This window comes from Mytilus trossulus, chromosome 10, assembly GCF_036588685.1.
Source record: "Mytilus trossulus isolate FHL-02 chromosome 10, PNRI_Mtr1.1.1.hap1, whole genome shotgun sequence".
NCBI classification, from domain to species: domain Eukaryota; kingdom Metazoa; phylum Mollusca; class Bivalvia; order Mytilida; family Mytilidae; genus Mytilus; species Mytilus trossulus.
Window position 1 is genome coordinate 49,941,011 of NC_086382.1, and position 60,948 is coordinate 50,001,958.

General features: G+C 31.5%; 1 protein-coding gene across 3 annotated transcripts; it reads left to right on the plus strand.

The window, feature by feature from the left end:
• The first annotated feature begins 17,565 nt into the window (after positions 1–17,565).
• LOC134687561 (probable ribonuclease ZC3H12C) lies at positions 17,566–37,620 on the plus strand. Of its 3 annotated transcripts, none has more exons than XM_063547954.1 (6): positions 17,566–17,740; positions 29,926–30,914; positions 31,664–31,803; positions 33,614–33,848; positions 34,524–34,771; positions 35,662–37,620. In XM_063547954.1, the coding sequence occupies exons 2-6, from the start codon at positions 30,007–30,009 to the stop codon at positions 37,350–37,352; spliced, it is 3,222 nt and encodes a 1,073-aa protein (XP_063404024.1). In that variant the 5' UTR covers positions 17,566–17,740; positions 29,926–30,006; the 3' UTR covers positions 37,353–37,620. The 3 variants fall into 3 exon arrangements, with proteins under 3 accessions (XP_063404024.1, XP_063404023.1, XP_063404025.1); XM_063547953.1 differs by lacking the exon at positions 17,566–17,740 and adding an exon at positions 21,945–22,243 and having other exon boundaries at positions 35,662–37,619; XM_063547955.1 differs by lacking the exon at positions 17,566–17,740 and adding an exon at positions 26,679–26,802.
• Positions 37,621–60,948: the final 23,328 nt, after the last annotated feature.

Sequence of the window (60,948 nt, forward strand, 5' to 3'; positions counted from 1 at the left end):
AAAAAATCCCGTTTTTTGTTTTGGTGGACTATTTGAATAGTCTTTAATTCAGAATCATTATATTTTAATACAATGTAGGTGCCCACTATATACAGGTGTTGGATGATTTTGGTACTCATTGGAACTACTATGTTGCCATGGAAACAACACCAAAAATTTCAAAAATCTCAAAATGTTCCAGACATATTGTTATTGTTCGTTTCTTTTTTTCTTATTATTATATTTATTCTTCCACACTTTTTTGTCCATGCTATTTCTCGGAATTGGCTTGAACAATGTTAATGGAACTATACCATAATGTAGACCACAACATTCTATAGTGCAGTGGGGTATGGCACCATCAAGATGGCTACCGTTGCCATGGAAACGAAACAAATGTGAAAAAATCCCGTTTTTTGTTTTGGTGGACTATTTGAATAGTCTTTAATTCAGAATCATTATATTTTAATACAATGTAGGTGCCCACTATATACAGGTGTTGGATGATTTTGGTACTCATTGGAACTACTATGTTGCCATGGAAACAACACCAAAAATTTCAAAAATCTCAAAATGTTCCAGACATATTGTTATTGTTCGTTTCTTTTTTTCTTATTATTATATTTATTCTTCCACACTTTTTTGTCCATGCTATTTCTCGGAATTGGCTTGAACAATGTTAATGGAACTATACCATAATGTAGACCACAACATTCTATAGTGCAGTGGGGTATGGCACCATCAAGATGGCTACCGTTGCCATGGAAACGAAACAAATGTGAAAAAATCCCGTTTTTTGTTTTGGTGGACTATTTGAATAGTCTTTAATTCAGAATCATTATATTTTAATACAATGTAGGTGCCCACTATATACAGGTGTTGGATGATTTTGGTACTCATTGGAACTACTATGTTGCCATGGAAACAACACCAAAAATTTCAAAAATCTCAAAATGTTCCAGACATATTGTTATTGTTCGTTTCTTTTTTTCTTATTATTATATTTATTCTTCCACACTTTTTTGTCCATGCTATTTCTCGGAATTGGCTTGAACAATGTTAATGGAACTATACCATAATGTAGACCACAACATTCTATAGTGCAGTGGGGTATGGCACCATCAAGATGGCTACCGTTGCCATGGAAACGAAACAAATGTGAAAAAATCCCGTTTTTTGTTTTGGTGGACTATTTGAATAGTCTTTAATTCAGAATCATTATATTTTAATACAATGTAGGTGCCCACTATATACAGGTGTTGGATGATTTTGGTACTCATTGGAACTACTATGTTGCCATGGAAACAACACCAAAAATTTCAAAAATCTCAAAATGTTCCAGACATATTGTTATTGTTCGTTTCTTTTTTTCTTATTATTATATTTATTCTTCCACACTTTTTTGTCCATGCTATTTCTCGGAATTGGCTTGAACAATGTTAATGGAACTATACCATAATGTAGACCACAACATTCTATAGTGCAGTGGGGTATGGCACCATCAAGATGGCTACCGTTGCCATGGAAACGAAACAAATGTGAAAAAATCCCGTTTTTTGTTTTGGTGGACTATTTGAATAGTCTTTAATTCAGAATCATTATATTTTAATACAATGTAGGTGCCCACTATATACAGGTGTTGGATGATTTTGGTACTCATTGGAACTACTATGTTGCCATGGAAACAACACCAAAAATTTCAAAAATCTCAAAATGTTCCAGACATATTGTTATTGTTCGTTTCTTTTTTTCTTATTATTATATTTATTCTTCCACACTTTTTTGTCCATGCTATTTCTCGGAATTGGCTTGAACAATGTTAATGGAACTATACCATAATGTAGACCACAACATTCTATAGTGCAGTGGGGTATGGCACCATCAAGATGGCTACCGTTGCCATGGAAACGAAACAAATGTGAAAAAATCCCGTTTTTTGTTTTGGTGGACTATTTGAATAGTCTTTAATTCAGAATCATTATATTTTAATACAATGTAGGTGCCCACTATATACAGGTGTTGGATGATTTTGGTACTCATTGGAACTACTATGTTGCCATGGAAACAACACCAAAAATTTCAAAAATCTCAAAATGTTCCAGACATATTGTTATTGTTCGTTTCTTTTTTTCTTATTATTATATTTATTCTTCCACACTTTTTTGTCCATGCTATTTCTCGGAATTGGCTTGAACAATGTTAATGGAACTATACCATAATGTAGACCACAACATTCTATAGTGCAGTGGGGTATGGCACCATCAAGATGGCTACCGTTGCCATGGAAACGAAACAAATGTGAAAAAATCCCGTTTTTTGTTTTGGTGGACTATTTGAATAGTCTTTAATTCAGAATCATTATATTTTAATACAATGTAGGTGCCCACTATATACAGGTGTTGGATGATTTTGGTACTCATTGGAACTACTATGTTGCCATGGAAACAACACCAAAAATTTCAAAAATCTCAAAATGTTCCAGACATATTGTTATTGTTCGTTTCTTTTTTTCTTATTATTATATTTATTCTTCCACACTTTTTTGTCCATGCTATTTCTCGGAATTGGCTTGAACAATGTTAATGGAACTATACCATAATGTAGACCACAACATTCTATAGTGCAGTGGGGTATGGCACCATCAAGATGGCTACCGTTGCCATGGAAACGAAACAAATGTGAAAAAATCCCGTTTTTTGTTTTGGTGGACTATTTGAATAGTCTTTAATTCAGAATCATTATATTTTAATACAATGTAGGTGCCCACTATATACAGGTGTTGGATGATTTTGGTACTCATTGGAACTACTATGTTGCCATGGAAACAACACCAAAAATTTCAAAAATCTCAAAATGTTCCAGACATATTGTTATTGTTCGTTTCTTTTTTTCTTATTATTATATTTATTCTTCCACACTTTTTTGTCCATGCTATTTCTCGGAATTGGCTTGAACAATGTTAATGGAACTATACCATAATGTAGACCACAACATTCTATAGTGCAGTGGGGTATGGCACCATCAAGATGGCTACCGTTGCCATGGAAACGAAACAAATGTGAAAAAATCCCGTTTTTTGTTTTGGTGGACTATTTGAATAGTCTTTAATTCAGAATCATTATATTTTAATACAATGTAGGTGCCCACTATATACAGGTGTTGGATGATTTTGGTACTCATTGGAACTACTATGTTGCCATGGAAACAACACCAAAAATTTCAAAAATCTCAAAATGTTCCAGACATATTGTTATTGTTCGTTTCTTTTTTTCTTATTATTATATTTATTCTTCCACACTTTTTTGTCCATGCTATTTCTCGGAATTGGCTTGAACAATGTTAATGGAACTATACCATAATGTAGACCACAACATTCTATAGTGCAGTGGGGTATGGCACCATCAAGATGGCTACCGTTGCCATGGAAACGAAACAAATGTGAAAAAATCCCGTTTTTTGTTTTGGTGGACTATTTGAATAGTCTTTAATTCAGAATCATTATATTTTAATACAATGTAGGTGCCCACTATATACAGGTGTTGGATGATTTTGGTACTCATTGGAACTACTATGTTGCCATGGAAACAACACCAAAAATTTCAAAAATCTCAAAATGTTCCAGACATATTGTTATTGTTCGTTTCTTTTTTTCTTATTATTATATTTATTCTTCCACACTTTTTTGTCCATGCTATTTCTCGGAATTGGCTTGAACAATGTTAATGGAACTATACCATAATGTAGACCACAACATTCTATAGTGCAGTGGGGTATGGCACCATCAAGATGGCTACCGTTGCCATGGAAACGAAACAAATGTGAAAAAATCCCGTTTTTTGTTTTGGTGGACTATTTGAATAGTCTTTAATTCAGAATCATTATATTTTAATACAATGTAGGTGCCCACTATATACAGGTGTTGGATGATTTTGGTACTCATTGGAACTACTATGTTGCCATGGAAACAACACCAAAAATTTCAAAAATCTCAAAATGTTCCAGACATATTGTTATTGTTCGTTTCTTTTTTTCTTATTATTATATTTATTCTTCCACACTTTTTTGTCCATGCTATTTCTCGGAATTGGCTTGAACAATGTTAATGGAACTATACCATAATGTAGACCACAACATTCTATAGTGCAGTGGGGTATGGCACCATCAAGATGGCTACCGTTGCCATGGAAACGAAACAAATGTGAAAAAATCCCGTTTTTTGTTTTGGTGGACTATTTGAATAGTCTTTAATTCAGAATCATTATATTTTAATACAATGTAGGTGCCCACTATATACAGGTGTTGGATGATTTTGGTACTCATTGGAACTACTATGTTGCCATGGAAACAACACCAAAAATTTCAAAAATCTCAAAATGTTCCAGACATATTGTTATTGTTCGTTTCTTTTTTTCTTATTATTATATTTATTCTTCCACACTTTTTTGTCCATGCTATTTCTCGGAATTGGCTTGAACAATGTTAATGGAACTATACCATAATGTAGACCACAACATTCTATAGTGCAGTGGGGTATGGCACCATCAAGATGGCTACCGTTGCCATGGAAACGAAACAAATGTGAAAAAATCCCGTTTTTTGTTTTGGTGGACTATTTGAATAGTCTTTAATTCAGAATCATTATATTTTAATACAATGTAGGTGCCCACTATATACAGGTGTTGGATGATTTTGGTACTCATTGGAACTACTATGTTGCCATGGAAACAACACCAAAAATTTCAAAAATCTCAAAATGTTCCAGACATATTGTTATTGTTCGTTTCTTTTTTTCTTATTATTATATTTATTCTTCCACACTTTTTTGTCCATGCTATTTCTCGGAATTGGCTTGAACAATGTTAATGGAACTATACCATAATGTAGACCACAACATTCTATAGTGCAGTGGGGTATGGCACCATCAAGATGGCTACCGTTGCCATGGAAACGAAACAAATGTGAAAAAATCCCGTTTTTTGTTTTGGTGGACTATTTGAATAGTCTTTAATTCAGAATCATTATATTTTAATACAATGTAGGTGCCCACTATATACAGGTGTTGGATGATTTTGGTACTCATTGGAACTACTATGTTGCCATGGAAACAACACCAAAAATTTCAAAAATCTCAAAATGTTCCAGACATATTGTTATTGTTCGTTTCTTTTTTTCTTATTATTATATTTATTCTTCCACACTTTTTTGTCCATGCTATTTCTCGGAATTGGCTTGAACAATGTTAATGGAACTATACCATAATGTAGACCACAACATTCTATAGTGCAGTGGGGTATGGCACCATCAAGATGGCTACCGTTGCCATGGAAACGAAACAAATGTGAAAAAATCCCGTTTTTTGTTTTGGTGGACTATTTGAATAGTCTTTAATTCAGAATCATTATATTTTAATACAATGTAGGTGCCCACTATATACAGGTGTTGGATGATTTTGGTACTCATTGGAACTACTATGTTGCCATGGAAACAACACCAAAAATTTCAAAAATCTCAAAATGTTCCAGACATATTGTTATTGTTCGTTTCTTTTTTTCTTATTATTATATTTATTCTTCCACACTTTTTTGTCCATGCTATTTCTCGGAATTGGCTTGAACAATGTTAATGGAACTATACCATAATGTAGACCACAACATTCTATAGTGCAGTGGGGTATGGCACCATCAAGATGGCTACCGTTGCCATGGAAACGAAACAAATGTGAAAAAATCCCGTTTTTTGTTTTGGTGGACTATTTGAATAGTCTTTAATTCAGAATCATTATATTTTAATACAATGTAGGTGCCCACTATATACAGGTGTTGGATGATTTTGGTACTCATTGGAACTACTATGTTGCCATGGAAACAACACCAAAAATTTCAAAAATCTCAAAATGTTCCAGACATATTGTTATTGTTCGTTTCTTTTTTTCTTATTATTATATTTATTCTTCCACACTTTTTTGTCCATGCTATTTCTCGGAATTGGCTTGAACAATGTTAATGGAACTATACCATAATGTAGACCACAACATTCTATAGTGCAGTGGGGTATGGCACCATCAAGATGGCTACCGTTGCCATGGAAACGAAACAAATGTGAAAAAATCCCGTTTTTTGTTTTGGTGGACTATTTGAATAGTCTTTAATTCAGAATCATTATATTTTAATACAATGTAGGTGCCCACTATATACAGGTGTTGGATGATTTTGGTACTCATTGGAACTACTATGTTGCCATGGAAACAACACCAAAAATTTCAAAAATCTCAAAATGTTCCAGACATATTGTTATTGTTCGTTTCTTTTTTTCTTATTATTATATTTATTCTTCCACACTTTTTTGTCCATGCTATTTCTCGGAATTGGCTTGAACAATGTTAATGGAACTATACCATAATGTAGACCACAACATTCTATAGTGCAGTGGGGTATGGCACCATCAAGATGGCTACCGTTGCCATGGAAACGAAACAAATGTGAAAAAATCCCGTTTTTTGTTTTGGTGGACTATTTGAATAGTCTTTAATTCAGAATCATTATATTTTAATACAATGTAGGTGCCCACTATATACAGGTGTTGGATGATTTTGGTACTCATTGGAACTACTATGTTGCCATGGAAACAACACCAAAAATTTCAAAAATCTCAAAATGTTCCAGACATATTGTTATTGTTCGTTTCTTTTTTTCTTATTATTATATTTATTCTTCCACACTTTTTTGTCCATGCTATTTCTCGGAATTGGCTTGAACAATGTTAATGGAACTATACCATAATGTAGACCACAACATTCTATAGTGCAGTGGGGTATGGCACCATCAAGATGGCTACCGTTGCCATGGAAACGAAACAAATGTGAAAAAATCCCGTTTTTTGTTTTGGTGGACTATTTGAATAGTCTTTAATTCAGAATCATTATATTTTAATACAATGTAGGTGCCCACTATATACAGGTGTTGGATGATTTTGGTACTCATTGGAACTACTATGTTGCCATGGAAACAACACCAAAAATTTCAAAAATCTCAAAATGTTCCAAACTTATTGAAACTTCACAGTAACGATGAGCAACATTGGAAGATGTGGAATTTGGCGTTGGAATTTCCAAAATATCTGTTATTACCATGGAAACAATGCAAAAAGGTCAAAACTTTGAATTTTCACAGAACATTCCAGAACATCAATGTTAAATTTGTTCTAGAGACATTAAATGATATATTGGTATGCCAACATGTTATGACTATATTAAGAAATTCCAAAATGGCCGCCATTGCCATGGAAACTGGACAAAAGTTTAACATTGACCCTACGGGAAAAGACATTTAAGCTGCATTTTCTTGAAAAATATAACAACAATTCCACGCATATCGTAATCAGGAGTATGTGAACGTAATGCTGTAGTGCTAACATGTACTAGAATATGCTAGAATAAAAATATGTATTTTATTTCACTTGCTTCTTTTCTTTTCTATACCGAAATCGTGCTTTTAAGAGAAAATCGCCACCGACAGAAAAAGAAACACTCAGAGTTCATATTACTGACATTTCTGCACTTGCGTTAAAGTACATATCCGTGAATGACACACCTGTTAAAATCTACACATTAGCTGAAATCAATCGATAAACATGTAATTAAATTGTACACGATAAGTTACATGTATTGTGTGATACGCGAGCTATTGAAGAATAAATTGAACAGTTTAATACGCCGCTCCGTCAATATATACACATGTTGTCTGTCCAACGTCCCCTCTAAAAAGAATATTAATATGCTAAGTCCACGATAATATACTTGAGTATCACGTGACACCACCTTCCTACTCGCGCGCGTGTCTAATTTAAGATTTAAAAGGATTCCCAAACTATTTATAGAACTGAAACGTATTCTACGGAAGAGAAAAAAAAGAGGGGGGGGGGGGGGGGGGGGGGGGGGGGGGGGGGGGGGTTAAGAAATGCTGATTCTGTCATGTATAATAGAAATGTCATTTGACTTTTGTACACTCATAAGTGTTGATGCTACTGTGACAATGTGCAGTACGGGGTGCCATCCTCAGCTATTGCTAGCAATAGCAAATCTAGTTATTATTATTATTATTATTATTATTATTATTATGTACTTTGTTAATTAACACTCCTTTGCATTCATCTGCATTCACAAGGAAAACAAAAGAAATTAATTCTTTCCTTATCCATAGCCGACAATAAACAAACCTGTCTACATTTATACGACCCTCGATATTCACTATTATTTTGTTGGATATCTACATGTGACTAGTCAAGTTTTCTGAAAATCTTAAATTCTTTTGATATATTGACTTTGTGGAAATACTACTTTCACTTATATCGAACGGTAACAGATTGTGCCAATATTCAGCTCCGTATGTCGACCTCATATTGTATAGTTTACATTTACTATGATACAGGTTGTGTTATTAGCTGCACAGGTATTCTTAAATCCGACTGCGACTGTATTCATATCTTATGTATTAGGATCTCTGTAGATTTTAAAACAACCCATTGTGTCGAAATAACCCTGTTGTCTCCGATATAAACAATTGAAATTTCTCTACAAATGTCATGACTAAATTAATCAAACGTTATAACTGATTGTTGTTTTTTAAAAAGACTAATATATGTTTTAATTTCTCGCTTTTACACTGAAGTTTAAGACAACAATCCAATAAGAACGTTATTTATCAATTTTTGCCGAAAACTTTTTATTTTTTTTGCACCCAAAAAAATAAAACATTGCACAAAGATTGCACAGTTTCATATTTACCATTTCTGTACCAGATATGAATTTAAGCATTTATTAAGTCTGTGCATTGTATTTTTCAGTCCGATTGTAATTCTAGTTGCATGCAGGGACGTATATATATGTCCTTGTTGCATGTGATAAAACCTTTCCAAACCAAAATAGACATGTATAGGGTTTTCAATCAGACAAAAAAAATTGCTACAGATGGATATAAAAGATCATAAAGTGTCTGTGCAAAAGGAGGTAACTCTCTCTCTGCTGGTTATACTGTGTTTTTGTTGTTGTTGTTGTTTATTTTGTAATTAGTTTTTATTCACTTTTGTAAAGCATTAAACAAGTCCATATTCTGTGAATGAAGTGAAAATTTACTGTATGAAATGTAGAAGATCGTTCTTTCCTGTCCTGTTAATTTCTTTATGTTTGAAATAAACTCAGAAGTACCGCCGCCGATATTATAGTGATTTCCTCATCAGCTGATTAAGTGGCATTATTTTTTATACAATATGACTTAACCAATATTTTTACCAGATGTATCTAAAAAGAACATTTCAGTCAAATGTAATGGAAAGAAAAAAAACAACGAGCGAAACTGACAATTGTAAATGAACTTGTTTGGACAAATCCGATTGGAGAATTTTCGGAATTAGTAATTTGGCGTATGTCCATGAATACTTTAAGGAAAAGTTAAATAAAACATTATAGTTGTGAATAATCATTTTAAATTTGGGAGACCAAATCTTTTTAACTGAATCAACGCGTCTAGTGTATAAAATTATAAGCCCTGGTACCTTTGATAACTATCTAGGTCATAGTTTGTCTTATTTTATTGGAATCGTCTTTATTCGGCATTAATTTAAAAACAATGATTGATGTCATAAGTCTTTGAAATTAGAATAATTCCCAAATTAGGATAAAAAAAATGAAAAAGACAGAAATATAGTTGATAGAAATTAAACAATTCAGAGAAAAAAACTGTGTTTGTATTCAAATTTAAATACTTGTTTGTCTATATATATATATATAGAGCAAATATATAATTTAGTAGGGATCAATGCTCTGTAAGTATTAATAAACAACATTGTCAATGAACTTGACCTACATTTTATGAAACCGATCTGATATTTCCTTGTTTAATATTGGTCAGTTCTATGTTTCTCAATTAAAAACAGCGATTGCAACACTTGAAATATGAAAATATTTTGCAGAATTATTTTTAAAGTGAACGGAAATTTATCCAGTCGATTTCAGAATTTTCATAATTGTTTTAAAGCGTGGAATAAATTAAATATGTATCATTTTTATATATATATATATATATATACATGTATATTCCACTTATGTTTGAGGTAAGACGTTGTTTTGACTTTAAATCTTCACAAAAAACAATAATGTTTTCTACAATTGTCTGTATTGATTTCTATAGATACCTATCCCTCTATATCTTTCTCTCCCTCTCTCTAGCTCTTTCTCTCCCTCCCTCTATCTCTTTCTCTCTCTCTCTGCATTTTATCTACTCCGTGTATTTTTTTTATCTTAGATATTCCGTCAAGCTTAACAGTCGTATGATATAATATAAAATAGACAAAGGCGAATCCAGGGAGAAGAGAACTTGAGGGCCCGGCCTCCCCTTTTCTGGGGAAAATTTGGTTGATCATATAGGGAATCACTGAAGCACGACGGGAGCGGGACCCCTTTATGTCAGTGAACCCCCCTCCCCTTTTAAGTATGAAAATTCTGGATCTACTACTGGAAGACAATTGATGGTGTAAGTTTTTAACGATCTTGACTAGCTTTCGAGCCCTAGCACGGTCGGTATATTAAAGTAAAGTGTGTTATTTGTTTTTATTGTAAAATGTCCTTGTAATTTATGGTAATCCATTAAAACAGAGGATTCAGTTTAAAAAAAATCAGTTTAATCCTTATCTATGTGCTTGTGTAAAGTGATAAACATTGTCAACAGTAATCTTAAGTTTAAAAGCCTTCCAATTGATAGTTTATAGTGTGTCTTTCTATGTTGTGATGTTAAACTATTGTTTCGGAAAAGGGAGAAGGTCTGGTACCATTATAAACGTTTAATCTCGCTGCAATTGTTTGCACCTGTTCTTAGTCAGGAATCTGGGGGGTGTTCTCGAAAGTATCCTAAGATTCGTCGTAAGTCATAGATAAGACCGATTTTAGGATGGACTTAGGATCGACTAAGGACATTCTTAAGTTGCGTCTCGAAGCTATCTCAGACGCATCTTATGTTAGTACGTTCTAAACATATCCTATGTGCGAAATCCTAAATAGTTAAAGTAATTATTTGATAAAACATTTATTAGAGACGAAACCAATTATTAAAATTGTTTACAAAATTTTGAAAAAAGTATTTTATAATGACATGCATGATTTCAAATGTAGTTATAAAATCATAGGATTTTGATATATACTGTAAAACAATTTGTTTGGAGATGAGAATATTTAATTCGTAGTGTCATTGTATCGTAAAAACACGAAGTTCAAAGTTTAAAATCATGCACAGTTTCTTTATACGAGTTAATAACCAATGGTGGGTCTCTTTTCACGTTCATCTTCACGTAAACAAATGAGAAAAAGCATACACAAAGTTAGGATGAAGATATGATGATCTTAAGACACCTAATTGGGTGTCCTAAAGTTAGGACGAAAAATGTGATATATCCTTAGTTAAGAGAGCTTCGAGATCACGACTTAGGACAAAGACTTGTCATAAGATGGTCTTAAGACATGTCCTAATCCTAACGTAAGATAGCTTCGAGAACACCACCCCTGGTGTTCAGTGGTTTTACCCTAGTAATTTTTTGGGCCCTTTATAGCTTGCTGTTCAGTGTGAGCCAAGACTTCGTGTTGAAGGCGGTATCTTGACCTATAATGGTTTACTTTTACAAATTGTCACTTGGATTGAGAGTTTTCTCATTTGCACGTATACCACATCTTCCTATACCTAAACAATTATATTTTTGTTTCCTTTAGAGAACTTGCTATTCATGTCAAGTTCTTAATACTCTACTCGTCTCTGTTAATTAAGTTTACAACAGTTCTAGACTCAATTTAAAACAACAATTGTGTACTTATATTTGCGTTGACTTCTATATACATCATCATGTCTGTTAGTTTTTGTGTTTGTGTGTCCCTCTCTCATTTGCCTTTACCAAATATCTTTTATTAATATATTCAGAGGCGGAAAAAAAATTTGGTTGCTTATATAGGGAATCATTGAAGCATGACTGGAGCGGGCCCCCTCTTAGGTCAGTCAGTGGGGCCCCACTTATGAAAAATTCTGGATCCGCCACTGATATTATAATCAAACATATTTTTGTATGCCTCACGTCAGGGATTTGTGGTTTTCTGTAGATGCATCCATTCGTTCGTTTAATTGTTTTGTCCCGCTTCAGGTTAAGGTTTTGGTTAAAGATTTTGGTCAAGGTAGCTTTTGATGAAGTTGAAATAGAATCAACGTGAAATTCAGTACACGTGTTAGAGATGATAAATTAGATAAAGCAATAAATAGAGTTTTGACCCCAATTTGACGGTCCACTAAACATAGAACATGAAAGTGCGAGTGTACATACTATGGACACATTTTTTGTTTTGTAAGGTATTGGTTCTATAATGATAATTTTTTATTGCCATAAAAGTAAAAATGATTCATGCGAATTATTACAAAATAATAACAACAACAAATATAAACTGATTTGAATACCAGAGACTTATAATAACCAGTCCATGTCCTCAGTTATAAAGACTTCTCACTATCGAGGGGCCTCGGTAGTTCAATGTTGTTCCCATGCAGCTTGACCTGGACATCTGGAGATCTGTCTGTTCCCCCCGAGAAGGCGGTGGTTCTCTCCGAGTACTTCGGCTTCCCCCACCATAATAACAGACTTCCCGGTGTCCTTTATGCTCCCTTGGGCGGTGTTGGGATAGGGATTGTTCTGGTGGTGGGTTAATATTGTAAAAGACACATTTCCATTGATCCTTAGGGAGTGTATGTGGATCCGCTGTATCTTGCAGTCAAGCAAGGGGCGTCTATACTGGCGGAATGTCGAAGTACATACATACTTGGTTTATATTTGAAGATTTTGCAGACCTACTAGTTGTTCAGTATATAAGACAGATTTGGAAATATAGGATATTGCAATGATCTGAAAAGAAAATTTCGTAAGAAATATTATTGACTTGAATGAAGCGGGGGAATGGTTTTCATCTTGAAAAGTTTACATATTATTATATAAATTGAAAATTGAAAAAATTTGACACTACAACAGTATATAAACGACGCCAGTTTTCTAAATCGTTGTACCCAACCCATTATAAATGATAAGACGAGAAGAGGTATTTCGACACTATATTTAGCAGAGGGTGTGATATATATATATATATGTTCCAGACCGTATGAGTATTTGGACCGTACGCGTACAGTCTGGACCGTATGCGTACTTTTTCAAAATATATAATCCGTACGTGTACGGTCTGACTTATAATAAGAAGTCAGTGGTCAAGTTTGATATATACAAATGCATTTACCAGATCAACATAACTTATCTCTCAAATTTATATAAAAAATGTTCAATTGTAATTGACATAAAAACTTTTATTCTAACTATTTAAAAAATCAAGGGTCTAATCAACTCTGTTAATCTCTTGTATTAAGCATGTAGATCTGTTATACATTAAATTAATTGAAATATGATCACTGAAACTGAAGATATCGGAAGTAAACATAGTTGTTTTAGAATGTTTAGCAACTTTACAAAACAAATGTTTAATTTCAACTTTTCGTTTGTTCAGTTTATCCATATAATTGTAATAAAAAACAATTTGAAAAACAAAAAAAAAAGGATTGTGCTAAATAGTTCAAATATAACCCATGTGATCCAAGCACATGTATGGTCAGCTCGTATTGGACCGTACGCGTATTCTCATCGGTACAAGTATAGGTATACGGTCCGGACCGTACGCGTACGGTCCAAATACTCATATGGTCTGGGTTATATATGTTACAGTAAATAGGTGAAATTAGGAATTACATGTAATTACTAAAATTTAGGAATTACAGGTAATTCCCGATGCACTTAGGTAATACAAGTAATTCCTGAAACGGCCCAGTTATTACCAGTAATTACTAATTTTAAAATGAATTTTTACACCTATTTACTGACTGCTAAAACAATGTTGTACTATGGTCAGATGATCAAAAGTTATGATAATACTAACTAGAACTGAGTTAGTACTCTTAAAATATTGAATGGTTGATTTGTATTAAAAATATCTTGAATAAATATGGACTTTCAAATATTTGGTTAAATCAGAGTCACTTTTTGACCAATTTCAGCAGACATGGAAATCAAAAATGGAAAATTCTCCCAAAGCATTATGTTTTAACTTTTTAAAACAAACCTTGAGTTTGAAGAATATTTAGACTTATTACCTTATAAAGATAAGATAACGTTATGTAGGATAAGAACTGGAATGAACTGTTATGTGCATTAGCTTCGACATATTAAAACCAATAAACGATATAGTGAAATTATAATTCACTGTTAGCAGCCAATCTGGTTCTATTCTGTTAAATTAGCTGAGAAACAAGGTTGATGAGTTGTGCAATTGCGAGTGAATATTTGGACCTCATTGAATACCTATTCTTGTGACTCCTCCAATTAAACACCTACCTGGAGATGGGTTATCGATGTATTAAGCTTTAAAATTGTAAGGGTTTTGCAGAACAAATAGTCTCGTCTACTTTTGCTGATAATCGCAGGCTCAACAAAAATGAGGAAAAATTATTAATATTTTCCTCTTGACTAGTACTATAAGAAGCTTCTGTCAAAATCGGGTAAAAATCCAGGATGGTTTATAAAATCTAAGTTTTAAAAACTTTAACTGCAGAGTGTATGTAATGTTAACTTGGAAAAACTAGTTCATTTATCATGTTTATAAGTAAAATAAGAAAAAAAAGGATGTTTTTTACAAACTTTACTTTCGGATATTATCTTATATTCATAAACATTTAGCTTCTGTCCAAGTTTGGTAGAAATCCAGGATATTTGGAGAAAGTTATTTTAAAGTTTAAACCACAGTGAATGATTGAGATTTAGTTTAACAAAATTATAAGAATCAATTTTGGATTGATATCATTGTCTTGCATGCATATATTTACGGAGTTTCAAGACCTATAAAACAACCATTTGCCAGTTTCAATTCACAAACACTAAAGAGTATGCACTTTTGATGTGCCTTATATTCCTACATCCTAAAGTATGCTCCCTTAAAATCCCTACCCCTTTACTTTTTTATTTGGTATCTTGAATTATGTTTTTAATTTCAAATCAAAAACACCAAGTTAGTAAATAGCTGTAAAAATGACAAAAAAAATCAGTAATTACCAGTAATCACTGAAACAACTAGTAAATACATGTAATTACTAAATTGGCTAGTAATTACAGGTATTAACTGAAATGTTTAGTAATTACGTGTAATTCCTAATTTCACCTATTTACTGTAACATATATATCTATAAAGGAACCATTTCACACAATAAAACGCACTAAAACTGAAGAATAAAAAACACTGACAAACAATCAAACAATCAAACAAACAAAAAGACAACACAAAAAAACATAGTTATTAATATCTCCTCTAGCGCAATTTTGTTAAATCAATGTCAAAAATTAACAGAGATATGACATCAAACAAAATATTAGGAAAACATTTAGTACGGGAACAGAACATTTATAAAATGACTGTATTTTTTTTAAGTGACACGATAACAAAGTGGCAATTAAAACCAGAAGAGCCATACAAAAGTGACTAAAGTATAAATTAGACCAAATGACCAACAACGGTCCACAAAACACTACGCGGGAAAGTATATGACTGTGACACACCCCTTTTTTCTCTCTTAAAAAAAAGATAACTCGTGAAAATCATTAAAAAGAGTAAAATGATGGTGACCTAGCGTTCTCCGGAAGGGGTATAACAGTTTGCTATAACAAGAGAAAATCCGACTACAATTCGCATTTGGTGTAGTTATAAACGAGTAGAGAACGAAATATCAGTGCGTATATATAAGTCTAATGAATTGATTCCAGAAATGTTTTTTTTACCTCCGCTATAGCGGAGAGGGCATTAAGTTGTACCCTTGTCTGTCTGTATGTATACGTCCCAAGTTTGGTTTCCGTTCTTTAACTTTAAATTGACTCAACCAAATGTTATGAAATTATTACCACAAAACTCACAAATTTGGTTAGCGTTCTTCAGTTATGTCCCTTTATAACTTGATATGATATACAAGCGGGAGCATCATCTGTGTCCCATGGACACGTCTCCATTTATTTCAAACATAATGTAGTTGAAGAAGACTATAAATCTTTCTATATTCATAATACATAATGAATACTAATTAAAACCGATCGTGTCGTTTTGTTGTTGTGTTCTGCAATTTGTCACAGTTTCATTCGATAGCTAGATATGTTATATTCGATAGCTAGATATGTTATATTCGATAGCTATATATGTTATATTCGATAGCTAGATATGTTATATTCGATAGCTAGATGTGGTATATTCGATAAAAACATGTAAGACAAACTTGGTATGATTCAGAGAAATACAACTTACGCCGCTTAAAATCCACGGGATATTCGTCAAGCAAAATGAAGACAGAAAGTAGGGCAAGATATGTTGACCTTTAAAACTTGTGCATTTTATTTTAACTTATATGCACTCCTGAGACATTATAGAAGTACATTTCGTGTCCCATCGATAATTCCAATAGGATATTTTTTTATATTATATATACATGATAATGCAGACTGCTCTTAATTGGGTGTAAAGTGTTTGATATTGCTAAACGTGTTCTGAATAACGTTTTTATTAACCATCTCAACACTAACATTGGTAGATTAAGGGAGATGCTTTCCCGATTTTTATTTTTTATAGTTTTTTCTTCTTTTGTGAACGTTTCATGGTGTGTCCAGGGTGGGGTGGGGTGGGGATAGGGGCGGTACAATCTCCTTATCAAAATGGCTGGATACACGCACGTCACTGATAGTGTTTAATCCTCTGCACGTGTCGTATTCTTTTAATCAATAGTTCAATTCATTTGTTTTAATACGTTTTTGTTTTCCTTCAAATACACAAGATTAAGAAAAGAGCAAATGAAGAATAAACACTGTTTAATCCTCTGCATGCACGTGTCGTATTCTTTTAATCTATAGTTCAATTCATTTGTTTTGATACGTTTTTGTTTTCCTTCAATTACACAAGATTAAGAAAATAGCAGCAAATAAAGACTATACAAAGGCATATCGCCCATTGGCGGATCCAGGGGAGGGGTCCGGGGGTTTGAAACCCCCTTTTTTGAGCCGATCAATGCATTTGAATGGGGACATATGGTTGAAACCCCCTTGTTTGTCCTTGGTTGGGAACCCCTCTTTTTAAAATGACTGAATCCGCCCCTGTCGCTAACAATTTTTATTTTAACAATTTAAACGATGATCTAGATCTATTATTCTATAAAGTGCTTCACCTTTATGATACTCTATATTTCTTTTAGAACAGATAAATGATTTGACTATAAAAATCGGTCGATTAGGAAATTTAATTAGCGAAATAATACGGATATTGACGTAACAGAAAGCTTAATACATAATAAGTCAGTCATGATAACTGTATATCATGTAAGTAATATTAAACGGTTCATCAATATAACTGGTTAAAATACCACAGTTGTTCTAAAAATAGCACGAAGTGTGACTTGCGTTGAATGAATGACGGCCTAGGAGTCACGAACGAACAACTGCCTTCAGGGTCAATGTACGGTTACTTCCCTTTCAATTTCTGTGAATATTGCTTTTAAATTATTATAACTTGTGTTTTGGATACAAAAATGTGATAATTAAACGGAAACAAATACATTTTAATTGTTTGTTACTTGGAAATTGAAAACTGAATGGATCAATTAAATCTGTGATTAGACTGGTAAGACAACAATTTCTTTTTTTACGTTTCATTATCTGTGATCTAGGTACAGGCTTTATAGAAGAAAAATGTGTTTATTTACAATGAAAAAGGCTAACAAGGAGCAAAGTACCATAATTTACATTATTTAAGAAAAAGACAATAGTGTGCATGCAAAGTACAGAAGGATTGGACATGTATTTACTCTATTTAAAAGTACTAACACAAATATTAAAATTTTAATTTAGGTTTTAGAATTTTGAAAAGAATTGGATTGAAAAATAAAGTTGCTTTCATATGTTATTACTATCGCATTTCATCTTTCATAAAGCAGAAACTGGACGAAACCAGTGTTTACAAAAAATAGGCCTGGGGGGGGGGGGGGTAAACATTGACATTCATTTCTTTAAGCCTAAAATTCCAACACCTAAATCCGTTGCCGTGGACGCATTTGGACTCTAAGTACATGCACTGTGTTTTAGTTTAATGAATTTGAAAAAAAGAGTGATCGTGGTTAATAAAATGGGAATTGAGTTGGTTGTTGTTTTAAGCCGTGTCAGCATCAAAAAGAAAACATAAACTATCGCGGCAAAGCATAAATCAAATGAAATCCATATTTATAGTAAAACTGACATTTCAAAGCATGAACTATTGACTATTGTCGAACAGCTTAAAACTATGCTAAACTTTAGATCTAGGTATCTTACGCGGGTTTTGTTATAGTTGTTTTTTTATTAAACGTTGACCAATTGCTTGCTTCAATCTATGCACGTAGTCTCCGGTGGGTAGTTGTCTTATTGGCAACCACGTTTTGTTTCTGTATTATTCATTGCTAGACGTGTTCGTGATACATGAAATTTAGGCCTGAATAATTCCTGAAAGTTTTTTGGCATATTTTTACAGGAACAAAAATGCGAGATCTACTAGAAAACGAACTTTGTCCACTCGGGTTTGAAAAGGTGATCTTTCCATTAAAGAATCTTCGGAAACTAAAGCAAACCTCCAATTGATCCTAACTAGTGCATTCAGAGTTAACATAGATTTGGCCATTTACAGACTAATCTTTGAAATAAAAGGGTATATACCTTTTATTGTTTTAGTTGGTTTGCTTTGATATTAAGTTAACATTCGATGACTACAAAGTAATGTAAATGACAGGGATGTAAAATATATAAGATAAATGTAGGTTTGACAAATAAATCATATGAGTTTCAGTATAACCGAGGAATGTCCCGTTAAAAAGGACATGTTTGGTATTTTAATTCATTGTCACGTCTACTTCACCTAAATGTTGAACTCCTGATTCATTTATATGCCTCCGACAGAATAACTATCATGCTATCACGCCGGACATGTCCTGTTGTCAGAGGTTAATAAGTTTACTGACCCTTAATTCTATCACTGATTATTTGCCAAAATACAACAATGAAAGGTGCTACGTAACCCGATTTGATCTTACAGTGACTAAATGGCTATTTCATATTTTCTTTTGCCAAAATAGAGATTTCAAAACATAATTTTATTCCACACCATGGCCCTCAACCATGAACGTCTGACGGTGATTGTCTTTTTTTCAGTTTTTTTGCGATACTGTGCAGATAAGGAAACAATTATATAACATCATTTTCGTGTATATTATCATCTTATATTAGTACGTAACATGATCTTGAGAATGTCGCCACTTGTTCAATAACAGAATTAAAATTCCATCTGACAGCTATAATTTATATCGGATCGAATACAATTGATTGAATATTATTTTTATTTGCCCAATCATGCATCATTTAGTTATTAAACAATATTCCCCTAACCGCATTGTGAGGGGTCGAAAAGAACATTATTTTGGTTGACCAAGTCGGACATTAGTCAAGTTTCATGTGAATTTGTACAGGAAAAAAACACAGTTTCTTGAAGTCCTTTGATTAATTTTCCCTTGATCCAAGTTCCATCCTTTTTCTTCATTTATTTTTTTTTGATTTTTTTTGTCGACATTTAATAATGCTAAAATCAGTCAAAGTATCGAATACAACATGTTTAAACAAAACTAATATATAACGATAAGCAGTATTGTTAGAAGTATGGATTTATTGAACAGAGGCGGATCCAGCCATTTTAAAAAGGGGGTTCCCAACCCAGGATAAAGGGGGGTCCAACTATATATCCCAATTCAAATGCATTGATCGTCAGGAAAAAAGGGGTTTCAACCCCCGGAACCCTCCCCCTGGATCCGCCACTGTTGAATAAATTCATTGTTCGTTATTATATTTACTATAGTTCTACATTTTACTTCCTGATTCATTAACAAGTGCGAGTAAACTGGGAAGGTTGAGGGAGGATGAAATAGGTGAATAGCGCTAAAAATAAATCGTTTCCAATAATATCTCATATCTGATTTCTGAACGAGGATGTGAAAAAGTCTGAGCGGCCGTCATATTTTTATGCTGAAATGAGAACATTCTACGAGTCACCAGCTATTTTTTTCTCCAGCAATAAAATTTCTATTATTACCATAAGCAGACTAACTTTATCAGTTTTAATCAAATGCATCTTATCGGATCAAATACAAATTAAGAAGGATAAAGTAAAACTCAACATTTCTCCTGAATTATCTCACTTTTGTATATCGGCTTCAGTTCTTGACCAGTGATATATTTTTGTATAACTTTGACAAATTTTACAAATATTGTTACCACATGACCAAGAAGGTTATATAAACTCCTTGGGTACACTAAATGTTGACAATTTTTATTATACATTATCACTGAAAATAAGTCAATATGATAACATCTTTTACAAGAGGATACAAGTTGTTTCCTGGACAGATAATATCGTACAAACTGATATGCCGGCGGTTATGAATGGCTTCCATATATTTCTCATATTAGGTTTTCGGTGCCGATGATAACAGGGGGAAGAACCTAGTCATGTAAATGTTAAATTAACCATGTCATATATAAATATTCAGTTAATTAACAATCGTTGTTATTGATGCGTGATCATCAATAGATGTTGTTCATCATAATTTGACATATATCATGAAGAACATGGTACATAATAACACCTATCATAATATACATTCCTTATGCATTAGTTGTCCAATTGTGTGCAAAGGGTATGATAAAGCGATTTTTTTTTTTTAAGTTTTGATTAAAGTACATGTACGTGTATTTCTTATTAATATCCGTCAGATATACTTGAGAATGGCAGACTCCCTTTTTTCTTTTACTTCCCCTGACTATTTAAGGATCTTAAAGCTATAAAGTATTTATCATGGCATTTTGTAGTTAAGTTTCCTGATCTATGAACAACGTTAACTAGACGTTCAAACTGGGACATAATATATTATTAGTATACTGATTAGCACACGCATATCACGCACTCAGTGTCTCAGTAAACTTGAAAAATGCAGGGACTTTTTATAATAAAATTCATTGAGAATGGAAAATGGGGAATGTATCAAAGAGACAACAACCCGACCATGGAAAAAACAACAGCAGAAGGTCACCAACAGGTCTTCAATGTAACGAGGCGTCCTTAGTATAGAAAGTCCCTGAAAAATATTAGTATACAGTGTGCGGTCAAGAGTCCTAGGTTTAAACTACTTTTATTGTAAGAGAAAAAACTTTGATAAATAAGGTAGGTTAAGTTGAAATCAATATTAAAGAACGGATTGATCATAAATCAATGATGCGAGTAAAATTCCTTGGCTAGACCTGCTCACAGGCAAAACTAAACGGAGAAAGGAAAACAAATTTATTATTACTTTCCCGGCTTGGTTTAATGTCAATTAAAGTTCTCACAAAGTCATAGCTTTCTATTTATTCTTGGTAGAGTTTTTTCCCAAGGATTCAAGGATTTGTATAGTATACAAATCCTTGTTTTTTACAGCTGTGAGCAATATGTGAGGGTCTGGATTCGGGGGGGGGGGGGGGGGTCTGTCATTCTGTAAACATTTAATTTTCACCCCTTTTTTCTCTAATCTTCAACAAATCAGTTACCCTTTTTTCTCTAATTTTCAAAAATTAACCCCTTTTTTCTCTAATCTTCAATTTTTTTTCCCGTTATTCTCTAATCTTCATTTTTAAGGGCATCATTCTTTAATCATTTGACCCCATCCAAACCCTCATGTTGATGGAGTACTGAATTATAAATAATATGTTACAAGCCAAAAAAATAATTCGCATGGCCTAATTTAAAACCGGATATTAGATGAACAGCGCCATCTGGTATCAGAAACAGATCATAACAAATAATGGGAACAGATCAATAGTTTCTTCGAAATGATGTTGAAACAACGTAAACTATGGTCCTCATACGATGTTATCAAAAGATGTAGATGTAGATAAATCTAAGGCGAAATTAGTTCGGCAATATAAAAACCATATTGAACGTGTGTTTGGAATAACACTGTCTGCATGGTCACGTTTGTATGACCAAGCAGAAAATGGGAGTTCGGATGAAGATGGAATGTCGACATTTCGAATGTCGTCAGAATATTCACAGGAAAGTCTTGAAAAAGCGAAAGTAAGTTACGTTTAATGTTTTCAAAATTCTCCTTTACTGTTAAGATAATCCTGAAATAAACTGAAGAACAAGAAAAGAAACAACGTCCTGAATATGCATGACATACTTGCCACTGGACGTTAAGCAAATAACAGTTTGCCGATTAAAATAATTGTATTCAATAAATATTGTGGTCAGCATAATTTTTAAAATGAAAATGTACAGTGTAACAACATCATGTTAGAGTATACAATGTACATTGTACATTTTTACATACATGATAACATATAATTTCCAAGAAGTTTTACACTCCTACCTACAATGTAACTGTCTAGTCCCATGCCCAGAAGAAGAAGATGCACATTTTCTACAAATGAAGAACATGTACATGTATATGAATTCTTGTAATATATATAAATGAAAGTAAACCAAATTATTTAAAATGAATATATTGTCCTGATTTTAGCTGAGCACATGTGCTTTTCCATTATTTTAAACCCATATTAAAATTTCGGGGGAGGAACTGATTAAAGATTTTAAGCCCCAAAAAAAAGAGAAAAACTTGAAACTTGCAGCATTTGTAATCAGAATTCAGAATATAAAGTAATTGGCAAGTATATTTGTACTGGGCTTTCATGCTACTCAGTAAAATGGATGTCCTTGAGATAACACTCGAATCATTAATTCTTGTGTATAATTTCATATATTTATCAAAGTATAAATGATAATGTTTGATCAAGGAAATACATGCTATACATTGTATTTGCATTAAGTTATAATGCCTTGGGATAACACTAGAATCATTAATTCTTGTGTACAATTTCATGCATTCATCAAAATATTAACATTGATTCTCTATGTTAAGGAAATACATTCTAAAGTATACATTGTACATATGTATTTGCATGAACATGATTAACTTATTATGGTTTCAGTCATATAAATATAGGTTTTAACTTCCTGTTTTCAAAGTCTTTCAATTGTCATTCATGTCATTTAAAATCAATAATTAACTCAAGCAAAGTGAATCATATTATGTAGAAGTATTTATAGAGTTTCTATTTCGATGTCAAAATGAAGATGCAATTGCCTGTTTACACTTTATACAGATCTATTAAGGAAATTTTTTTATGGGTTGCCATTGTTATTCCAACCATGTTCCAAATGTAAGGGTTGAAGTAAAACACATAAATCATTTAATCTACTTTCATAAATACATGTACTGTACATTACAATGTATTTAAAAGTAAGAGCATGTTTATCCCTCATCACACAATAAATCATGATAAAATATGAAAATGCAGTGAAATGAGTAAATGATTTTCGTGGAAATAATTAAAGAATAGTTTTGTAAATCCTAATACATGTAAATGTGGACATAGAATTTGGTATGACATGTATATACATGTTATTGTAAGTAAATAAATATAAATATAATCTAAACAAATTAGGTTATATTATTAAAAGATATTTGTAAATTTATGACATACATGTAGAGTACTGTGCTTGATATAAAGGTGAAGTATCTAAATTTGTTAGTAAAACTTGGAACTTGATAATTATTGAGATAAACTTGGATCATCTGGTGAAAGAAGTTGTGAGTCAAGACACTGATAACTTGTACAAAAACCATGTACAAATTATAATTTGTACAAAATTACATCTTGTACACAACATAAATATATTGTATAGACACCTCTCTATTGAACATCCTACCACATTTACCTTTTTAAAGTTATATGCCTTTTACAAGTAGAAAAAAATGCTGAATTGTTATTTGTTACTGTTCTCTTACTTAATTTGCCTCAACCAAACATTTGAATCTTATATTGAATGCTTACTACATTTTATACTTTAAAACACATACATTTGTAGTAAGTTTGGATTGACTACCTTTATTTTTTCTAGTTATACCCCTTTTTAAATGGAAATGATGATTTTCTTTATTTTCTGTCTCTAACTTAAATTTGTATCATATAAATATTATGACTCTTGTATACACAATATCAATTACCTAAAAAAACTAGGTCAAGTTTAAAGTTTGGTGGCATCCCTTTTGTTTTTCAAGAGTTATATGCCCCTTTTCAAATGAAAAAAAATTGTTGAATTTTTTGTTGCTGTTCTGTTACTAAAGTTTGTCTGAACCAATTGTTATGAAGCTTATACACTATGCTTATAAACACATTTTTTTTTAATTAAACATTTCATCACCATGACATTGCTATTCTCAAATATCTTCAAATATATAGTATAGCTGTACAGGTTGAAGTCTGATTATTCATATAAATGTGATCAAATTCACAGAAAATTTGACCCATGTTACAAATTTTAATTGAAAATTAACATTATTATCAATAAAAAAATGATGTTTTGAGTTGAGTGAATGAGGGTCCAGGATCCCCCTAAAGTGCAGTATTTTGCACCCTTTTTTCAAAATTTTCTTGGGCCCTTGAGTGGGCCCCATACCTCTCAGACCGTAGCACAATAGCAAGCTCGTCACAGCGAATGGCTTCGCCTTCCACATCAGATCCCTTCCTACTTTTTAAAGTTAACCTGCTACTTCAAATCTTAGAAACCTTGTTATATATGTACATGTGCATTGTAAGTGGGGGCACCATCTGTGACCCATGGACAAATTCTCCAATTTATTTTTTATTTGTAGCATTGGATTTCTGTCTTATAATTTAAAGGTTTTGACCTTTTTTCATAATATTTGTAAACTGATTGGTCCAGAACTACCAGAAGTACTTCTAGTGGTGACTAAGACTCTTGTACATTGTAACCTTGAAAAAAGGAAATGAAAAATAGCTTAAACTTGAACTTTAAAGAAGTTGCACTATTATGCATGACTATACATGACTGAAGAATATGACCTGGTATTATAATGTACTTATACATTATTATGTAATTGAAATCGAGGAAACTGTACATGGTATGTGTGTTTGTAAACAAAACGATTTTTGTTTTAAATTTTTATTTACATATTCTTGACTTTCAAGAGTAAGAAATATGACGGATGTTCTCTTCAATGAAAACATCAATAAAGCTGGAAATTGTAAAGTTGCAAAGTTAGCTGAAAACTCTTAAAAACAATAAAACAATGTACCTGTGTTAACATTTTCTTATTTTTTTTTTGAACAGTTGGATAAGAATTGGATAAAGTAACAAGTTTTAAAATAAACATAAAAATTCTTCTCACCCCCTCTTTTTGATGAAAAAAACATTATACACATATACATGGGTGTACATGTAAAAGGATGTTCAGAAGGCTCAGGGTTCTCGTGAAGGCGAGTCCATGAGTCCTGGACTCATCAAAATCTGTCTGGACTCACCATTTTCAAAACTGGTGAGTCCACAGATGCATCAAGATAGTAAAATTTTGTATAAACTGAACACATATATAATAAACACAAATATCATCATCCTTCTGAAGGAAAATTGGACTGAATGCATTCCAACTTACTGCTAGTTTGACTTGTCACTATACTGTTTCTTTCTGTTTGGACCTTTAGTAGGTAATGGTATGTCCTTGGTTACATCTTTCAACTAAATAAAAGTAAAGAGATGAGGTACATGTATGATTGAATTGCCAATGAGACAACTATCCATCAAAACTCAAAATGAAGAGCCCCAGGATGTCAAAAATTATAGGCAACCGTACAACCTTCAATGATGAGAAAAACCTGTATGGTATGAAAAATGTGAAACAATTCAAACAAGAAAAACACATATGATATTAACCACAGAATTACAGGTTCTTGATTTAGGTGAGGCCCACAAAGGTATTAAATAAAATGAAAAGTGTACTTGTTCACCAGAGAATTTTTTTCTGAATAATTGTTTGAAGTTTACACAAGTATAACAGGAAAACTGAACTTCTCTTACAAGGATAGAACACATGCTCCTTTACATTTAATTACAAATCTCTTTCCCCATTAATATCAGTGTATCACTGTGGTTTGATGTTAAAGGAAGTACTAAAGGCTTGTCATATGTGTAGTAGGCTTATAAAACATAGTCATTTAGGCTGAATTACTTCTTTTTCGTTAATTATAGAAATATATTAACAATATTCAGTACTTGTTGAACTGTACCAGAGACATGTATACCCATATTGTCTCTGACTGTACATTTTATTAATCAGAAATCGTAGGTTGAAGATCTTGATTATCAGATATTAGGGACAATTAATTGAAGATCTTGATTATCAGATATTAGGGACAAAAATTTTCATCAAGCTAAAAGCTAGGACAGGCATCCTTGGAAATTCTCTGTATCTAAGTTTTGTGGGAATTGGATTTATCTATAGCTTGGGATGACATTTTTGTACATATGAAGGGCAACGCCCACTCATATACAAATAAACAATTACAAATATAAACGCCTTTATTTACCTTTATAAATACATGTAATAGGAGAGATAAATAGTATTGTGAAATCAAATATTATTGATACAAATTGATTTTTACTGATATCATATTTCACATACATGTGTTCATATTTTATACCACATGAGGTCATTAAAACTATAGTGATCACAAGGGAGCACAAGTTATCGTAAACATGGAAAGTCTACACAGGTAATGTTTATTTTGTTGTTCAATAGGTTTGTACTACGACTGGTCATAGTCATGTGTGTGTGTTCGTCACTGTGTGAATGTGTGTGTGAAGGGTCATTGAACACTCCAGGAAGTTTCATATGTTGAAATTCTGAAAATGCTCTGTTCCGTGTCTAGAATCTGTTTATCAGTTTTGATAAATGGTGTTTACAATTGCTTATATTCTAATTCTATTTTTAGAAATTCATTTTTAAATCTTACTGACTAACACCTTAACAAATACACAAACATGAACTGAATATAAAAACAAATGTTGCATGTGATATTTACTATATGGATAGTTTAGAGGTATGTTAATTGTAGTAATTATTTTAATGACATTTTTCTCATGTCTACTCATGACTACAACATGAATGTATATTAATATATATATATATGTTTTCCACAAAGGTTAACAGAATAAACTTAAACCTTTATAAATAGTAAAGTTAGGGATCACCAGGACACAACTTAGTTTACAGTGGAGGTTAATTTAATTGCTCATATTACATGTATAAAAAATCAATTTAACCTTTAAAGATTTACATTTTTTTTTTATCTATTACAAAATACTTTTAATTACATACATATTTGTATTTGTGTGTGTATGTTTATACATGTATATCCTTATTTCATGAAAAGTTAAAATTTGTTTACAGACAAACAATTCAATATACATGTATATATATACTTATTATCTTTAAGGAAATATAAACCTTTTATGAAAATCAGTTGGTTTCAAAGGTTAGACTTTATTTGGAAGATAAAATGGAACTGTCCAATGAATTCAATCAAATTATGTTGAATGCCAATTTTATCCCGGAAAATCAAATAATTCATTAATAAATTTATACGATAGTACCAAACAACTAATGAAAATACATGATATATATGTATACTTACAATGAAGTATATTGTCAGAGCATTTGACATTAATCTGTACATTTTTTTTTTACATATTTATCTCAATTTGAGATTATAAAAGAACACATTTTCATTTTATTTGGGCAGTAAATTAACCACTGCCAGTTTTAATATCTAAATAGATATAGGCAAATATAAATTTTTGTGAATATTCTTTATTAACATTACATGTGTATCTTTATACCAATAACTGGAATTTGTTCTTTTGTAAATGATAAAATCTCTCATCAATTTAGAGATATATCAGGAAGGGTTTCAATACATAGATTACAGGAGGTACGTTTATAAGATAGATAGAAAACAAAAAGTTTTAAGATCTCATGATAGCAAATTTTTATTAGGGTATTTCAATTCTTTATAAATTTGATTATTCACATGTACTTTTCTATTTGTTATACATTTAATTGGTCCATTCTTAGCACCTTTTTTTTTTTTTTTTTTACCTTATTTTTCACTGTTTTTTTAATTTTTTTTATCCATTTTCTTCAGCATGTTATTGTCCCATTATTCTCTTTTCTATAAACTCAATCGATCTAGACTTTTTTTTATGTTGGATATATACATGTATGAAGATAATGTTTTCTGACTAGGGTTAGATTATCAGTTATAGAACAATTGAAAAATAAAACTTTAGTAAAATGACGAGAAGAAGCTGAAGACTATTGTATTTTATTGTATATATAAATGATTTAAATTGAAATGAATTATATCAATTTATTTTAGTTTAATGTAGTCATGCTCAGTGATGAGAATTTAAGGTTGTATAACAGTGCAGTTAACATGTCCCTCATACAATCTAATTACCCACTAACATAACCACAGACTATTATTACTGTAGAAAAGAATTGGTTGTTATTAAATAAATAGAACATTACATGCATTTTTGCATGTAATTAGATTTATTAAGTACATGTATTGGCACATGTATTTCATCAGTAGGAGTTTGATTTTTTGAATAGTAAAAACTAATCAATGAATGAATATTTTTTTCTTGAGTTATCTAAAGTTCCCATTGAAGGAACTCCACAGAGAACAATAACTATTGTACACATGTATTTTTTTCAGTGGGGACTGTCCCCATCTTCAGAAAAAAAAAGGACACCCACTAATTAACACCCACTAATTCTCATGGGAGGTTATGTTTCCTTGAAAAATTCAAACTCCTCTTTAATCACAAATCTAAAAATTAATGAATGTTCCTGGAAATTCAAAGATAATGATAAAAAAACTTTTCATGAAGGAACACTTCACTTAAATACATGAAGCCCCTGGTGATCCATGAGTGTTGATTTCTACCTTACAACTAAAAACTAATCATACACTTATATTGTATCAGGAGAAACACCAGGTACAATAAATGTCATTGAATATCACTTGTGGTTATAAATTTTAAATTTTAATTATTTAAGAAATCAGCTGACTTATGAATAAAATAGTAATTTCAAGTTACATGTGTCAAGTTATTCAACTGAATACATGTACATGTATATATGGGTGTCTGGATTGGGTTGGCACAATAGAGAAAGGGTGAAGAAAGTAGAGTAAAGGAGACCAATAGACTAAAAATAGAGAATTATAGTTTGGTGCTGAATAATAAAAAAAAATTAGAGAATAGTGGAGAAAACAATGGAGAATGAGAAAAATGGCCAAACAAATTGAGAATATAGAAATCAATATAACCCCCATCCGGACCCTCATGACCGTTTTTCTTGGAACTTACTGAAGTGTTCTTTACAATAACAAACAAGGCTTTCGATTCTTGTAATAAACATTGCTATATATACATCATATATGTAAGTGTTTTTGAGAATTAACAATTCTATAGTTATTTGAATTAAAAAAAATATACTTACTTCATAATATCATAAGACCTTCTCTAGGAAGAGTAAGAAAGGAAAGAAAACAATATGCATTTATACCTGCAATGGTATAATACTTAGAATAACTTTCAAACATGTTATTCATGGTTTTATCGGTCGTAATGTGGTAAAGTAGTATAAGTGGTGTATATTTCAATAATATTTACTAATTTTAACACTTTTACATGATTGAAGGGTTCTTCCAAGAATTATAGCACAGGAGTACAATTTTGTAGCTTTCAAAGTCACAATGTGTTTATTAAAAGAACTGCTAGCGGACATTTTTCAAAGATTTAATACAATTTGACTTCTTTATTTTCAGAACTATATTGGGTCATTAACAGCTGAAGGAGAAGAAGACTTTGAGAGGATCGTGGAAGAATTATCACAGGAAGAATTGAACATGGTATTGGAAAATCAAAATATTATAGAAAATGAATCTCAAGCCGTTCTGGAATTCATTAAAAACTCAAATGACATTTCTATATTTGGAAACTGCAAAAATGTTAGAATAGCACATACTATTTTGAATAAAATGAGAGAAAAAATAAAAGCAGATGAATCGTGCTTTCACATGCAGGATTTAATTAACCAATCGCATTTCAGTATGTGCAGTGTGGACACAATTTACAGTCATGACAAATCTAACATAGAGACAAGCCAAACAGGAAGTAATAATATACTAACTGAACGTCAGGAGAGAAGAAATAATATACTAACTGAACGTCAGGAGAGCTTACAAACAGATTGTTGTCCAGCCGAAAGTTTCATTTCTTCTTCTGATAATTTTAAGGACTTAGGAAATAATTATATGATTGACCAATTATGTAGGGAAAATGTTTTTAGTTCACATGACGAGGGAGACGTTACTCCAGATAATGAATCTTCTAGTGATAGATTTAGCTACAATTATTGTGAATCTGTTCCGTCACTGTCTAGTCAGACTCGGTACTCTGAACTCACTCCTCCATTGCCAAATTCTGATGATGAAAACGATGTAGAAGTCGATAGAATTATTCAAGACACAAAAAATCGGTCTAAAATTGAATTTGCTCTGAAGTTAGGATATTCAGAATTTGAAATTGCAACAGTTTTAAAAAGACTTCAGCCTGATGTTAGTCAAAATGAAATGTTGTCAGAACTTATTAAAGTTGGCATGTCAAGTTCATTTGTGGCTGACAATGGAGAAAGTGAAACAGAAGAGACTTATTGTAGTTCAGAAAGTTCAGTGCCATTTTCAAGTTACCGTGACGATAATGACTTCAATAACCTTCGACCTATTGTTATAGATGGAAGTAATGTTGCTATGAGGTAATTACACAAGATATTCATGTATCATAAAACTTTATGCTGATTTGTTTATATTTGATAAAGGCAACAGTAGTATACCGCTGTTCAAAAGTCACAAATCGAATAAGTGTGAACAAATCTTGGTCAAAGACTTTTAAAAAGAGTATTTTAGTTCCATAAAGTGGTCCGAGACCACCATTATCGTCCCTTGATTTTCGTTGTTCACAAATATAGTCCCTAGTGTTGACAGTGGGTTACTTGCCATTAATTTTTATACCCCTTCCAAATTTATTTCTCCATGTTTAATGCCTCAAATTGCAAGTAGGGGGGTCAAATTACACTGTAAAAAAATTTGGGTCCAGAATTTTAATTGAAAGTAGTGATTTGGTCCAGCTGAAAAAGGTTTAAAACTAGCACTTCGGAAGCTGTCAAAAGATTTCAAGACACCCTAAACATATAATTGTCCATATTTTGAGTTAGAGACGATGAAGTTTGCTATAATTTTGATATAATTTGTCCCAAAAGTAGTACAACACACTGTAAAAGTTTCTTTGAAGTGGGCAGGTGGAATTTTTTTTTTTTCATTTATGTTCTAAAAGAAATGCACTACGAAATAATTGTGGTTTGGGACCAAGTGATATATATAATCAGACATAATCAAATTTTCTGACAATGATATTTGAATTTTGGTTTAGTGAATAAGAAGGGTTGCATCTCGTCTTTTCGTACAATGATCATGATGATAACTTAACTTTTGTTTTCTCTTCAAGTCATGGGAATAAAGAAGTGTTTTCGTGTCATGGAATACAGCTTGCAGTTGATTGGTTTAGACAAAGAGGCCATACACAGATTACTGTATTTGTACCTCAGTGGAGGAAAGAATCATCCAGACCTGATGCAAGAATTACAGGTACATATGCTGGTATATACCAGTACATACTGGTTCATGTTTTTACCAGGCTATTGTGTAAGCCTTCATGATACATGTACATAAAATAATTGTGGTTCCAAAAAAACAAATGGATTTCTTTTTTAGCTGCTTTGAACACATGTTGGAGGTGTAACTATGCACTATACATATTTTCAATGCATATTACTTTTTACGAAGAAGGATATATACATTAATGTACAATGTAGCCTGTACTGTGATATACATTTATGTACAATGTAGCCTGTACTGTGATATACATTTATGTACAATGTAGCCTGTACTGGATATACATTTATGTACAATGTAGCATATACTGTGATACATATTTCTGTCATTTTGAAAATACAAAAATAATACTACATGGCTCCATATACTAGAATTTGAATTGGAACAGAAAATTCTATGGTATTTGAAACCATTAGAATACTCATTAGTCATGGAAATTATGAAGATGTGGTATGATTTCTAATAAAAGACAAAACTCCACCGGAGACCAAATGACATAGAAAATAACAGCTATATATATAGGTCACCATACAACCTTCAACAATAAGCAAAACTCAAACGTCATAAGTTTAGTTTCTTTTACATCAGCAGTAAAAAAAAAATCATTGCTCAAAACATGTGTGTCCTTGTAAGTGCTTTTAAGTATTTAAACATACTGAAATATTAGACTTTGCAGGAAATGATGTGCACAAAATACTAGTACTCCTTTATTGAATAAGATCACATAATTCAAACTTGATTTGACATTTACTTCATCCAAGTATTTATCATCTGTAGGAAGATGGAATTCCAATAATTATGTGTAGGGGAAATTGAACTACATGTATCATTCTAACTCCAGGGATTTTTTTCTTTGAACCTAACCTTACAAAGTGAAAACCAATCTTTTCTGACAGTTAATTACTGTAAAGGGATAGTGAGGAAGCACAACATGATTCTTCTCATATAATTTGAACCAATTAATATGGTTAATGTTAAGTTTCCTTCTGTAGCAAATTATTAGAATCATTTTACTATGTACACTTAAGTATATGCTATGAGAAGAGAAATATTGACTTCAAAAGTATGAGAGAAGTGTAGCTAGGTTAGAATTAAACTTTGAAATTCCTACTTCTGAGATACAAACATGATAAAGTAAACATGGTAGTACTATTCAAGGAATAGAATCTATTTGATATTCAAGTAAGGATTTGAAAAAGGGCAGGGTTCTTAAAATCAAAAGATCACTTTAGAGTGCTAGTGTAAACATGATTGAAAACAAATGATAATTTAGATTTGGAAATGTACCAAATAATTGTCAAACTGCCTGTCTGACTGCATAATTAATCACACGTGTTCTTAACACCATTAAATTAAAAATTGAAAAAGAATCTAGGTGAAAGAATCATTCATTGAGCATATGTATCCCACATATTTATCTGCAGAATGGTGCATTATGGGAAAAGGAGTAAATGTTATACTGAGTGCAAAGCAGGCAATATTGGGTATATGTTATTGAGACAGTAACCCAATGCAACAACATAATCAAAGCAATCAACGTATTATGTCATAGATATGGTCTTCAACAACAGATATATGTATATATAATATGTGGAGCTCCTAATTATTTACTATTATTTAGAAAATAAAACTAACTTTTATAGATCTACCATTGAGTACGTACAAATCTCTAAACATGAAATTCTAAGCATTATAAGATATGACCAGAAACTTTTGCTTCTGCATTAAAAAAAACCCATTAACAAACATGATAAAGTAACTTTTATTTATTTTTTTATTGTAGATCAAGACATTTTAAATCAATTGGAGAAAGAGAAAACTCTTGTATTCACACCAGCTCGTAGAATTGGAGGGAAAAGAGTTGTGTGTTATGATGACAGATATGTTTTAAAACTTGCTGCCGAAAATGATGGGGTTGTTGTGTCCAATGATAATTATAGAGACTTGATTAATGAAAAACCAGAGTATAAAAAAGTGGTGGAAGAAAGACTTCTTATGTTTAGTTTTGTCAATGATAGGTATGTTAAAATGTCACATTTAACATGTTTAAGACTATATATATGTTGGATGTTCATAAGGTTGAAATTATTTTTGATATTGGGGCAAATGATTCAAAAGATATAATCATCTGTCTGTTTTAAAATGATAATTATCTAAATTGTGCAACATATAAAAAAAAAGCTATGAAATTTAAGATCTTGAAGTTGTAAAAGATTAACAAAAAGACTTGAAATGCTGTGACCAAAACAAAAGGAAAAAGACAAAATGACCCATCTTAATGAATAAAAACAAATAATAAGCAAAACAAATCACCAATAAATCAGGGAAGAAGTCATCTGCTCTAAAAGGATACTCTGTTTAGTTAATGGTAGTGTTTTTCCATGAATTTTATAAAATCTAATCATTAATAAAGATCTAATACATGTATATGTCTTTAGTTAAGACCACCCTTAACAAATTCTTTGGTGTTCCCTACCATGTCTTATAAAATTGAGAAGGTAAATGTAGGTAGGGATCTGTTTTTCTAGCCAACAACATGTGTAAAATGTTTAAGACAAGAACACAACATTAATATTAATATTGATCTTACAAAGGTCAACCATTATAAAATGTACATCAAGAAAAGACTAAGATCAAGTATAGAAACTTCCTTCTTCCCACATGATTAAAAAATTGAATAACTTTTTTTATAGGTTTATGCCTCCTGATGATCCATTAGGGAGACGTGGACCAAACCTAGATAACTTTCTTAGTCGCCAGCCAGCAAGGTCACAGGAAAATTTACCACCACCATGTCCATATGGTTCTAAGAAATGTACATATGGCAACAAGTGTAAATATTATCATCCAGAAAGAGGAAATATTCCACAGAAATCTGTTACGGACAAATTAGCCGAGCATGCGAAACAGAAAATACAAGAAGTTAGAGCCAAAGCTGAAGGTAAAACATTAAATACAACTTCAGTACATGTTTTATGTAAATTAAAATAATACAAACACAGTTTGCATGTAACAGGTTGCACTACATGTTCTAGCTGTAGAAATAATCATGTTAAGTTTTAGTACTTATTATCAAGAATTAAATGTTTGTTTTGTATCTCATTATGTTATCAAAACAGAATTGCCTCATTAAAATAGTGTGTAATCAGCAAATGCTGGGTTAAAAAACTGCTTCATTAAAATAGTGTAATCAGCAAGTGCAGAGTTAAAAAAAAATGTAAGGAAAACAAATACTTCAATGGCAAATTTTTTAACAATTGTGCCATTCCTGTCACTGTATCAATAATGTTACAAAGCACTGCAGTCTTTTATATGTGCTTAATTCAAAAATGATATATATAAGTTTACAAAAAACATATTTTTCTATGAATTTGGTTACAGAAAAGCTCAAAATATGTTCCATCTTTAAAATGAAAAGGATGACTATTTGATTTTAATGATAATATTTTTGAACAATGTTAAAACTACCACTTTAAACCATTTTATCTGTATTCTTTTACTATATTTTCAATGAGGGGCACTCAACTCCATTCGTAATTGGCTAGGATTGTCAGTTTTCTGGCATTCCAGTTCCCTCCACCAATAAAAACTGGCCTCCAAGAAATAGCCCAAAAGTAGCATTTAAAACACAGAAAAAAACTACAGTTTTGCATACAGTGGGTATTTACATGAGGTACATTAAGTTAACATAGAACATAAGAAATAATTTTTATTCTACAGTCAAACAAAGGGAGTGTTAGCACAACAACATAGTTTCTGATATAAACAGCAATGCTTTTATCTCCTAAAATAAAATTAATCCAAAATTAAGTTTATTTATTGCTATTTCAGCTGGTGCTGAGAAAAAGAAACTACTTGCAAGAAAACCAAAGTTAGCATTGCAAAGGACTAAATCCCTGGCAACAGAGCTACCAACAGACCTTATATCAAGTAAAATAGACAAGGATTTTCAAAAACTTTCGATGGAAGACGTTTTAAAGACAACATCAGAAAAAGATGACAAATGGAAGCAATATGATGAAAAACTAACTTTACATCGTAGAAAATTAGAACAACTAGAACAAGAAGAACAAGTAAGACAAGACGAAGAATTAAGACGACAAAAGGATCAGGAATATTTAAATACCACATTTTCTGGAGGAAACACAAGGTCAAATACACCTTCTCCCAATCGTTTGAGTCCGTCACCAATCAGACCTCAGGAGCAGTTCTTAAGTGGTCATCTCTTACTAGCAAAGAAATTGTCTGATGAAGCAAATGATTCTAAACTGAGAAGGACAGATGAACATTCTTACACAAAAAGCCCCCTTGCTGCTACCCAATCACAACCAGTGTTATCACAAGAACCAGCTAATCAACAACAACCACAGCATAAAAAACTTAGTAGACAGTATTCACTTCAAGGTGCACAAGATCCTAGATTGAAGCCTAATGTTCGTCCTCAAATGTCCTATGATCCTAGTATGATGTGTAAACAAAGTGCTTATCAAAGTGGTCCGTATGAACAATCTTCTAGTCAGTATTCTGTTAGGCATAGACCATTGGACCAGTCACAGCCCTATAAGAATGAAGAAGATCATTACATGCATAGTGCCAGTTACAACACAGAAAGATACAAACCAAGACCAAAAGAAAGTGAAGGCACATACTTATCCCCAGAATCACAACACATGTCATTAGCTAGGATGCAGAGTGCTCCAGAGGTTATTCATCATATAAGGGAACAATCTATTGGCAGACCCATTGGGAAAATGATGAGGCAAAATAGTTCTTCTGACACCCAACTTCATATCATGGGTGGTGAGACAGACCCTTTTAATTATAATTTGTTTCCTCAAAATAATGTTGAAAGATCATCAATTACAAAAAGGCAAGACAGTGTGACATACAATATCGGTGGACAAATGCAACAAGAGCAATATCGTAGGTCTTCCTCAACAGTTGGACAATATCATTACCAGGGGGATCAAATGTATTCACAACAGCCTAATCTGTCACATGATCCATCACATGACCCACGATGGTCATTCCCTGAACAAGGATTTCAACAACCAAGCTACAGTATAGGACCAACTTCTGACATGCGTGAAAACCAACCCTTTTTTGGCCGGGAAATGTCACATGATTTTACATCGCTGCGAAGCAGGGGTAGTCAAATGTGGCAGAATCAACATAATATACGACATTCTTCTTCATATGCTGGACCAAGTAATGATCCTTTTCAACAAGCAAGACATTCAATTCCATCAAGCATGTCAAGTTCAGACTTTCATCACATGCAATCACAAATTAGCACTGAAGAATTTGGTGCACAATCAAGACCCATGGGTGTTCCTATTCTTGGTGCTCAAAGTGTTGTACCACAAACTTACCAGTCTATCCCACCGACAGATAAACGCTATGCTCTGTATTATCATTTATGTGCTCTGTTTCCTGAACCTAAGGTTCGTGCTGTCATGAACCAGTTTCCAGATATAGACAATCCACAAGAGCTTTGTGCTTACTTAATCGGTGCAAAATAAATCAAAAGCATATCATTCATATTATCTAGTCAAAAACCATAATATTTTTATTTGTGTTTATTTTGTGTTTTTTCATGAATTTACATAAGTAAAATATTGATCTGTTTCAAGCTCTTTATATATCATGTCTATTATCTATAAACCATTAAAAATTGAAATGTATTTTTTTCTATGAAAATTCAAAAATATTAGTTTTTTATGATGTGTATTAAATAATGATATTTTCACAATGTGAATTAGATGTTTTTTTCAAAATGGGTATAAGATTAACGATTAAGTTATTTTTCTCACAATTTGTTTAACTAATTTTTTTTTCACAATATGTACATGATGTATAACATAATGTTATTTTTTCACAATGTGTATTACCAATGTCATTTCAACTGATCGGGCGGAGCTTACGTTTTAATTTGCATAAGGACAGTCTATTTGAAGATGTGTGTGATAAGGATGATAGACGTTATAATTATTACTGATATCTAATCACCTATCAGTGCAATCAAAGGGATTTACAAAAGAATAAAAATGGACACTTCATTGATGAGTTTATCCTAAAACACCTATCTATAGATGGAATGGTTTATTATGAGCGAAATGGTTAAACTCCGCCCAGTCAAGTGAAATAAATTGAGTAATATAACATAATGTAATTTTTCACAATGTGCATAAGATAATGTTATTTTTTCACAATGCGTATAAGATAATGTAATTTTTCACAATGTGCATAAGATAATGTTATTTTTCCTCAATGTGTATAAGATAATGTTATTTTTTTCACAATTTGTATAACATAATGTTATTTCTCACAATGTGCATAAGATAATGTTATTTTTTTACAATGTGTATAAGATAATGTTATTTTTTTCACAATGTGTATAACATAATGTTATTTTTTCACAATGTGTATTTATAACTTAATCTTATTTTTTCACAATTGATATTAAATTCTAATCCAGCATTCAATTACAGCATACAAATATATGGGTTTTAAATATTCTTTTTAAAGCTTTTTTTTTAAACTAAAAAATCATTTTCAGATGCAAAACATATTACCAAATAAATGTACTAGCTTTTTACTATTCATTTGCTATTGTTACTGTCTCTATTAGATTTAATATCTACCATTCTGAACTTTAGATTTTAATTATAAAAGTAATCGAATAAAATTGTTTATAGCCTGTCCTAATTTAATTGAATATTTTATTTTTACACCATGCAAACACTTTGAACGATTAAAAATAAGGACATGGTTCATTCAGATTAATTAAAAAAAAGTGCAATCTATATAGAATGTCAAATTATCTTATACCTTGTTATTTGTAAGTGAGTGTAAGAATTCTGCAAAGAAGATCTCTGCATACTGTTGAAGAAATATTTTTCTCCATTATAGCATATCAAATAAGTATAGTTTTGAATTTTGAAAAAAATATTTTTTTGTAGATCAAGTGATATTCTTTCTCACTTGTTTGAAAAATGACCAGTTTTTCATATGGAAACAGCTATTTTGATAAAAAAAATTCTTAAATTCTCCACGGAATTTATGTTTTTTTTTTATAACAGATATTTAGAATGTACTTACTACACAGTACTTTGTATTTAATGAATATATAAAGTGTTTATGCTAATTTTCAATAATTAGAGAATAATATGGGGGAGGAATTTTTAATTTTCCTCTTCAAATATTTAAAAAATGATTATATATGTATTTATGCTGTAGTATAGTGCTGCTTTTGGGCTTAAGCATATACAGATGTAGTTTAATGAGGTCATAAAATGTAGGTAGCTAGAAAAGTAGAACATATTATGTTTAAGTAGCTTATATTAACTACTGTAGATTCTGAAATTATTGTGAGGTTTTTAATAATGCATATAATACAACTATTTAAGTATCGCTAAAATAAGAACTTGTATTTTGATATCAAATACATGTTTCTTTGTAAAACTTTTTGGAAAATCACAATAATTAAACTCACAATTTGGTTCATTTTTCAAAAAAAACCTGCAATAATAAATGCACACAATAATTTCTGAATTCGTAGTTATTAAGACTATGTTTTTGTTACATTTTTCATTTGTTCATGTACTTTAATAAGCAACTCATATCATGGCCCTGTACACATTTTTTCCCTGATATTCACTCAGTTATCTGAACTATTATGCTGTTGATTATACTGGAGGTTGCAGAGTCATTAAGAGACAAGAATATAACGGTCAAAAGCCTCTACTAGATAGTGAAGTGAAAAATAAAATCCGGATGATTTTGTACATGCATTCAGGCTTACTTTCCAGATAGCAAACTCTCTCATGATTTATGTTTTTCCTAATGCATCTAAAATGTAAATAAACAAAATATAAATTATCAAACAGCACTTACATGCATATATTTGTCTTATTGAAAGATGAAGACAAAATTCAAACAAATTGTGACATGGAAGAAGAGTTGTCTCATTGGCACTCATACCACATCTTCTTATATCTATTAGAGTCATTCTTTTTTAAAAGTGAGTTTGAAATAAGTTGATAAAAAAACTTTTTTTAGAAGTACATTACTTCAGAAATATACTGAATGCATCTGCTTTAAAAAATGTATTATCAAGTTATGGATCCCTTGTAAAGAGTGAAGATATAATGAGATAAAACTATACAATACATTTCACTTTCATTTTTTATCTATAAATATTGGTAAATAACCCAAAGATGTTCATTTATGTAAGGTTTCGTTATTGAGACTTTTGTGAATTATTAACAAAATGTTGTTTTATATGGCAACTATATAAAGACTTATGGATGTGACGCACATCAGTTTGTAATCACTAGTAAAGTGATGTTTTGAAGTACCTCAATATGAGGCATTAATATCGTTTTTATCGCGATTTTTACTAACACCTTTTATTGAACATTTAACCTGGCTCATTTATACAATGTGCTTCTTTGTTTTACTTATAAAACAAATTATATATATTAGATTTGCATATACACTTGTAAATTAAAATTGATTATTATGTTTTATGTAATTAGATATTATACATATAGCTTTTAGAACATTAAATTGTTAATATACATGTATTATTTTTTCTCATGGATTAAGAGACTGAAAATACTTTTCTCTTTCTTTTTATTCGAAAACTTGTTTCTGGGCAGGAATCAGAAGTGGTTTCCATATATGGAAGGGAAAAAAATGGCTAAAATTCAATCACAACACGAACAAATTACATAATTTAAACAAGTTTGCCATTTCAAGATCTAAAGCACTATGGGTAATATTGTTCGTACCGTAAAATGTAAATAAGAAGATTTCAGATGATTTATTCCATTGTTTAGAGGGATTATAACCAACCAATAAGTTTGGTGTTTGCTTTGAAAATACATATCTCTTATTCTTACTAAATTTATACTTTTCCTGACCCGTTGATTATGTTTTATTAAATTAATGTCTGGTTTGTCCGATCTCAGTTTGCCATTAGTCAAAATTTGATTATGACATATAATTTTCTTGTTTTCCTCTGAAATTCCCATCATGACATCATATAAACATGATAAAAAGGGGACCATATCTGATGAAGTCACATAGAAAGAACACATAATTTTGCAGATCATCTGAAAAGAAGGGTTAGGATTGTCTGCATGTCTTCTTCAAATTATAAGAGAAATAGATTTAAGAAATAATTCCTTCATGTCATGTTTTATGCTCATTTTAACATGGGTAGGCATTATATTTGTCAATATTTTACACTGAGCGTTAGCGAGGTGTAACATGTGGTCAGATATAATGCCAACCCATGTTAAAATGAGCATAGAGCATGACATGAAGGAATTATTTCGATTCTAATATGACAAATACAATATATTTATAGGTCGAAGCGTACGAAAATACCGTAAGAATGTTTGGCTGTTCCTGATAATATATAATAAAAGTTTATGTTAGCTGCTTAAATGTAAATATTCAAAAGGATAACAATGGAACTAACGTTGATATAAACAGTAAGACCGTGCGCATGTGTCAAACATATTTTTTGTGCTCATTAGAACGCGGCTTTGTTAACAAAGCGTAATAAGGACGTCATATTAGAATTTACCACAAAATCTTGAGCAATACAATATTTATCCACTCGTGACTGAAATTTTAGATATTTAAAATGCTTGGAAAGCGTCCTGCATTACATTTGAAAATTTAACTGTTTCAAGTGGATAGATATTGTATCACATTTGAAGCAGTGGTAGAATCTATATATATAACCCAATATGCATTTGATTCTGAAAAAGTGAATTTTGCATCTATCTTTTCACCAGCTTTAATTTGGGTTCCACAACAGAAATTACTACTTCTTTTTACATGCAAACATGTTGGACAAAGTATTTATTTTATTAAATTCTTTATTTACCCTAATTAAGGATGTACTTAGGTGAGGTTTTGGAATAAGTGTCAATTGTGCGGACTCCTTTATAGAGCAGATTCATGATTTTCTTTCTTATGATTTGAGACCAAAATAATACCAATGCATATATATAGTAAAAGTCAGCCTTTTCCCGCCATATTTTATAAATCAAATATCTTGAAAAGGAGTTCCATGACCTATCAATATTTTAAGCTCAATTTGATGCTTAACTAATACTCTCCCAGCTTAAACTATCAATTTTGAATTCTTGATTTATTAAATTTTACTTCTGATCACCTAAGTACATCCTTAAGTTGAATAGTTAACCCAAAAAATAACTTCATTCTTACAAACCTGTTAATGTATAAAGTATAAATGAGCTATGTATATAAGTTCCTTGCACATTTCAGTTCTAATGATTTGTATATAGATGTCTTTATGTATATTATGTAAAAAGAGAATAAATAGTGTGGACTATTATGTTTTAATTTAAGGCTACACATTTGTAGATGTTAAAATGTGTACATTGTATGAACACAAACATGATAAATGGCCAGAACTGTTCCATTAAATCTTGAAGGTACCATTCTACTTTGTAGCATTGGTTACTGGTTGTTACATCATAATTTACCTCTCAAACTATTTTTGCTGTATCTTACATTTGTCTTTTGTTGGTGCTCTATATATAAATTATTTTTAAATGAGAACAGTCCTAAGGTAATAAGTATGTTGTAAGGGGATAAGAAGAATATCTCTTGAAAAGAAAAGACAAAAGTCATAATCCAATTTTTATTAGGTCTGTTTTGGGGCCTAAGACCAATTCGTTTAGTCCTGATTTCTTCCAAAGTTCTTTTTTATGCAATGTGAGTCATTTGGAAGGACATTTTTGTCATCATGTCACATCTGACTTCTAATTGTTACACCTTTATAACAAATTTTGTTAAATAGATATTTGATGAAACCTACACCTAAAAAAAACTTATTCTTAGAATTGCTGTATTTTTGTTATTTTACTTTTTATTTGGTCATTTCCTAGATGCCAAACAGAATAGTCCACATTTTATGTATATTGTGATTTTATGTGTAAAAAATATTGTATCAAGACAAAAATGGGGAAAAATGGTGATTTTTATCAAGGATTTGATTGAAAGGGATGTTTAAGAGGGTAACAGAACCCCTGAAGGAATTAATTCTCTAAAAAAATATTTTTTTAATAACAAACTTTAATTAACGGGATATCAAGCGTCTCAAATATCATTAAAAATAATTGTTTTAAATTGCTATAGATCCAATAAAATATTTCCTTAAAATTTTGTTGAAATTTTTTTTCAACCTAAATATTTTATAAATATCTTATTGAAATAAAACCAGCCAAATTTTTATAAGGAAAAATAAGAAATGTTTGTAATTACATGTATATCCTAGACAGAATATATATATAAAGGTATAGGCAGAAATAATTCTGTTTTATAAGAGAGACACTTTGTTCACTTGTATGGCATCCAAAAAAGCATGAATCAGTCTGAAGATTTTGGTAAAGGTGAAAAGCCTGGCCCCTCTTATATTTATTAGTCAAACAGAGATACTTAAACTAACCTAGTGAAACAGAGACTCATGTAAGGCTCATAAGGGTACATTCAAGAACTTCAGGCTTCGTTGAAGGATGGGTTGTAAGTCAGTTTTTTTAAAAGAAATTTTTTGGAACACTTGATTGTTTAAAAGTATCTCTGAGGAGTTTTTATATTTAACTTCGAGCTTATTTTACAAACATTTCATTTCATATCCTTTAATATATTTTCTATATGTTAAGTGGAAAATTGACTCCAGATTTTTTTTAATGAAATAACCAACTAAACTATTCTTTTAACTTCATTTTCTTTGATACAAAAAGTAAGAGGTTATTGATTGATATGATTTGTATAGACCATTTCTGCAGTTATTAATTGGGTGTAACTAGGAGAGAAGAAATGCTATGAAAATTTGTAAACCAACGGATTTACAGAGTTATGTCCCTTTTTAAGATGTCACTTTAAAAAAATGAAAATGAAGTTGAGCTTAGCCTGTTAATTTTTTGAGTTGCAAATTCGTTGAAATTAAACTTCCATTGGAACCATCAAATAGTTTGATTAAAGTTTTATTGTACATAAAATTTAAGTAAAAACTAATTCTAGTAGCATAGGCTTCAAATAAAAGATAGTCTACTTATTGCTTGTGAAGTACTTTTATGAAGAAAAAAGAAAAGGAAAGGAGAGAAGGTGCTGTACAATCTATAAGTGTTAATTATGTCATTTGGAAACAGTTTTTGGTGTGCATAGTGAATTCGAGTAATAAAGGCATGCACCAGACTTGTGTGCAAATGTTTAAAACTGGGGAAATCTTTTGAGCACAAGTTAATGAGAATCTAGTAAAGAGTATTCTGATAACATGGTCAACCCTGTAGTTTATAGTGGCAGTTCATTTGCTTAATAAATCTTGCCACAAAAAAATCAAAGTTGTATTATTCATTTTAAAATGAACTCATCTTTATGTGAGTCAACTTCATTTTGCCTAATCGAACAAAATGATTGATTGATTGTTGTTGTTGTTTAAACTCCACTTTAAGCGCAACTTTAAGGCTATTTTGTGGCGGCCAGTTGTTATTGGTAAAGGAGGCCAGAGTGCCAGGAAAAACCACCTACCTTTGATAGGAAACCGACAATACTTGTCAATTAAGATTAAAGTTGAGTGCACCTGCACAAGTGGGTTCGACTCGCAACATTTAAAAAAAAATTAGATTACAGTTTTGTTCCTTTCAGAGTATATATATTTATTGGCACTCAAACCACATCTTCTAGATGTTATATGCCAAAGTTATAAAGGAAAGAAGTCTTCACTTGTCCACTTTTTGGATATCAGTACCTTAAAATAGCATTCAAGCTAGACTTGATGCATTAAACAATATAGTAATTCTAGTCTTGATTGCAAAATATAAGAAAAACATTATTGCAAAGACAGAACAATTTAGAAATAGTAACTGCTCATGCACCTGATATGCATACAAAAGTTTGAGATTAAATGAATTTTTTAAGCAATACATCCTTAATCATATCAAAGATAAAAGGAGATATTAATTTGTGAAGAACACAACTACCAAACAAAACACCAAAACACCAGAAATACAAACATTAAGAAATAATCCTAGGGTTTTCAAACACCTAAAAGTTTCTAACATCTGTAATTTTGTCACACGTAAAGATAGATGCCTCATAGGCAATCCTATAACTTTTCCATGTTTTGTAAACATGATTGTGGACATAGGGATAAAGATCAGGCGGCGGAGTTAACTTACTTTTTAAAAGCTTTATATTTTGGAAGATGGATGAACAGGATGCTTTATGCTTCCGTTTGTCACATGTCCATTGTCCTTGACCTTATTTTCATGGTTCAGTGATTATTTGAATAATTATTTTTGTAATGTTAATTTATCTCTTATGAGTAATAGGATAACTATATTTGGTATATGCGTACCTTGCAAGGTGCTCATGCCCATCAGACAGTTTTCACATGACTTCTACCTCATTTCTAGTTTAAGTTTTGGTGGTCAAGTCCATATCTCCGATACTATAAGCAATAAGTCTAGTATACTTGATGAATGGAAGGATTGTAAGGTGTACATGTATAACTGGCAAGTGTCAAATGACCTTGACCTCAATTCCTTGTTTCAGTGGTTACAGTTGAGTTTTTGTGTTTTTGTCTGTTTAGGTAAAGATTGCACGAAATGCAATCATAACCTTAAGGGACTGACTTGATATCAAAATATTCCAAGGCTTGTCACTATCTTTTTGATACACAAAAAAATGTGTAGTGATCATAACATTCTATTCATCTTGTCCAGGAACGTTTCCAGATATTTATTGATGTGAAATATGCTCAGATATTCAAGGCACACCATGATGTTACACTTGTGAAGAAAATTACATAATTTTTGTAAGGTGCAAAAATCTAATATCTGTTCCAAAAAATAAATAATGTCATTGTTAAAGTCAACTTTAAAAATAAGAGTTATCTTCCTTTGTCTAGAATTGCTGTAAAAACAACACCATATACAAATGCATTTAATGTGCGTATTGTTATGCGTTTACTTTTCAACATTGGCAGGATGTATAGGGGGGGGGGGGGGGGGGTGTGTTGATATCTCATAAACATGTTTGACCCCGCCGTAATTTTGTGCCTGTCCGAAGTCAGGAGCCTCTGGTCTTTGTAAGTCTTGTATGATTTTTAATGTTAGTTTCTTGTGTATAATTCGGAGTTTAGTTTGACGTCCATTATCACTGTACTAGTAAACATATTTTTAAGGGGTCTGTTGAAGACCCCTCTGAGTGCGGGAGTTTCTCGCTACATTGAAGACCCATTGGTGGCCTTCGGCTGTTGTCTGCTCTATGGCCGGGTTGTTGTCGCTTTGACTGATTTAACACAATCCCCATTTCCTTTCTCAATTTTATTAGTTTAATTGAAGCAAAGGGAATGGAAATTTGTTCAAAAAGACGATTTCTTTCTTTCATCTTTGAACTATTTTGAAAAGTAATTTATGACACTTTCCATTTTCAATTGAAATGCATTATTTTATCGATATCATGTGTAGGGAATATATACTTATTATACAGATAGTGATGTACCAACCTTAACATCACGAGGAATCACAAATCAAACAGCGTTCTATTCAACACCATAGTTTACTTAAGTTACATTTATACAAATACAAACATTTGTGATCTTTTGTTCATGTAAGGAATATTTATTCAAAGACCATCTGTATCACGATAACACTTTACTCCTTTGAGTGGTCAGTTATTGGCAATCAAACCACATTTTTTTTATAAACCTTATTAAAGGTTTGACTGTACAAAGTAATTCAGTGTTTTTAATATGGGAACACCATATGGACTGGGACTGTGGTCATTATTCTTTGGGTATCAATACTTCTATTTTGATATCATTGACATATGCAGTTTGTTATTATACCAAAATTATCCTTGATTATCTTTTCAATAGAACTTGAAATAAATTCAAAAAATTAAATCAATCGTATTAGGTATTATATACCTTATGTAACAACAACGGAAATCAGCAAATATTTAGTAAAACATAACTTTATTACACAAGTAATAAGTTCAATTTCACCATTGCGAACATTCCTTTTTAGACATAAACATTCAAGCAGTATAGTCGATACTTCTATATTCTAACATGAACAATCATGACATGGTGGGTACATATAATATGAGGGGAAGAGCATAATACTGCCCTCGGGCTCTCTTTCAAAGTATTGATTATCTACCTTATAAACGAATATAAGCTCCACGACAGAAAGAAACTTATGGAGGGACAAACTGCTGAATTCTAGGAAGCATTTGAGTATTTCCAAAGTTTGATTCATGTAGCCCATTCTTAAATTATTAAGGTACTGGTTCATAGTGTCTGTGGTACATTGTCCTTTGGTTTTTTGCTGCACTTAAGTGTTTCTGTTGTTTCGTTGTTTTCCTGTTTTATTTGAAACGTTTCCCTCGTTTTAAGTTTGATTTCTCTCTATAGATTTATGACTTTCAAACAGCGGTATACTAGTGTTGCCTTTCTTTATTCCTAGACCATAACTTATAAAAGTAAAATAACATAAATTACGAACTCTAAGGAAACTTCAAAACGGTAAGTCTCTTTAGTAAATGGCATACTCAAACTCAACTATCATACGAATGCAAAACAAATGTCATATTTCTGACATTTTTCGAAAAAACTTAAGATTTTCTTATCCCAGACATAGATTACCTTAGCCGTATTTGGCACAACTTTTTGGAATTTTGGGTCTACAATGCTTTTCTTCTTTGTACTTGTTTGGCTTTATAAATATTTTGATATGAGCATCACTGATGAGTGTTATTTAGACGAAACGCACGTCTGGCGTACTAAATTATAATCCTGGTACCTTTGATAACTATTTGGTACAAACATTTTCTCATGTAGAAAAGGGGTAGATGTTTTTCTTTTAACATTGATGTGTAACCTTAATTTCAAACTTTAGTTATGAAAACTAAATTAAAAGACAAATTGAAAGAGTTGGTATTGCTTGGTTGATAAAAAAGAATGGCCAACGTAGATACAAGTATCTTGTCTTAGGGAGGGATACATCCTACTTTGTAAAGGATCACTCTTGTAATAAAATTAACGGTACCAATTTTCTTGCACCAGATGCGCATTTCGACAATACATGTCTCTTCAGTGTAATGTTACGGACGCCATCACGAGTTTGTTGACCATTAATGGAATAACCGTTACACATATGATATCGGATATGTTCCTTACGTCGTAATAACAATCCCTTTCCCTTTGACCTACCGAATTAAACTATTTACCGGATATTTTATAACATGAGCAACACGACAGGAGCCACATGTGGAGCAGGATCAGCTTATCCCTCCCCGGAGCACCTCACATCCCCCCAGTTTTGGTGGGGTTTGTGTTACTATTTTTTTAGTTTTCTATGTTGTGTCATGTGTATTGTTTGTCTGTTTGTCTTGTTCTTTTTTAGCCGTGGCGATGTCAGTTTATTATTTTTATTAATGACTGACTTTCCATCTTTAATCTTTTGTACCTCTTTTAAAGATTTTACGAATTTTCACGATTTTAAGAAATATACCATCTGTATCCAACTTAACTTCAACAATTTCCTATAAGCATAGATTGAGCCAATAAGGGGAGTTATGACCGAATAATGAAAACTACATTGTATTGCGATCTTATTGACTGATCGCTTTAAGTTAAGGACACCATTAGTCGGCAAATTTTTACATTTTATAAATCAAGAGAGAAAATACAAACAATTAAGCTACTGAAAGTTTGTAACATTCGAGAAAAATAATAAAAAAATGTAAAATTCTTTGTATAGCTATTGATTCAATTATCAGATTGAGAAATATGTCGTAGAGTTGTAGAATCTCATTGAAGATACCAGGCTTATTATAAGGTAATCTTGCGTTAATTTTGTCAACATACATATATATAGACAGAAAGTAACATAAATTCCCATAATTCAAAGCTTAAGCTAAGACTAGAGGTAATGCCAAGAGACACAAATAGAAAAAGTAAAGCATTATTCTGCATATGAATTTTACAGTCACGTTTGTCACCTTAACGTCCTTCCAAAAACAAGATGTAGAGACCTTTTTCCATTGATCTATCGTTTTGTACTAACAACAATAATTTCATATTCTTATTTTTTACATAAGTTTCATTACATCTGCTATTGAACATTCAACAAATACAAATCTCTCGTCATGTTTAACAAAAATTACATGAACATTCTGTAATAGCAAGTATAAAAGAAAAAGTTAATTGATTAAAACTTAAACGCATGGCTAATCATTCGGTCAGTACAACTGTTGCATATTACATCTGTTGAAACTTGAAAATAAATAATCGAATATTTTGAACTTATGTTTTTGAAATAATTGTTTAAATGAAACTTAGATAATTGAGATAATGGGAAAATTAACATGTGTTCATATTTTAACTCTTTTTGTAGGATTCCTATATAATACAGGTAATATATTATTTAGAGAGTTTATAGGCATGCACCAATCGACCAATGCAATGTTTAAGATTTGGTGTTCAATTGTTTATTCATTAATTTCAGCCACGCGTGTGTTTTTTTTTTTGTCTTTTCTGAAAAGCGGTCTGAATTTTTATTTTGCAAAATGTGTGTTTTTTTTCTCGTTTCAAAGTTTATTTGACTTTGGTATCTTCCAATTTCTTTTTAAAGAATACTCTTTGAAATGTACGTTCTTGCATCTCACATTCAATTTTTTTTAAATTATCATATTATAATCAAAACCCAATAGGAAAGGAAACACTTCATTGTACCGGAAGGTGGACAGCTTTGCTCAATCCTTTATCCAGCACACAGTTGCTGATAAACTATCGACACTGTTATGAATTTGTCCCTAAAATGTCCGACGATACAACTTGATATAAAAATTAGGAGATATGGTATATTTTTCAAAGCGATAACTGTCCATCAGATTTAAAATGAAGTGGTAGGAGTCAAGTATTGAAAGATAAGATTAATACACACAAATTCCTTCAAAATTTAACAAAATCAAGTTGAAATATTGCCTTCTAGACTGAAGAAAAAAGTTCTTCGTGTTTTTGATTCGTTTGGTTAAGTCTTGTAAGGTTTTTTGTTATTATCATATTAGTGGAAATTGAGCTAATAAACACAGGCTTATTGCACTACCGGTAAATGCCTGTTCCAAGTCGAAAATATGACCGATGTTTGAAAAAGTCTATGGTTTTTTTTGGTTGTTTTATGAACCCCCCTCTTGGAGTTCGTACTTTTTTTTTTTTTTTTTTTATTATACTTCATTATGCCACAGATATAAACTTTGTACGGTCTTTAATACTACGAAGAACCAATATTATATAGCAATTTATAAAAATCTCCAACAGTGCAAATGTATAACAATTCAAAAGAAAAAACTAAAGCTGAGATAAGTACAGAATAATAAAATAAACATATATCGTAAACATAAACAAACGAAGAACATTAATTTTTCAAGCTCTTGACTTCTGCAAATAAATAATATGACAAGGTTAAACATGTTTGATAGCGACCAACCGTTCCTGGACCTGTGACTGTCGTATAGAAACACAAAATTCGATTGTGTTTTTTTTAAATATCAAACGAAAAAAGATTGACTCATCAGATCGTAACAAAAACACACAAAAAGAAAAAAGGACGAAAGTCAATAAATAAAAATAAAAGACCAGATTCTGAACCAAGTTCAATAATGAAGATATAAAAGTCAAAGACTAAAATATTCTTGCAGAAATGGACTTCAAGGTTAAAATTCAAAGCTTGTTCATAAGCCGGATTGCATTTGTACAGAAAAATTGACAGAACAGAAGTCGATTTGTATTTTACTTGTGATTTGTGATTACTCAGAGGACACTCCATTCATTTAGTTCTGATCACATTATTGCAGACATTTATAACAAATCATACTTTGTCTGACTATTCTTATTTTCTGGTATCCTAGATTTGGTTTTACCTCCTATGGAACTACCAAAACAAAATATGTTGTTATCCAAGGATAAAAGTAACAAGTCATGTGATCGATTAAAAACGATTAATTCTTAAATTGTGTACCGAACTTTCAGTTCTTTTTTCGTCTTATCAAGTTACTTATTAAACGGAGCGTATTGTTGGTATGCCAACATGTACCTGTTGTGCAACCATACTTGTCGTTTTATCAAGCAGAATTCATACAGTAAACCCCGAACTATTTCAATTACAAGTAGAGAAAAAAACAATCTTGTAAGGTTCTTTAATGTCAGGTTCACACATGTTAATTTAGTCCTTTATTACATTTAGGACTTTTAAGTTGTTACGCCACTGAAGAGACATTTATGATTGTCTAAATGCACATTTTGTTGCAGCAAAATTGGTGACTTAATTGTTATTTCGAAGATCTCTGCTATTAAACTGTTAGTCATTTAGCCAAATCTTCTGGGTCTGTAATTACATAACATGCCATGTAATTATGGTATTCCCTTACTAGTTTAAATGTTTAGCTTGAATCGATAATTCCAAATAGATTTACGAGATCAGAACATGGAAAAAAAACTTTCACCAAAGATGCCAAGGTACCAGATCTATGTTACTGTTATCAAGCGTTAATTGTGACTGCATAAATGTACATTTAAAAACATGTTTTTTTCTGTACATTTTCTGTCAGAATACTTGAAGGTCGAAACTTCAACAGACTTTATAACAACTCACCACTGTGAATGCATATATCATAGACCGACTGATCAACGATATCAGGTGTATAATTCTTGTGGTTATGTAAGCGTTTCGTCTACATCAAACTTATTATGATTTATCAGTGGCGCTCTAGATGAAATATATTTATTTGAAGCTCAAGTATTTTTTTTCGAATATTTGATAACAGCCAATGTGATTTGGTTCTTCGATATGAAAAAGAGATGTGTTGTACGTATTTTGCAATAATTCTTATCTTATTTTTCTCAATATTTATATCAACAAATTGGCAATTGTCGGTCAAATTAAGTTGAATATACTTTTAGACAGATGCAACTACCTGCGCAGAATCTGTTTTTAACTACGAAGCAGTTGACCTCAACTCCGGTTGTTGATAAGTTCCCATCGCTTAATTTTAAGTTTTGTTATGTGTATTTTTATTTAAGAAGGTACATATATATTGTGTTCAATTGTCTTATTTCAGATAAAGTTAATGGATCTACTGTCAATTACGAAGGGTTTTGTGTCATGCCTTGTAGATATCAATCGAAAACTTATCAATCTGCATTGGACAGCACATCTCCGGCTAGATGGACTGTAAGTAGTGACGACCCAACAATATTGGCATTTAGGAATAATGTTACACACATTTCGAATCAGTGCATGTGGAGATCTGGATCATTTTTTGTTTATCGGTAAATATTTTGAATTTTAGATACACTGATCATCTTTGGTTCCATCATAACGTTGTTTCAAATTTTTCGATAGAAAATGTTATCAGCTATTAGGCATGTCTAGAAAAAAACTTGCTTTTTCATGGCAAGTTTGCTTTTTATAAGATACAGTGGTTAATTTCAAAGAAAGGAAGTAATCATTATACCTTTATTTACTACAATAAATTAAAAGGCAAGCATATAAATTGTCAAGCAATAAGGCAAAATAGGCAAACCTGACTCGAACCAGTAAATTGGCATCATTGTTAAGCTAAAATAAGCAAATAAGACTCTTCCAGGTAAATAACCGTTTTTTTTTAAGTTAAGGTAATTAAAGGTAACCTGGACGATCACAAGTGAATTGCTATATTGGTCAAGGATTAAGAATATAACCATTATGATCGTGATAAATTTAAGAAGCGAGTAGATTGATTAATTTTTTAAAGATATGAATAGTAGTTCCGACGACTTATAGTCGAATATCAAGGTAAAGTACGCTCAATATTATTTGAATGAATTGACTATTTAGCATTTGTTTAGTATAAGAACTAGTTTTTTTCGATATTCGGCCGGTTCACACCGGATAATAGAAATTAGTAGATGCTGTTTAGAAATAAGAATAAAAATCACAACTCTAGTCACTTTGGAGTCGAAATAAGTGACTAGTCACTTGACACGTTTGTATGTAAATCTGTCAACCCGTCAATTGGCGCATAAAACATTCGCTTCAGCGATTCGATCTAATATAATGGATGATGTTCTTAACGTCAAATACACAGAGTCGTCTGAAAAGAATATAGTAATCGTTAGCAAACGGTAAAATCAGTTCATTAATATCATAAAAGTATTATTTACGTCCGATTATACCATAAAGCTATTAGGACTAATATTCTAGATTAATGCAATATTCCTGGGTTTGTGTTTCCTATCAAGATTTCCAAGAAAAAGTGCTGCTGCTCACAAAAAAAACAACTTTTAAACCAAAAGTTCCAAATGGTGAAGTTATAATCATCGATCCCTTCGTAAATTTTAAGGACGGCATCACGAGTTGATTGAACGTTATGGAATATCCGTTTCATTTCACAGACGATATCGGATTTGTTCCTTATATCGAAACTACAATCCAACTTTCTTTCACGAGTATGACCTACCGAATTAGACTATTTACCGTAATAAAATGACCAACACATGTAGAGCAGGATTTCTTACCATTCCAAAGCATCTGCGATCATTCTTAGTGCTGATGGGGTTTGTGTTGTTGAGATTTTAGTTTTCTATGTTGTGTCCTGTGTACCCTTCATTTGTCAGTTTGTATTTATCTCTTTAAGCCATGGCTTTGTTATTTGATTTTCTATCTATGAGTTTGAATGTCTCTCTGATGTCTTTCGCCCCTCATGAAATGCACCAAGCTGCATTATATTCTCTCATAATTGTAAAACGTCATGCACAAGCAAACACATATGCTGATGAAGCTTCAATATAACTTTTGTATTATTAATACATTCAAATGATTTTACAGAGTTGAAAGGGACGGAAATACAACACATGCATTGTACTATTGTAGTAAACACATTCCAAACGACGACAACGGGGATGTAATTACAGTATACGGTAATCCAATGAGTAAGTCGATATTCTCTTGGATCGTTTATTTATGTTAAATAATTGCACTTCTCCAAAAATGTAACACCGCTGTTAAGCAATGCAATTGTGTTTTGTGAATGTTTTGATGTTGGGGCGTTCTTAAACAAGGACAATTCTTCAATTCAAAAAGTAAACTAATATCACATTTTCTCATTGTTAAGATACTTTTCAAATGAGAATAAATAAATTTGGTGTATTTACTTTCCTCTGATTAGTTGAAAATATTACTGTTATTTTCAATGTTGTCAATTTTTATGGCGACATGCCCACTCTGACGTTAGGTTTCATACCACAGGCACTTCCAGTTTACCTATGAAGTTAATATAACAGTGCAATCTGAATGGTCAAATTCATCTGGTTACCTGTTTATTTATACGAGTTACCGGAAACCAGAAAAATGTGACCAACGGGATTGCACAGTTTTATTTACTTTCTAAGTAAACCGGAAGTTTTGGAACTCCAAATTCAATCGTCTGAAAAAAAGGTCAATAATTCTCATCTCAAGTTCCTACGTTCTACTGATTACGTCACAGTATTTATTTCTATTTTCTATAAAAAAAATCAATGAAAATTGTTATATTTTGCATAGATAATTGGAGAGGACACATATAGCGCATACATAGACAAAACAGATCTTTGAACACAATGTTTGTAATTACATTTGACATTGTTCAATCGAATATTTAGTTTGTCGACGCCTGCGCTCTATGTTTCCTGATCCTAAATCTGGTGTGATTTGGTCAATTTTGTATAATTTCGTCAAAATCTCTTATTTTTACCTATTTTGAATGACATTTCAACGCCTTAGAATAAAACTTTGACACAAATAGTTCTATTTTACTTTCTTTCATGTCTTTAAGACAACCTTAAACATATTTCATCTTGTACCATTCAATTTTATAATTGAGGCCAAATATTACCCTTACCGAACGTACTCTTCTTGCATTTTTTGAAATACTAAGGCTTTTCTACCTCAGGCATAGATAACCTTAGCTGTATTTGGCAAAATTTTAGGAATTTTGGTCCTCAATGCTCTTCAACTTCGTACTTTATTTGGTCTTTTAAACTTTTTTTGGATTCAAGCGTCACTGATGAGTCTTTTGTAGACGAAACGCGCGTCTGGCGTATATCCTTAATTAAGTCCTGGTATCTATAAATAATTTATTTACTGTTTATAGATAATTGATTTTTTTCGGAACACTAAACAACTTCTTCTCTCAAGGCATAGATAGCCTTAGTTTGTTACGCATTTGATTTCAAGTTTCGATTTGCCTCCCAACTGTTTTGATTTGAGTGTCATTGAAGAGTCTAATGTAGGCGAACCACTATTCTGGTGTACAACAAAAAAAATATCAGTCTGAAATCTTTTCAACTGTACCCAATGCCGAAAAAAATAAATTAATGTACAAAGGAATTTATTTTGTATACACAAAGGTTAAATTCAGCGTCAGAAAATTCAATCACTTGTACGTAACAGCTATAATTGAATAAACCTTAATTAGTTAATGCTGCTTATATACTATTACTTGAAAAAATACATTTTATGTGAACTATAGTAATGTCAAATTCTTTTCATTCTTGCAATTTATTACGTAAAAACTTTTTATCTGTAGCCTAAAAAGTGTGTAGAAAGGACCTTTTGCTATGAGTTGTTCTAAGATTCAGTGCAAACCTTTACTCCAACACAAATTATCAGCCAATTAGGAATTGTCGATTTTCAGAAACGTTAGTGAACATACGTCGTGTTCATCTGGTAGACATCATTGCAATCATATTATCAACAGTTTTTTCTACTTTGAATTGCTTTACCATTGACAATTTTGGGCCTTTAAAGCTGACTATACGGTATAGTTTTTATCATTGTTGAACTCTCGTAACATGATTTTTTTTTATGATTTGCAGTTTATAACACTTCAGCTATATATTTTTCCTCTATTAATAACCAGTTTGATCTAAGTACATCTAAAATAAATGAACTAAGTTTCCCCGATTGAATAATCAATTGTTCAAAATATGCAATCAAAAGTCGAAAAAATTATTGTAGTTGGACTATTTTGATAATTTATTTTGAGGTTAGTCATCAGGTTTGACCGGGATTTCTACAAAACGAGATGATAATTGGTCAATGTTGACCTTTTTGCCATAGCATAACAACGTTTGAAAATAAATCCACATTCACATATATCAATGCTTATACATCAACAACAAAAACATTACCAAAGTTAGATTTAACTGTTACTTCCTATACATTTATATTTTTACAGAACAGTTTCCTAATTATCCAACGATTTGTGATGTTTGTACAGGAAATATGAAATTACTGTCTGTCTTTAAAGGTGAGAAAAATAAGTCTTCAACTCTTGTGGACAGTTGTTTCATTGGCAATCAGACCACATGTTCATTTTTATATTAAAACATGACTCAAAATGCCATTTGGCAAACGTTTTATCAGTAACATTTCAAGTTTTGTTTGAAGTGTTTCTGAGCTAAATATATACTTTTAAATGTTCAGTTGTTATTACAGACAACTTTCACGTTGATAAACATTATATAATAAAATAAAGAGTACGAGAAGTAATAGAATTATTGGGCAGGGTAAACGACGAAAATGAAAGAGTCTTCTGGTTTATAGGGTTCACAACGTGCAGTCGAATCAACTATTTTTTAACTCATATTGTCTAGAAAATGTTCTTGAAATGGCCAGTTGTACAATGTAATAAATTTTGGATGAACAGTTTAATTACAAATAATTAATTCAGTTCAGGAAAAATTACAATCAAAAGCAACTTTTGATTTGTGCTTTTTAATTGTGTCTTTAGGGAAGGTATTTTGATATTGAGGTGATCTATTTTTGACTTTTTAAAAATCTGTTAACAACAAAAGACACTTATTTACTCTAAACTAGATAATATTAATACATCAGCAAAAATGATGGAGTAAACCTGTTTTTAAAAGATAGCTAAACCTCTCACTCGTATGACAGTCGCTTAAAACTCAATAATATTAACAACAGTGTGTTACCAAAACAAACGGACATAATAGGTAATAATGCCAAAAATCGGAATACAGCAGTTACCATTGTGTTATAATCTTAATTACTACAACAACAAAGCAAAAACATCAAGAAAGACAAACAGAGAAGTTTATTGACAAAGCTCATTTTCGAGAACGATAGCGACTTATATTGCGAGTCCAATGCACCATTTGAACATGAGAACAGTATAGTTTTAGACAATATATATAAACAATTATTGAACTGCAGTAGATTTTAAAAGAAATTTATTATTTTTGTATTGTTAAAATGCATTTCTGAATTTCTTGAAACATTTTACTTTACAGATGAAAAGGCAGGTATGTGTATCATGTATTAATATAACGTGATATTCTGCTTTATTCTGCTTTATGAAAACCTTATACAAAGCATACTTTTTAAGCGAAAATGCATGGCCATTCTATAAGAAGGCAAATAATTCATGTTTCCGTCTCAAAGGATGTTGTAGATATCGTGTGCAAACATGTTTCGAAATTAGCTTTTCATTCCTGCATGTGTACAGTTAGTTGACAGATATTACGGTGGATGTTATAATGCTGGCAGCAATATCTTAAAAATGAAAAAAATATTTATAGTGTGCATCGAAGCATTTAAACGGCTTTATGTAATAGGGGAAACATTCTGCAGCCAAATATACTCAATGGTATGACTCTTACACAAAGAAGGAGATGTTTCAGTAGGATATTACCCTGCCCAATAAACAATCATCGGACTTGAGCTGCATATAAATTGTTTGTAACGAAATTGATAGACGCGCCCGCGAAAAATCAAACCCGATCCTTAATCGTTTGACCAACCCAGATAATCATTTCAGGAATTTCTCGCTACATTCAAGACCTGTTGGTGACCTTCTGCTGTTGTCTTTTCTATGGTCGGGTTGTTGTCTCTTAGACACATCCCCATTTCCATTTTCCATTTTATTTTATTTCAACATAAACGGCAAAGAAAACAAAACGGCTGATAAAAGGAATTGATTATATGCAATCCAAAAAGATACAGAACAGTGATAACTATAAATAAGGGGGTAAAAAAACCCTGATTTAAACGTCACCTGAAATTCACAATATTTATTTTTTTCAATTTTACTGTATTTGATGTTATGATAATTTAGAGCCGCTATACATGTAAGCGCTGGGCTAAACAGACTATACAATATATGCAATATTTATGTAATTCAAAATTGTGCTATCAGTTTTTCATAAGGTTTAATGTTAGTCCACAAATCATCAACTATGAGTTGCTGATATTTTGGAGCGTAAATCTACATTGGTTGTGTGAATCCTGCCGACAATATCTCTTTTTTTTCATTTATTGCTAGGATTTTTTTACTAAAATATGTTCGATACGCTGTAAGAAATTCCGTAATCATTAGAAGCATTAGTCATTATAAAAATATATCAATTCGTCAAAAATATAAAGTTTTCAGACAATATTTTTTCATAATTTCAGAGTGCGAAGAGGGTAAGTTTTCTGTTTATCCAAATTTTTATATCAAATCCTGTTTAATATGTCATGATATTTATCTCAATTTGAAAATTTGGTTTACAAATGAACAGAAAACATTTGAGTTGCTGTCAATGCCTGTCACAATAGAGCTAAGAATGTTTAAATTGTGTTGAAGATGAACAATCAAATAATATAAATAATGACGTTGGGTTGATAGTTAGAGAAGTAATTTATGAGTCGATTCCTTATAAATCCGAAAAGAGAAAGTATAATAAAAGTAATACTAGTAGTGTACACACAACACTAAATCGGAAATGATATCTCATTTATGATTATTTGGTTTCTTAAAAAAGAAGTGTTCTGTAATCATTTCATTTTTTAAAGTAGTATGATATTTTCGATTTCGAAAGCTCAAACTGTGCCTTCATTATGTCTTCGTATTACTAACTTAAGAAAATAGGAGCAAGATCAATGAGAAAATGATACAGTATGTGTTTTATAATTCACGTTTGCTATTAATGTAAAACAATTATTGAATAATTTTGTAGTTATTCTTCCCGGTGAGTAAACAACTATATTACTAGTAGAAATTTAGGATGTGTAGTGGTCCGCTGTAATATCTCCAGACATTATGTGTTTTCTTTTAAATGTTTTTATGTACCTAACTAGCTTTTTCTTACTTCTAAAAACCTGATTAAATATACCATGACAACGAATAAACAGGAAGTGTTTATACCTGGTATACTGGTACTTTTGGCTATATTTGAAATTTTGCGCTATAAAAACATAATTGAGTTTCTTCAGAGCCAATAAAAATGAATTGGTATAAACTTGCATGATACGGCAACCTTTTTTGTTTTGTTTTGATACTATTGAATTTTCTTTTTACCATTAAACATTTTATAAATAATACATACGTGAAATGGTGATAGAGCAGATTGTTACCCCAAGAAAACATTGCCATTTTCTTGGGGTAACAATCTGCTCTATCACCCTCTCAACTATGTGTTATCTAATTTAGTGTACCGAATATTCTATCATTATTGTCTTTTACAGATTAATTCTATTTTAAAAGTATTTTCTATGACATCACATACAAATGTTGCAGAATTTAAAAAAGTAAAAAAGTGAGGCAAAATTTTTTAATTTTTTTATTTTGACAGTCAATTAATAAAATTTGAGCCAAAACGTAGAGATTACGCATAGTATTTGATAACTTGATGTAAATGAAATTCATTGTCCTTTAAATTGTCGATTTTTGATTGGTCTGGACGAGATTTAAAAAAAAAATGTCATCCGGTCAGCCATGTGATAGAGAAAAAGAACACCCTCGTATTTAAACGTAAAGTATAATAAAACACATTATCATATGCTTAGACTAAATAACATATGATTTGTACTGTATGATAATAGCATTAAATTAACGTAAATTCCATATTTTTTCGAATTGGTGCTTAGCGGGCTGATATGAAAAGTTTATCACATGCTTCGATTGTTATCACATGCCTTTCCGTAACGTTATCGCATGGCATTCCGGTGATACTCGGCAAATTCCGGAAAATACACCTCAATGCTACGTTTTCTATGAAAAACATTACAAAGAAGTGTACAAAACAATTATTTGGATACTGGAAAGTATATAGTGTAAAATAATATATAAAAAAAAAAAAAACCTAACAAACAAATTATTAAATAGATGCATTTTTAAAAGTTTTATGTAGAACATAAAACATTATGTAGAAAGTTACTTTAAAATAACTTTCCAGACAGTGTTCATTATATGTATATTTTTGTCGATTTGTCCATATTAAAACAGGTTTCTTCTGTGTTGAGACATATGATGGAAAGATTTCATATCGAATGTACTAAATTTGGGGTCCGACGTCTGTGAACTTTTCACTCTTTGAACTTCTATTATGGAACCACGTAAAAGGATCAATATATGAATATGTTATCCATTGTTGAAGTATATGATAAAAAGATCATAACATGTCATTTTTCACATCGCATGTATTATCAGCCCTCGGTCAATATCAGCCCTCGAGCCATGCGGCTCTGGGGCTGATATTGAACCTAAGGCTGATAATACATGCGATATGAAAAATGCCATGTAATAATCTGATATTATTTTATTTTATTTCAGACCAAGATTGCAACATACCCTCTGTCTGTCCCGTTACACAGGATGGACAGACTCGTTGTCATTGCGAGGGTAAAAAGTTAGGTGACGGACTATGTTGCAAATAATATGTCAATCGAAGAAAAATGAGTGAATAAAACTATTATAAGCAAAAATATTGTTCTGTTGATTACTTAAAAGTATTGGACTGTATGAATACTACTGACATTATATAAATCAGAGGTGAATATAAGGGAGAACCATGTTAGAATACAATACCGACAATATCATGATCATGAAAAGAAAAATAGTTAACGGGAACACTTTTACTCTGACATTTTACAGTTAATAAAGCTAACTGTTGGCACGTCCTTAAAATTCAAAATATCTGAAATTCCATGGGTCACATTTCATAATCTGATAGTAGAGGTTTAAAATAAAGGTAACAGTAGT

Coding starts and splice junctions, on each gene's coding strand:
- LOC134687561 (XM_063547953.1), top strand. CDS start 22,037: ATGTTATCAAAAGATGTAGATGTAGATAAATCTAAGGCGAAATTAGTT. Junction 33,849..34,523: donor TTTAGTTTTGTCAATGATAG/GTATGTTAAAAT, acceptor CTTTTTTTATAG/GTTTATGCCTCCTGATGATC. Junction 34,772..35,661: donor AGTTAGAGCCAAAGCTGAAG/GTAAAACATTAA, acceptor TTGCTATTTCAG/CTGGTGCTGAGAAAAAGAAA.